The 72089-nt window shown below is 39.0% G+C and overlaps 2 protein-coding genes across 7 annotated transcripts; one reads left to right on the top strand and one right to left on the bottom strand.

Annotated features, from left to right (window-relative positions):
• The first annotated feature begins 21721 nt into the window (after positions 1-21721).
• LOC118675082 (dynein light chain roadblock-type 1-like) lies at positions 21722-22012 on the top strand. The gene has a single exon (XM_036347248.1). The coding sequence runs from the start codon at positions 21722-21724 to the stop codon at positions 22010-22012; it is 291 nt and encodes a 96-aa protein (XP_036203141.1).
• Positions 22013-32041: 10029 nt separating this feature from the next.
• Positions 32042-57676, bottom strand: CD200 (CD200 molecule). Of its 6 annotated transcripts, XR_004974155.1 has the most exons (8): positions 57521-57676; positions 46526-46607; positions 43004-43324; positions 40509-40781; positions 38694-38801; positions 35091-35203; positions 34270-34357; positions 32042-33269 (listed from the first exon to the last, which is right to left on the bottom strand). XR_004974155.1 is itself a non-coding variant. In XM_036350690.1 (7 exons), the coding sequence occupies exons 1-6, from the start codon at positions 57530-57532 to the stop codon at positions 35094-35096; spliced, it is 906 nt and encodes a 301-aa protein (XP_036206583.1). In that variant the 5' UTR covers positions 57533-57676; the 3' UTR covers positions 32042-33269; positions 35091-35093. The 6 variants fall into 6 exon arrangements, 5 of the variants coding, with proteins under 5 accessions (XP_036206583.1, XP_036206584.1, XP_036206585.1 ...); XM_036350690.1 differs by lacking the exon at positions 34270-34357; XM_036350691.1 differs by lacking the exon at positions 34270-34357 and having other exon boundaries at positions 57525-57664.
• Positions 57677-72089: the final 14413 nt, after the last annotated feature.

Below are 72089 nucleotides of genomic sequence, written 5' to 3'. Positions count from 1 at the left end.
AAAATTTTAGGGATGCAGGAGCGCATTTCATTCCAAGACTACCCAGATGTTAACCTGGCAGAAAAATTTAGTGCCTTAACTGTCTACACTTATTTAAAATTAGGCATGCAAAAAATGAGCATAATTTTCTATTTAAACTTATATGAACACCCTAACATTTATTTTCAAAAGTAGAATTCAGCTAACATGATTCTGAATAGTGAGAAACTGGGAGTTTTCCTGCTAAGACCAGGAACAAAGTAAGAATGAATATTCCCTCTCCCTTCTCATTTTCAAAAATGCACTGGAAGTCCTAGCTAATGCAATAAGACAAGAAATAAAAGGCATACACATTGAGAAGGAAGAAATAAAACTGTCTTTGTTCAGAGATGACATAATTATCTTTGTAGAAAATCCAATAGAATTGACAAAAAACTCCTGATACTAGCAAGGTTATAGAATTCAAGATTAATATACAAAAGCCAATCACTTTCCTATATACCAGTGCCAGGAACACTCTCTCCTGTGTCTTCCTATACTCATGAACCCTGCTTGTTGCACCAATTGTTAGGGAGTACTCACTCCTTGAATCCTGCTCCACTATGACAACTGTTGGGAGTACAGATCCTTTATCCTGCCAACTACATCAACTGTTGTGTCCAAGTCCGTCTGCCAGGGACTGGATCCCTTTAGACCCTGGGTCTTAGAAGATGGAGAAGACATGAGAAGTCGTGGGCATATAAGAGAGTCTTTATTACAGACCAAGTAGTCATTGCTACTAAGGAGCCATAAGAGAAAGCAGTTCTTGCTAACACAGTGGCAAACACAAAGCTGTTTTTGCTAATATAGTAGCAAACTGGTCCAAAAAATAGCATAAAGTTTCTTTGCCCATTTTTTAGTTGAATTGTCTGTCTTCCTTTTGTTAAATTGTATGAGTTCCTTACATATTTTGGAAATTAACCCTGTATCACATGTATCATTGGCAAATATGTTCTCCTACTCAGTGGGTTTTCTTTGCACTTTATTGATGGTTTCTTTTGCTGTGCAGAAGCATTTTATTTTGATGTAGTCCCATTTATTTATTTTCTCCTTAGCTTCCTTTGCCCTAGAAGATATATCAGTAAACATATTGCTATGAGAGATGGCTGAGATTTTGCTGCCTATGGTTCTAAGGTTTTTATGGTTTCAAGAGTTACATTTATGTCTTTTATGCATTTTGAGTTTATTCTTGTGTATGGTGGAGGTTGCTGGTCTAGTTTCATTTTATTTGCATGTACCTTGTCCAGTTTTGCCAACACTGGAGACTGTCTTAATTCACTGTATGCTCTGACTCCTTTGTCAAATATTAATTAAGCATAATGGTTTGGGTCAATTTCTGAGTTCTCTGTTCTGTTCTATTGATCTATATGTCTGTTCTTGTGCCAATACCAGGCTTACTATCTAATAAAGAGGGAATATGCTAATTGACCCTCACACCATCACAAAGATGATGGTGCCTATAGCCAATAAGGAGGGAATATGTTAATTGACTGTCACACCCTCAAATATGGCGGTGCCCACAGCCACAAGATGGCCGACAGGGGAAGGCAGTTGTGGGCGATCAGGCCAGCAGGGGAGGGCAGTTAGGGGTGACCAGGCCAGCAGGGGAGGACAGTTGGGGGCAATCAGGCTAGCAGGGGAGCAGTTAGGCATCAATCAAGCTGGCAGGGGAGTGGTTAGGGGGTGATCAGGCCAGCAGGCAGAAGCAGTTAGGGGCAATCAGGCTGGCAGGCAGGTGAGTGGTTGGGAGCCATCAGTCTTGGATTGTGAGAGGGATGTTCCAGATTGGAGAGGGTGCAGGCTGGGCTGAGGGACCTCCACTTCCCCCATTGCACAAATTTCATGGGCCAGACCTCTAGTTATAGTATAACTTGATATCTGGTATTGTGAGTCCTCCAACTTTGTTCTTCTTTCTCAAAAAATGCAGGTATTTGGGGTCTTTTTTTGGTTCCATATAAATGTTTAGATTGTTTGTTCTAGATCTGTGAAATATGTCTTTGGTAATTTAATACCGATTGCATTGAATTTGCAGATTGCTTTAGATAGTATGAACATTTTAATGGTGTTGATGCTACCAATCCATGAACACATTATTTTCTTCTACTTCTTTATATCTTCCTCTCTTTTTTCTTCAAAATACTGTAGTTTTTTGAGTACAAATATTTTACCTCCTTTGTCAAGTTTATTTCTAAGTATCTTAATTTTTTTATTGCAATAATATATGAGATTATTTTTTTTTAGTTTCTCTTTATGAAAGTTCATTATTGGTGTATAAAAATGCCATCAATTTCTGGGTGTTAATTTTGCATCCTTCTACATTGTCAAATTAACTTATTTAAGCTAGTAGTTTTTGGTGGCATCTTTAGGGTTTTCTATGTGCAATATCATGTCATCTGCGATTAATGAGAGTTTTACTTCCTCCTTTCCAATTTGGATGCCTTTTATTTTTTCTTCTTGTCTGATCACTGAGGCTAGAGATTCCACTATGTTGAGTAATAGTGGTGAAAGTGAACATTTATCTTGTTCCTATTCTTAAGGGAAATGGTTTTGGTTTTTGCCCATTCAGTGTGATGTTGGCTATATGTTTGTCATATATGGCCTTTATTGTGTTGAGGTATGAACACTCTATTCTCTCTTTACTGAGAGTTTTTTTATCAAAGAAGGGTGTTGGATTTTGTCAAATTATTTTTTTATACTGAACCGGTTTGGCTCATTGGATAGAGCTTCGGCCTGCGGACTCAAGGGTCCCAGGTTCGATTCCGGTCAAGGGCATGTACCTTGGTTGCGGGCATGTCCCCACTGGGGGGCATGCAGGAGGCAGCTGATCGATCTCTCTCATCGGTGTTTCTAGCTCTCTGTCCTTCTCCCTTCTTCTCTGTAAAAAAATCAATAAAATATATTCTTTAAAAAATATTTTTTTTTGTGACAATTGATATGATCATGTGATTTTTGTCTTCCAATTTGTTTAGGTGATGTAATACATTTATTAATTTGCAAATATTGTACCAGCCTGCATCCCAAGAATAAATCCCACTTGGTCATGATCTTATTAATAAATTGCTGGATTTGATTTGCTAATATTTTGATGAGGATTTTAGCAGCTATGTTCATTGGGAATATTGACCTGTAATTCTCTTTCTTTATAGTGTCTTTATCTGGTTTTAGAATTAGGCTAATGCTGGACTCTTAAAAAGAGCTTGGAAGTGTGTCTTTCTCTTGAATTTTTTGGAATAGTTTGAGGAGGATAGGTTTTAGTTCTTCTTTGAAGGTTGGTAAAACTGCCATGTGAAGCCATCTGGACTAGAGCTTTTGTTTGCTGGGAGGTTTTTTGTTGTTGTTGTTTGTGTTTTTATACTGCTTCAATTCATCAATAGTTTTGGGCCTACTCAAATTTTCTGATTCTTCCCAATTGAGTTTTGAAAGATTGTATTTTTCTAGAAATATGTCTATTTCACCCAGATTGTCCAGCTTGTTGGAATATAGTTGTTCATAGTATTTTTTTAATGATCCTTTGTATTTCTGTGGGATTAGTTGTTACTTCTCCTCTTTTGTCCTGATTTTGTTTATTTAGGTTCTCTCTCCTTGTTTCTTGATGAGTCTTGCTAAAGATTCATCAATCTGTTTTTCTTTTCAAAGAACCAGTTCTTGAAAAGAACTTTGTATTGCTTCTTTTAGTCTCTGTGTCATTATTTTCACTCCAATCTTTAGTGAACATCTTATCAACATCTTATAATTTATAGTTCCTTATAAAACTAAACATATTCTTAACCAAATGGTTCAGATACCATACTCCTTGATATTTACCTAAGGGAGTTGAAAACTTATGTCCACACAAATATTTGAACAGCTATGTTTGTAGCAGTTTTATTTATAATTGCCAAATTATAATTTATAAAATCCTTCTTTCTATTTACTCTGGGATTTTCTTGTTGTTCTCTTTCTATTTCTTTATGTTGTAGTTATATAGTTTATTTGAAGTTTTTCTTGTTTTTTGAGACAGGCCTGTAGTGTGATGTACTTCCCCCTCAGGACTGCTTTTACTGTGGCCCATTGGTTTGGTTTGTTGTGTGTTCATTTTCATTTGTTTCCAGGAAGGTTGTTATTTCTTTCTTGATCTCTGGTAGCTCATTTGTTCTTTAATAACATACTATTTAGCCCCATGTGTTTGAATGTTTCTAAGTGTTTTTATTGTAGTTTATTTCTAATTTCATACCATTGTGATCTGAAAAGATGCTTGATATGATTTTAATCTTCTTGAACTTGTAGAGACTTATTTTGTGTGCTAATATCCTAACATGTGGTCTACCTTTGAAAATCTGCCATGTGCACTTGAAAAGAATGTATATTCTGTAGGTTTGGGATAAAGTGTTTTCTAACTGTTCATTATTTCTATCTGATTTAATGTATAGTTAAGATTGCTGTTTCCTTGTTCATTTTTTTGTATAGAAGATCTGTCCAGTTTTGTGAATGGGGTGTTGAAGGCCCCTGCTATGATTATATTGCTGTCCATATTTCCTTTAAAATCATCTATAAATTTTTTAAAAAATTACTTGGATGCTCCTGTATTTGGTGTATATATGTTTACCAGAGTTATACCCTCTTGTTGTATCAGTCCCGTTAGTATTATGAAATGACCTTCATTGTCTCTTGTTAGAGTCTTCACTTGGAAATCTATTTTGTCAGATATGAGTATGGCTATCCCAACTTTTTTTTTCCATTTCCATTTGCCTATAACATTTTTTCCCATCCCTTCACTTTCGTTCTTTGTGAGTCTTTTGTTCTGAGGTGATTTTCTTATAGATAGCAGATATATGGGTCATGCTTTCAGCAACTCTTATACCTTTGGATTGGAGCATTTAGGCCATTTACTTTTAAGGTTATTGTTGACAGATACTTATTTTTATTGCTATTCTTACTCTTTATGCCTGTGTTCTCTCTCTATATATATATTTCTTACCATTACAGCAGTCTCTCTAGCATTTCTTGTAGTGCTGGTTTGATGGTAGTAAATTGTTTTAGCCTTTTTTTATCTGCATAGCTCTTTATTTCACCTTCTGGCCTGAAGTATTTCTATTGAGAAATTAGCTATGAGTCTAATGGGAGCTCCCCTGTAAGTAACTTTCTGTCTCTCTCTCTCCTGCAGCTTTTAAGATTCTTTCTTTGTCTTTAATGTTTGCCATTTTAATTATTATGTGCCTAGGTATGGGTCTTTCGGGGTTCATCTTGGTTGGGTCTCTTTGTGTTTCCTGAACTTGAGTGACTTTTTCCTTCATCAGGTTAGGGCAATTTTCTGTCATTATTTCTCCAATCATGCTCTCTATTTCTTGCTTGGATTCTTCTCCTCTGATACTCCTATGATGTGAATATTGTTACATTTCATGTTGTCCCAAAGCTCCCTTAAACTCTCCTCCTGTTAGGTTGTTTGTTTGTTTTTTTCCCCCATTTGCTGCTCTGAATGGGTGTTTTATTCTACCTTGCCAACTAATTCACTGATTTGGTCCTCAGGTTCTTCTAGTTTACCTTTGAATCCTTCCAGGGTGTTCTTTATTTCAGCTATGTCATTCCTCATTTCCAAATGATTCTTATTTATTGTTTCAAGCTCTCTTTTCATGACAGAATAGCTCTCATTAAGTCCTGTAATATTCTCATTAATTTCCTTATAATTCTTATTAAGTTGCTTGTAGTTCTCACTGAATTTTTTGAGCACCCATTTTATCATGACTCCAAAGTTTTTATCTGACAAACCACTTGCCTCAATTTCATTTCATTCCTTTTCTGCCGATTCATCCTTTTCTTTCACTTTGGGGTTGTTTCTTTGTCTCTCAATTTTTTCTCTCTCTTTGTATCTGTTTCTATGTATCAGATCAAACTATTATGCCTCCCAGGCTTTGTGGGGTGCTCTATGTAGTAGGAGTTTTGTGGGACTCAGTGGTGCAATTTCTTAGATCTCCTGAGCTGGGTGCTCTAGGAAAGTATCTTGCTTGAGTTATTTGGGTTCTCCTATTGTAGTTGTGTCTTGGATGATATTGTCACATTCATGGATGGAATCTCCTCTCAGGCTGGTTGACTATGTGTCTCACTCCTGACCATGTTGAGTGAGCTGTTGTGGAGATGCAGTCTCCAGGTGTTTTCTGTCTTTCCTTGATATTCATCTCCACCTCAGCTGGATCTCAGTTGGTAATTCCAAGTGAATGTTCTCCAATTTAGTGGTATGTCCAGTCTGGCCCTGGGATGCGGTGCATGACAGGTCTGCCTATTTGACCACAATTTTCCCCTGCCTCAAAGATAGTTTTCTTAACTATCAAATAATGCTAAACAACAGAATATTCACATGCAAAAAAAAAAGCAAAAAAAACCCCAAAAGTAAATTTAAGCAGAGACCTTACACCCTTCAAAAAATTAACTCAAACTCGATCATAAGCCTAAATATAAAGTGTGTAACTATAAAAACCCAATCCAAGAAGATAACATAGGAGAAAAATCTAAGTGACTTAAGTATAGGGATGACACTTTTTAACAATACCAAAAGAAGGATTCACTAAATATATAACTGGTAACCTGGTCTTTATTAAAATTAAAGATTTCTGTTTTCATAAGATACAGTCAAGAGAATGAGAAGATAATCCATAAAATGTGGGAAAATATTTGCAAAATGCATATCTGAAATAAGACTATTATCCAATATATACAAAAAAACTATTAAACTCAACAATAAGAATATGAAAACCCAACTTTATAAAGACCGAAGACTCAGACAGACATTTTACCAAAGAAGATACAGGTGACAAATGAGCATCTGTATAAACAACAGCATACCACTAGATACTTGTTAGATTGGTCAAGATCCAAAAGACTAACAACAGCAAATGTTGGCAAGGATATGAATAAGAACTCTCTTTAATTTCTGGTGGGAATGTAAGATGGTATAGACATCTTATAGTTTATAGTTCCTTATAAAACTAAACATATTCTTAACCAAATGATCCAGATACCACACTCCTTGATATTTACCTAAAGGAGTTGAAAACTTATGTCCACACAAATATTTGAACAGCTATGTTTGTAGCAGCTTTATTTATAATTGTCAAAACTTGGAAGCAGCCATGATGTCATTGGTGAATAGAAAAACAAATTTCCGTCCATCCCAATAATGGAATAGCATTTAGTGCTAAAAATAAATGAGCTATCAAATCATAAAAAGATTTAGAAGAAACTTAAGTGCTTGTTACTAAGTGAAAGAAGATAATCTGGAAAGGCAACATAATGTCTGATTCCAACATTCTGGAAAAGTCAAGCTATGCAGAAGGTAAAGGATAAGTGACTGCCAGGGATTTTGGAGAAAGAATGGATAAATTGGCAGAGTTCATAGGATTTTTAGGGTAAAAAATTGTTATATTGTTATATGGTATTATAATGGCACATACATATAATTATATTGGCATACTTTATTTAATTGTGTTTCATTTTATTGTGCTTTGCAGATATTGCTTTTTTTTTTCAAATGAAGGCTTGTGGCTACCCTGCATCAAGCAAGTCTATCAGCACCATTTTCCCCACAGCATTTTCTCACTTGGTGTCTCTGTGTCACATTTTGATAATTCTCTAGAATATTTCAAATTGTATTATCATTATTATTATTATCATTGTTATGGTGATCTGTGATCAGTGATCTTTAATGTTACTATTGTAATTATTTTGGGGCATTGTTATTATTAGTATTGTTATTATTATAAGTGGAGCCTGAAGATGTGATGAATTGCTACAATCTTATGATAAAACTTTAAAGGATGAGGGGATGCTTTTAATGTATGAACAAAGAAAGTGGTCTCTTGAGATGGAATCTACTTCTGGTGAAAATACTGTGAAGATAGTTGAAATGGCAACAAAGCATTTAGAATACTACATGAACTTAGTTGATAAAACAGTGACAGGGTTTGAGAGGACTGAATCAAATTTTGAAAGAAGTTCTACTGTGGGTAAAATACTATTAAACAACATCTCATGTGCAGAGAGATTGCTCATGAAAGGAATAGTTCATCCATGCAGCAAACTTTATTGTTGTCTTATTTTAAGAAATTTCCATGGCCACCCAAACTTTCAGCACCCACCACCCTGCTCATTCACCAACCATCAACATCGAAGCAACACCCTCCCTCAGTCAGCAGTTCAACATCGAGGTAAGACTTTATTAGAACTGGATGAAGGTTCTGAAGATGGTTAGCATTTTTAAACAACAAAGCATTTTGTAAATTAAGGTATGTACATTGTTTTTTTTTAAAGAAACAATGCTATTTCATACTTACTAGACTATAGTATAGTGTAAACATAACTTTTATATGCACTGGGAAACCAGAAAATGAGTGACTTTATTGTGATGTTCTAGATCTGGACTCACAATATTTCTGAAGTATGACTGTACATTTGTGGTAATCCACAGAATGTACAACACCAAGAGTGAACCCTAATGTACAGTGTGGACTTGGGGTTCTAATGATTTGTCAGTGTAGATTGTTTGATTGTAACAAATGTACCACTCTGGTGAAGAGTTTTTATAGCAGGGGAGGCTGTCAAAGCAAGAGTGAGCAAGGTGTATGTGGGAAGCCTCATAGCTTTTCAGGTTTTTCTGTGAACTTAAAACTGTGAATTAAAGTCTATCTAAACTAACTGAAAACTCCATTAAAAAGCAGAATTAAACATTTGCAGAACTTAATGTGCCTCTAAGACACCATCAGTCATCTGAAATACAGTTTGAAACCATCAATCGAAACATCACATTATTTCATAACTAATGATAACACCATCAGAAGTCACAACACAGTTCACATAGTTTGAGCACACACCTCTTGAGGAACTTGAGTAAATTTTTACAAACATCATCTTTGTTGCTCACTGCCTCTTATGAGCCAAATATTGTCTTTATTTTTGCGTGCAAGGACAGAGATGTACAAGAGAGCAGTGAGTTGCTCCAGGCCACAGAGAAAATAGAAAAGTTAATAAATAAGAACAGAAAAGAGCCTCAATCCAAGGCTCTTGTAGCCAATCTGGCACAACTTTATTCTGGTCTCTGATTCTGTGGGGTTGAGTAGGACATAGGGACACCCAGTATGAGAAAAACAGACTGAGCATACTCTGGCCATCTGTGCCTTTATGAGACTTTGCTTTGCGAACATTCCAGAAAACTTCCTGAAGGGTGGTGGAGAAACCTATCTGTGCAGAAGGCAGAAAACAAGTCTGGTGCTGCCTGGGAGGGTCTTCTCTGCCCCTTTTAGGTGAACTAATGTGGAAAATGTTGAAGAGGCCACTGAAAGAGGTACTCAAAATTTCCTGTTCTCCATTCAGGGGTCCTCATGTTTTTTTCTGAGTGGTCATTATGTGGAGACTAGAGGCCCAGTGCATGGGTTCATGCACTGGTGGGGTCCCTTGGCCTGGCCTGTGCCCTCTCACAATCCAAAATCTCTTGGGGGATGTCGGACTGCTGATTTCAGCCAGATCCCTGCAGGCCAGACCTAGGGACCCCACCTGTGCCTGAATCCATGCACCGGGCCTCTAGTCTACACTAATAAAAGAGAAACATGGTAATTGGCGTACGACCGCTACCCTTTTCATTGGCTAATCAGCGAGATATGCAAATTAACTGTCAGCCAAGATGGCGGCCGGCAGCCAGGCAGCTTGAAACTAACATGAGGCTTGCTTGCCTCAGTGACAGAGGAAACCAACGTTCCCCGCCTGCAGCTGCAGGCCTCTGAGCGGGCAGTTTAAGAAACATTGTAACAAATACCGCCAGACTTCAGCCAGCAGATTCGCAACATTGTAAGCAAAGGCCAGAAACCCACTTTCAGCCACGGAGGCAGGCCTAAGAGCTGGAGCCAAGCCTCAAGGTAAAGCTGGCCCAGAATAAAAAAAAAAAAGAAAAAAAGGAGCGGTTGGGAACTTCAGTCACTCCCAGCCTGAAAACAGCCCTCAGCCCCTCACCCAGACTGGCCAGGCACCCCAGTGGGGACCCCCACCCTGATCCAGGACACCCTTCAGGGCAAACCAGCCAGCCCCACCCATGCACCAGGCCTCTACCCTATATAGTAAAAGGGTAATATGCCTCCCGGCACTGGGATCAGCGTGACAGGGGGCAGTGCCCAAACCCCCTGATCACCTTCGGCTCTGTGTGTGACAGGGGGCAGCGCCCAAACCCCCTGATCGCCCTGCGGCTCTGTGTGTGACAGGGGGCGGGGCCCCAACCCCCTGAGCAGCCCTGCTCTGTGCCTGATGGGGGGAGCTCCCCCCCCCCCCCACGGGCCCTGCTCTGTGTGTGATGGGGTAGAGCCATAACCTCCCCATCGGCCCTGCCCTGAGTGAGACAGTGGCGGTGCCCCAACCCCCTGATGGGCCCTGCTCTGTGCGTGACAGGGTACAGAGCCCCAACCCCCTTGATGGGCCCTGCTCTGTGTGTGACGGGGGCAGCGCCCCAACCCCCTGATTGGCCCTGCTCTGTGCGTGACGGGGGTGGCGCAACAACCTCCCCATCGACCCTGCCTTGAGTGTGACAGGGGACGGTGCCCCAACCCCCCAATTGGCCCTACCCTGAGCGTGACTGAGGGTGGCATCACAACCTCCCAGTCTGCCCTGCTCTGTGCATGATGGGGCGGCGCCCCAACTCCCCAATTGGCCCTGCTCTGAGCCCGACCAGGGGCTGCACCTAGGGATTGGGCCTGCCCTCTGCCACCCGGGAGCAGGCCTAAGCCAGCAGGTCGTTATCTCCCAAGGGGGTCCTAGACTGCGAGAGGGCACAGGCCGGGCTGAGGGACCCCCCCCTCCCCCCCGAGTGCACAAATTTTTGTGCATCGGGCCTCTAGTATGCATATAAGATCTTTGGTTAATCTCTTCCTCTGCCCCCTTCCCTCTGAGATTCATCAGTCTGTTCCATGTTTCCATGCCTGTGCATTGAGCATCTGCCCCCTGGTGGTCAGTGCATGTCATAGCTACCAGCTGAATGGTCAAACAGTCTCTTAGGCTTTTATATATAGAGTACTGTTCTGGACAAGACAGAGAAGGTCTTGAGGTAGAGGAAATAGCAATTCAAAAGAAGGCCCTGATGTGCGGGAGGAATGGAAGATCCCTGCTGTTGAATCCTAGTGAATCTGGGAGAAGGCCCTGGAGAAGAAGTGATCATGAGGAGGAGGAGTCTGAAGTATCTGGGAGAGCCAGCGGCAGGGCAGAAGAGGTCTACCTGTTTGTGTTTTATGTCATTCAAGCATGTTTCCTCAGGATCTGCTTTAAGGCTTCCTCCCGTTCAGCCCATGTGTTGACCTCAATGTAGATAGTGAGCCTCTGGCTAGAAAGGGAGGAGGTCTGCTACGGTGCCACAGCCTCTCAGGATACTTATTAAGTTAGAAAGGGAGGGAAGTAGAGGGATAAACAACTGAGCTCTGTTTCCTGAGCCACAGAGCTGACACCAGGCTGTGCTGACGGAAGCACAAACCAGAGCCTTGTTTTCCAATGGGCACTGCCCACTCTTTTCTTCTCGGAAAGAGTTCTGGGGAAAAGCCAGTTAGGTTCATTTTTACCAGCTCAGTGTGTGTGTGTGTGTGTGTGTGTGTGTTTACGCCCGTGCGCTTTTGAAGTAAGAGCCATTTTTTGGAGCATATTTGTTCAGATGCCTCTTGCATAGTTTTCCAATTAAGGAGTTTGGCATCTAACTTCCTAGGAATCTTTATTCTATTCCTTATGATCCCATAATACTGAAGTTCCATGGTCCCCTGCTCACTGTCAATTCCTAGCTTTTTCTATTCTGGCTAACTCGGATTCCTTTTTTCCTTTTCTTCAGCCTCAGTCACTTTCATCAGAAAGTGACTAAAAAACAGACATACAATTTTTGGATCCATCTGAGGCTGACGTCAGTTGAGCTTTTTTTTTTTTGAGTTTCATAAAGGCTTTTGTGTGAAGAAAACAATACTTACAGTAGCCTGCATTATCACAATTCTAAATTTAAAAACTTGCTTTTCTTGAGCTTTTAAATACATTCATTGCAAAAAGCTAGTGAATTAAGAATTTTTAGATTGAAATTAAGCACAATTTGTACTTGTTAATTGTTAGGTTAGTTTATACGTTTCACCAACAAAATATGCATAATTCTTTAGATACTATATATGAACTTAATTATTTTATATTTTTAATGGATTCAACAAATGAATGCATAAATTCATTAATTTGAATGTTTCTATATACGTAAACACATTTTACAGACCTGGTAACTTACATTCTTGTCAATATTTCCATCTATAGTCCATCTTTCATATAATTGATTTCCTCAGGAACCTTAAACAACTAAGAAACAGACATACAAACCCTATAAACCAAATCATCTCAAGCACATAAACAACTATAAATTAATATATGTAAAGCTAATAAATTTATATATTTGCATATGATTTTCTTAAGCATTTTAACAACTTAAAATCTAAACTCATAAATTTAATAAATCAGATTATCTTAACTATTGAAAATTGACTGCAAACATAAATGATTTTAAAAAAACACCTTTGTCTGCTATGTAGTTGCTTTTAAACATCTTTAATACAAAGCACAAATAAAGCAATAACATAATTTTGTCATATTTTCATAAATAAATATATGCCCAAAACAATAATATATTTATCTTTTCCTCATTTATATGCTTATTTTTCTGTACAGTCTCAGACATTCAAAGTCCTTTACTTACCTAAATATAACAGAATCATCGTTTCAGTCCCACCACAGTAGCTGAGATTATACACTCAGAGTCCTTCGTCAAAGATTTGATACCAATGCTGTAGACTTGGGGTTACTGGTCATTTGATCAATGAATTAAAGCCTGGAAGCTGTGAACAAATACACAATATATCCCAAGAAGATTTAGCTCAGTTTATAGAGTAAATCTCTTCCAGGGGGTCTGGTATGTCAATGGAGAACCCATTGATATATCAACTAAGATATTATATAAGTCCTGGCCCTTCTTCCAGTTCCACCTTATTCATGCATGCTTACAACATCATATCACTTGATTTGGATAGATGAAACTATAACACACACCCAGATTTCAATCTCTTTGCTTCCTGATTGAAATAACTAGGTGTTGTGCAGTATTGGAGATTATATTCTTTAACACCCACCATTACTTAAACTAGACAAGGCAGGAAATGAGGACATGGAGTAAATCCAGTGATTTAGCTTCCTGGAACTGTTGTCACACGGTACCACAAAATGGGTTGCTTATTCCCTCACCGTTCTGGAGGCTAAAAGTCTGAAATTAAGATGTTGGTAGAGCCATATTCTCTCTGACATCTGTGGGGAACAATTTCCTTGCCTCTTTCTAATGGTTTGCTGGTAATCTTTGGCATTCCATGGCTTGTGAATAGATCACTCCAATCTTTATTCTTCACCTGGAGTTCTCCCTGTGACTCTCTTTACACGGCCTTCTTTTTATGAGGACACCAGTCATATTGCATCAGAGGTCCCATCTACTCCAGCATGACCCCATCTTAGCTTAACATTATATCAGCACTGACCTTAACTCCAAGTAAGTTCACATTCCAAGAACCAAGGGTGAGGGCTTCAACATACCTTTTTGGGGAGGACACGATTTAATCGATGACACAATGGCAGAATCAATGGGCTATAGATACTAGTCATGTTATGTGGACTTTCTCAACCTGGCACTATTGACAGTTTGGACTGGACAAGCCTTTGCTGTGGAGGGCTGTCCTGGGCATTGTAGGATGGTTAGCAGCATCCGTGGCCTCTACCTGCTAGACTCCAATAGTATTCTCTTAGCAGCCAGTTGTGACAACCCGACATTTCCAAATGTCTCCTGGGGAGCTGGGGGGGGGGTGTTGAAATTGCCCTCAGTTGCGAAGCACAGATGAAGGGTAAAGAAAACCATAGATAAGGGATAGCTGGAGTTGGAGTCCCTGAGGAAGTAAGCAAGAAGCTGTCTTATGGCTGTGGGAAATGTGGAAATGAGGTCATGAAGGAGAAGCACTTTCTATAACAACAAAGATTAGGATACCAGCATAGAAGTGAGTGCCTGAGGACCAGGTTTCTGGAGGGGGAGAGGCCAGGAAATTAAGAGAACAAGTGATATACATATTGATATAACCAAAAATCAGGACCGAAGTCGTTTAGGAGATAGTGATTGTTAGCCAGGAACTAAAATCTTCAAGGAATAAAGGAAAAAGACCCTAGGGAGGTAGATGATTATAAGAAAGAAGGGATGAGTAAATTGAGATTCAAAGAAGGGGGTTTTCATGGAGTCATAAAGGAAAATGGCCTAGAAGTGCCAATGAGGGGCCAAAAAGACACCTCCTAACACCAAACCCTTGGCCAGTGGACCAAAGAAGGCAAAACTGCTGCAGAGGGCTATAGGAGAATACTGTCCTCAAGGGACACTGGGTTCAGTGGGTGTAGAGATGAAAGGAAACCTTCAGAAAAAAGGTTGAGGACACAGGGGTGTCTCCTAATCGCTGGTTGTGAGTTCTAAGGAACAGAGTTGAAGAATTTCAGGAGTTGGGGTCAAGGGGAGGCAGTCAGGAAAGGGAATTCACAGCACCTTATAAAGATTAGTATCTGAAAAAGAAGTTCTTTTCTAGGAGTCAGTCCGGGGATTCTATCAGTGACTGACATAAACAGGGAAAAAGACATATCAGGGAATTTGAAAAAAAATTGGTGCATTTGAGATGTGGAGGAAGGGGTCTTGCCAAGAGCATGGGAAGTTCTGGGAGTCCCTCTTGATCTCCCATGATGGACCGTCAGGGTCATTTCTCATCAGCCCTGACTGGCAGCTCTGAGGGAAGCTTCTGCTTCTGAGGGCCGTAGTTTCCACCAATAAGAGAAAAAAGACATTGGCTTTGGAACCTGACTCACCTGAGTCTGTGCCCCAGCTCTGCTACTAAGGAAGAGGGGTGACTTTTGTCTTTTTGACACAAGCCCCCTTTTGTTTGCCTGTCAACAGTAGCTCCTCAGAAAGTGACTGTGCCTACATAATCATCTGACTATAGGAGAATCTCAGCACATTATGTGAAATTTTCCTAGGGGAAAGGATAGCTTTGTTGGTCAAAAAATGACATGAACACTTAAGTTTTAAGCAAAAATCACCAAAATATATGCTAAAATGTCTGCTGAGTAGTGCAGATATGAATAACGCACTTACGCTTTATTTCAATATTTTTTGCACATTCATATAACCCATGGGAAGAAATAAGTCTTATATTATTTATGAGACAGCGTGCATACTTGGGAGCATTTAATGAATTAATAGTTGTCCTGATCACATGCTATGCACTCTAGTAAATTCCTTTTATTTCCATTGTTTCACATAGAAGCCATTTTAAGTTCATTGTATGATCCCAAATTTGAAGCAACTTTAATCTATTTCAAGAATATTTATTGAGCACCTTTTATGTGCCTGGTTTTGATGGCCACTGGGAATGCCAAGAAGATTAAGATGTGGAGTCTGTTGCACATGCAACTGAGAAAAACAAATTAAGTGCTATATGAAGCACCAAAATATGAATCTGTGAAAGTACTGCAGGATCTTAGCCTGGAAAAACTGAAAACAATCTTTAAGAAGAGAAATCATTTAAACTGTGCCTCGAAGGGAAAGCAGGATTTGTTAAGACAGAAAATGTATCATGAAAACTTGTATTCTGTTCCAAATGGTTGCTTCTTAAGTGGAGCCTTATTACAGAGTTCCGAGTTACACAAATACTATTTTACTGCTTTTCCAAGTCTCTGAATTTTAGGAGAAACAGTTTGTTTATGTATGTAGAACTATCTGTCTGTTGGCTGCTTAACTATAGCCTCAAAAGCAATCCTCCAAAGAAAATAACAGGAGAGAATAGACTTGGATAAAGAAATGACAAACTAGAAAACTTCTGGAAGTATAGTAGTTTCCCCTGTATCTGCCAGTGGGATGCCTGAAAGAATATATATATTCTTTCCTATGCATACAGATCTATGATAAAGTTTAATTTACAAATCAGACACAGTAAGAGATTAAAACAAAACCACTAATAAAATAGAATAATTATAGAAATATTTTGTAATAAAAGTTATGCTGCATTATTAAGTAAAATAAGGGTGACTTGAACACAAGCCATGCGATGCCACAACAGTCACTCTGATAACTGAGCCAGAGGCTACTAAGTGGTTAATGGGCGGGCCGAATTTACAGCAGACATGGGGCAAAGGGATGATTGAAGAGCGTGCAATTTAAAACTTATGAATTGTTTATTCCTGGAATTTTCCACTTAATATTTTTGGACCGTGGTTTGATTGCAAGTAACTGAAACTGCAGAAAGAGAAGCCACAGGTAAGGGGATACTACTCTATCTCCATAGGGTATACCAGGAGAAGCACATACTGAGCTGGCAAGACCTAATCTTCCTGCCAGGCATTCTTTATCATGTTGACCTTGCTGGGATAACAGAGAATATTTAGCTCTCTGCACCCAAGATAACTTGCAGTTTTCTGGTGAGGGGGACAGAGAAGTTAAAGAGGAAGACCAATAGGAGTGCATGGAGCCATGAGATGAGGACATCTTGCCTAGGATATGGTGGGGTGGGACTCAGCGGAAGCTCCCTGGAGGAGGGGGCAGGTGGAATCTAGATATACTAGTATGTTCATTTCTTTTGATCAGAAGTTGCGCATCCAAGTTCTATGAGGGGTCAAGCAGGGAACCAAATGAGTGAAGCAGCCTGAGTATAAGGCAATATGTGGTGGGGTCTCTGGCAAACCAAGAGCCATGGGCAGTCTAAAGAAAACAGTGGGTTTGTGCAAGAGGAGACCCTCTACAGGGGTGGGCAAACTTTTTGACTCGAGGGCCACAATGGGTTCTTAAACTGGACCGGAAGGCCGGAACAAAAGCATGGATGGAGTGTTTGCGTGAACTAATATAAATTCAAAGTAAACATCATTACATAAAAGGGTACGGTTTTTTTTTTTCAATAGTTTTATTCATTTCAAACGGGCCGGATCCGGTCTGCGGGACAAGCATGTCAAACTCAAAGGCTAACACGGGCCAAATAAACAAGGTTTAAGTTTATGTGGGCCGCAAAAACACAAAAGCTGCATTTTTCATAGAAATCTAGGTTTATTTCGATAGAGACATGCTGAATACAAAGGGTTGAAACAAATGAGTAATCGTTAACATAAAATAATAGAACATTTTAATAAAAATAAATATTTTTTATTGAACATTAACTTACCAGACACTGAATAGCTGCACAAATTAATAATCATAATGCAAATAAAACTATTTTTCTTGTTCTATGAAAGCAAAATATTTCCTGTTGAGCACACCAAAAGAGTCAGTTCAACACTAATGATGTGGTAATAGGCTGCTAAAATACTCGCTGCTAGTATTAGTGGGGGGAAATGGTGCACCTATGTGTAAGGAGTGTAAGGGAAATGAATGCAACACGATTATAGTAATCAGTCATTAGTGAACATTGTAACTCGTTATTAATAATTATGTATAACAGGATATTATAAAAATTACATTATGAAGTTTTTATTAAAACATTTCTTATATACCGTTATATTGTCTGGGCCGCAAAAATATTCATTGTGGGCTGCATGTGGCCCTCAGGCCAGGAGTATGACATACTTGTTCTAGAAGATCTATAATTAAAAAAACAAAACAAAAACTGAGTCAGATTACTCACTTTTAAAGAATATTTTCCAATTTTGTTAAAATACTTTGTAGGCCAAACAAAACATGTCTGCTAACCGATGAGGTCATTCATGACCAATATTTGATTTCTGCCCAGTTAATAAGTCTTTCCCAGAATTCTATGTTTTTCAAATGAAAATTTTCTTATTGGAAGTAACTGTTTAGTTAAGGAGAAAGTGACCTAATGTACTAATTCACAGTATAAAAGTAAAGGGAACTAGTGTTTTCTAAGTCTCTCTTATGGGCTAGGTACCAAGAAAATAACTTTCAGGATCTTAGAAAGAGACAGTGGTTTTAGAATGGGATAAAGTCTGTGGGGTCTTGGAGAAGATGTAGAATGAAACACTTTAAGGGGAAGGGATGAAACAGGGCAAGAATGCGCCAGGAGAGGCCCTCTCCTGTTTTTGTGCTTTTACCTTCTTGGCAGAGTTGGGGAAAGGGAGATTTTTTAGCAAGGGTCTACCCTGACTATTATCCTGGTTCAATAATAAATTAGTTCTCTCTCTCTCTCTCACTTCCTCTCTCTCTCTCTCTCTCTCTCTCTCTCTCTCTCTCTCTCTCTCTCCCTCTCTCTCTAAATCAAGGAACTATTGTTATCTCATAAACAGTTTGTGGTCATGAGTCTCTAGGATTTCTACCTCCCCCTAATCTGATTTAGCTTCTGTTTAGTGGACTGTAGAGGAATGGATGTAATGGGAGCAGGAGGATAGGTGAAGGGATGAGGAAAGGGAAGGGTTGGGAAGGAGGGCAACGTGAAGCACGTGGGCAGGCTTTCCCCATGTAGAAGCAGCTGTGTCCCCAGTGGAGACAGACCCTAGGGATGGTAAACAACCTTCCTTTTTCTCTCCCTCTTCCTTTCCCTACCTGCCCTTTTCTCCCTGTTCCTCTTTTCTTTTCTCTCTTTTTAAATTTCTTAAATGAGACGTTCAACTGGATACACCAAGATTTGGAGAGATTGGAGGCAGTGAAAATTTAATACTATTGTTTACTATTCTTCCAGGAACCTCTGACATACAAACCGAAATGTATGCACTTCACCAGAACCAAGGCACCAAGCAAAGCCTTGTCCAAATCTCAGAGCCCGAGAGCACGCTGTGCCCTGGTGCGGCCTACCTTCGTTAATGGATTATTTGAAACATTCTGCCTAGAGTCCCCATAAGTATCACTCAGACCATAAACTCTGACTTTTAGTTGTGATAAAAGACCTGAAGGGTTGCCTGGGGGAAGGAGGGAAGCAAAATAAGTGTTCAAAAGGTTAAAAAAAGGGGCAGTGGCATCTTTACTATGAATAACTTGTGATTAAATGCTGTCATTTCCAGGCCCATCTTGTGTCACTTGAGAGAATCAGTTGAATCCGCTAGTGGAGATAAGCAGTATATCTCTATGGAAAATGAGTAGTCTCATTAGTTAGGCCATGATAACTGAGAGATTTTCTTTACCAAATACCATTCTGGGCTTTTCTAGCTGCCAAGTTCCTGCAGCCCCTGTCAGCAAGGGAGCCCCAAAGCATAGATGTCAGTCATTTACTCCTAGTTCTAGGGATCAAATTCTTAGAAGAGAAAAATAGAACCACCATTAAGGGTGACTATACCATATGGGAGGGAACAAACATTTATTTAGGACCAATGCAATTGTGAGACTATTGAGTCCTGAGGCTGGCTAGTGGCTCAAAGAAAGAGGTTATAGTAATATTAAGAAGGCAGTTTCTTTACTTGTGTGTAGGAAAGTTGTTTCTCTGTAAGTGTGAGAAGCATCAGGTAAATCAACTTCAAAGAGATGGTTGCACAGATATGAAGCTCTGCTGGGTATTACCAGTCTATTTTCCAGTCATGGTCAACACTGGCTTCTTCCTGCCTGGAAACTAATCTTCCTGTTTGGGCCTAACTGAATCCAACCAGAAATAATGAACAATAATGTGAGTAAAATCTGGGCATTTCTGAGTAGTGATTCTAGAAAACTATAGCCAGAAATCTGTAAATATGATAAAATCCTATATAATAAAGAGCTAATATGCAAATGGTCACCATGCCCTCATGTCCTCGCACCCTCATGCCCTTGAGCCCTCGAGCTGGAACTGCTCAGACACTCTACGTGGGGGAGAAAGAAATGGGGACCAGCCAGGCACAAATGAGCTCGTGAGAGAGGAATGGGGACCAGCTAGGCCCATGGTCCCAGGTGCCTGTGGCTGCGGTCGATCAACCTGGGCAAAACCAGCCTAGGTCCTGGGTGCCTGCAGCCAGCCAGAGGGAGAGAAGCCTGAATCCCAGGTGTGGGGTGAGGCAGAGGAGGTTAGGGGCCATCAGGACAGCAGAGGAGCAGTTAGGGGTGATCAGGAAGGCAGGCAGAAGTGGTAAGGGGCAATTAAGCAGGCAGAGGTAGTTAGGGGCCATCAGGCAGGCAGGTAGAGATGTTAGGGGCAATCAGGGAGGCAGGCAGGCAAGCGGTTAGGAGCCAGTGGTCCAGAGGCAGTCAGGAATACCCCAGAGGTCCCAGATTGGAGATGGTGCAGGTCAGGCTGAGGGACCTCCCCACTCCATGCATGAATTTCATGCACCAGGCCGCTAGTAAAAGTATAAAAGAATCTTAAAAGACACCCAATTCCATGCAATGAAATTTCCCTCCTGACCGTTCAACCCCTAAACCACTACTCCAATTGCCAAAGGCCAGCAATTTCATAATTCAGCCCCTTGCACGCACTTTTGAGCATTTTCAGTGATTGGAAAGTCTGCCCTTTTACTTTCTGCCACTTGGTTCTAGTGCTATTCTCTGGATCTCTGTATTATTTTCCTAGGGCTACCATAATGGATTATCATACATTTTGTGGCTTACACCAACAGAAATGTGTTTTCTCATTGTTCTGGAGGCAGGAAAGCCACAGGGCTACACTCTCTCTCTAAAGGCTCTATGGCGGTCTGTTCTTTGTCTCTTACAGCTTTTGGTGGCTCCAGGAATTCTTCGGCTTGTTGCCACATCACTCCAATCTCTGCTCTCATGGCCCCACTGCCTTTTCCTCTTCTCTGAATCTCTTATGAAGACACTGTTCATTGGATTTAGGACATGCGGAGATAATTCAGGATGGCCTCATCTCAAGGTCCTTATCTTAAAGCTGCACATACCTATGTTCCAAATAAGACCATACTTGCAGGTTCTAGAGATTAGAATGTGGACCTAATTATTTTACAAAAGAGTAAAGTGGTCCGTTTAATGAAACCAAAGCTGGGTTTTAGGTATTACTTCCTGGAGAAATTCTCCTAAAGGTTTTGATCAAAATTATTTCAAAAATTTATCAAAATTATTTTCATATAGTTCTTCCAGTTTATAACAGAAAATACTACTTAGCCTTCCCAAGTCTCCAGGATATTTATTGTAGTTGTTGTTATTGTAGTATTTTGTGTTGTCGTTGTAAAATAGAATAATGGTACCCTTTTTTAGGGTTGTGGCGTGTATTAAATGACAAACTATATGAACAGCAACCAGCACTGTGCCTGCTAAAGCAGCAAAGTAGGCAATAGATATTAGCTCTCTTTATTATCATTATTTTATAGCACTTTGAAGTTGTCAGTGTATAACCAGGAACTCTTCTGATTTAATCCTCATAATCTCACAGTTGTGCAGGTATTACATCAGGAGACAGAGACTTGGCAAGAGTTGCCTAATATTTCCACAATACAGTAAAACCTCGAATTAAGGGACTAATTTGGGCAAGGGACTGTCTGTAAAAGCCAGAAGTCTGTTATATAATAAAGTAGGTTTTGCAAATGTGTATGCTAAAAAATTGACAAATTAGTTTGTGTAATTGAAATTAAATATGTGTGAAAAGTTCAATTTCACAGAAAAGTTTTTTGTATGTGTTACTATAATTTTAGATTTATCCTGAATAGGTCACCTCGAGTAAACAAATGCACATGACTGGGGCATGGCTTAGTGCACATGGGAACATGGACTTGAGTTATAACTGCTGCAGCAAGTCACGCCCTCGCAGAGCTAACCCATCCATCTGAGATGGCAGAGGTGGAGGAGACACTGAAGCATCCTCAGAGCCAGAAGGGAGTGCAGGGAATCATTGTGGTGAACACAGAAGGCAATCCCATTAAGAGCACCATAGACAATCCCACCACTACACCGTATGCCAGCCTCATGCACAGCTTCATCTTGAAGGCACGGGTCATCACACGTGAAGTTGACCCCCAGAATGACCTCACCTTCCTTCAAATCCGCTCCAGGAAAAATGAAATTATGGTCACACCTGATAAAGACTACTTCCTGATTGTAATTCAGAACCCAACTAAATGAGCCACTCTCTTCGCTCCATGCATCATTTCTTAAGTTAATGATAATAATAGTGTTAATCATGTCAACCAACAGGCAAGTGGAAATTGTCTTAGAGCCCATGTAGACCGATCCAGTGACCAGAGTGGGCTGCAGATCTTCTCCATCCCACCAAAGCATCCCTCTGCTGACCAGTTGCCCTGAGCTCCCAGGAGGGCCCTCTTTCCTCAAACTCAGGTTTCGGAACATGAGTTTATGAGAGGCCCACATCCTGTTTTCTTCTGACCTTCTGTTCACTGTGTTGCCCTTGGAAAAGGCTGCTTTCCTTTAACTAGCAATAACTGAAACTTCAAAAAAGAAAGAAAGAGAGAAGTCATAGCCCTAACCGGTTTGGCTCAGTGGATAGAGCGTCGGCCTGCGGACTCAAGGGTCCCAGGTTCGATTCCGGTCAAGGGCATGTACCTTGGTTGCGGGCACATCCCCAGTAGGAGATGTGCAGGAGGCAGCTGATCGATGTTTCTCTCTCATCGATGTTTCTAACTCTCTATCCCTCTCCCTTCCTCTCTGAAAAAAAAATCAATAAGATATTTAAAAAAAAGAAAAAGAAAGAAGTCATGCTCTGTGACCAGACTGATTGCCACTTGCGATGCGGTGTGATCACGTGCTATCATTCACTGAGCATTGGTTATGAATGGTGACTCTTGAATTCAAATATGTAGATTACAGTTAACAACAAGAAATAACCTGTTAATGTGATTATAAGAAAATCTTGGTTAAAAGCATTTAAAAATTAACAGGGTGTTAATTTTCCCATATGACATATTGACCAGAAATTTTGTATGTTAAATCGTGGTCCGAAAAATCGAGAGTTTATTGTAGTAGTTTAAATATTAACTTTTTTTCTTTATTTATTGATTAAGGCATTATATACGTGTCCTTATCCCCCCACTGTCCCCCCTCCCCCACTCATACCCTCCCCCTCTGGTGTCTGTGTCCATTGGTTAGGCTTATATGCATGCATACAAGTCCTTTGGTTGATCTCTTCCCCTTACCGCCACCCTCCCCTACCTTCCCTCTGAGATTTGAGCATCTAATCCAGCCTTGGGCAAACTACGGCCCACGGGCCACATCCGGCCTATTTGAAATGAATAAAACTAAAAAAAAAAAAGACCGTACCCTTTTATGTAATGATGTTTACTTCGAATTTATATTAGTTCACACAAACACTCCATCCATGCTTTTGTTCCAGCCCTCCAGTCCAGTTTAAGAACCCATTGTGGCCCTCGAGTCAAAAAGTTTGCCCACCCCTGGAATTATCACAAACTTCAACTACTAACATCATTACTTCTATTTCATTTCCTTGTTTAATAAAGCCAAGCCAAGCATGAGCCCCAAACTTGTGAAATCACGTGTTTTCTTTCTTTTCATCTTTTTGGTCGCTTTTGAAATGTTTTCTCTGATATGTTTAGCTTTCAGTGAGAGTGCTTGGAAATTCACTCAAGTCTGGCTTCATAAGTGTTAGCTTCATAAGTGGTTCTTGGGGTTTCCTGCTGTTTTTAACCTGATATATCTGGAAACTTCCCCTCCTTACCCAAGAATGTGTTTCTCTCTTGCCCACTCACAGTAAGATACAAGGAAAAAAATAGCTTTGCTGAAAACAAAATTATTTTAGACAGAGGAAAGAATTCCCCAGAACTGTACATATTGAATATCAAACCAGATGTTTACCTGTTCACTGCCAAAGAAGCTGGAGGTCTGTCAAAAAATAATGATGGAAATACCTTTGACCCTCATTCAGTGGGAAACAGTCTGGGAAAATTTTGGGTTCCAGTAAGTGCTGAGGTTCTAAAACCATATTTAAATGTAGAAAATAGTTTTGTTCTGCTGAATCAGTACCCTAACCAGATTCTGTCAGGCCACACAAGAGTCTTTGTAGCTACCTTGGGAGTTTCTGCTGCCTGGTTCTCTCATCTATCTTGGTAAAGGGCTTGTGTGATTTCAGTGAGTCACCTGACATTTCTAGGCCTCAGTGTCTTAACCTCTGAAATACTTTCTAACTCTGAATTTCTATGATTCTTCCATGGTTTCTTCCATGGAGACTCACATGATATACATCAGGCGGTTTCAGCTCACCCAGGGGCATTAATGTCTATCGACTCTTGAAACTCTAGGCCTCAAACTGTAGCTAGCCTTTTATACAAGATAATGGCTTCTGATCATACCTTGGGGATAAAACCCAGTCACATCAAATACAAGTTAACAGGCTTGAAGTTCCATCAAGAAATGCATTCTCTCTTTCCAAGGGATTTGTAAATTAAAGTTAGCTGTAAGGCAAAGTAGAGAGAAGCATTTCCTTTACCCAAGGGGTTCCAACCATGCCTGGGCAGCCGCAGAAACCCACTGGGTCAAGCAAAAAAAAGGGGGGAAAAGATTCTAGGTTATTTTTATTTATTTTTTTAGGATTATTATTATTGTTTTTATTATACACTACAATTTTTTAAAAAAATTGTTTTATTGCTTAAAGTATTACAAAGAGTATTACATATGTCTCCTTTTTTTCCCCCCTTGACCTTCCCCTGGCTTCCCATACCCCACAATGTCTTGTGTCCATTGGTTATGCTTATATGCATACATACAAGTCCTTCAGTTGATCTCTTACCCTCCCTCCCCCCAGTCCTCCCTGGTCTTCCTGCTGTAGTTTGACAGTCTGTCAGATGCTGCTCTGCCTGTGTATCTATTTTTGTTCATCAGTTTATAATGGCCTTTATTATCCATGAATGAGTGAGATCATGTGGTATTTTTCTTTCATTGACTGGCTTATTTCACTTAGCATAATGCTCTCCAGTTCCATCCATACTGTTGCAAATGGTAGGCGTTTCTTCCATTTTACAGCAGCGTAGTATTCCATTGTGTAGATGTACCACAGTTTTCTAATCCATTCATCTGCTGATGGGCACTTAGGCTGTTTCCAAATCTTAGCTATGGTAAATTGTGCTGCTATGAACATAGGGATGCATATATCCTTTCTGATTGATGTTTCTGGTTTCTTGGGATATAGTCCTAGAAGTGGGATCACTGGGTCAAATGGGAGTTCCATTTTTAAATTTTTGGGGAAACTCCATACTGTCTTCCATAGTGGCTGCACTAGTCTGCATTCCCACCAGCAGTGCACGAGTGTTCCCTTTTCTCCACATCCTCTCCAGTACTTGTCATTTGTTGATTTGTTGATGATAGCCATTCTGATGGGTGTGATCTGGTACCTCATTGTTGTTTTGATTTGCATCTCTCGGATGATTAGTGACTTTGAGCATGTTTTCATATGTCTCTTGGCTTTCTGAATGTCCTCTTTTGAAAAGTGTCTATTTAGGTCCTTTGCCCATTTTTTGATTGGATTGTTTATCTTCCTTTTGTTAAGTTTCATGAGTTCTTTGTAAATGTTGGAGGTTAAACCCTTATCAGTGATAACATTGGAAAATATGTTCTCCCATGCAGTGGGCTTTCTTGTTGTTTTGTTGATGGTTTCTTTTGCTGTGCAGAAGCTTTTTATTTTGATGTAGTCCCATTTGTTTATTTTCTCTTTAGTTTCCAATGCCCTAGGAACTGTATCGGTGAAGAAATTGCTTCGGCATATGTCTGAGATTTTGTTGCCTTTGGATTCCTCTCAAAACTGCCTGGTACTGGCACAAGAACAGACATAGATCAATGAAATAGAATAGAGAACCCAGAAATTGACTCGAACCAATATGCTCAATTAATATTTGACAATGGAGTCAAGACAGTCTCTTCAATAAATGGTGTTGGGAAAATTGGACAGATACATGCAAAAAAATGAAACTAGACCATCAACTTACACCATACACAAAAATAAACTCAAACTGGATAAAGGACTTAAGACGGGAAACCACAAAAAATACTGGAGGAATCCAAAGGCAACAAAATCTCAGACATAGGATATTTTTAGACAGTTTTCACAAACACAGGTCGGTGCACTCCCATCCACACAATAGGATCAATGAGCTCTCATCAGACTGCTCATTATCCCTGAAATTTAGAGTTTCCTGCTATTTATTATGGAAGAGCCATCTAGTTTATTAACTAATATATTACTTAAAAGCAAATAAAGCCATCACATGATTTATTTCTACATGAGATATTTAGAATATTGTCTTTGATTTATAAGAAGGGAAGCCAACATGTATACAAGTTTAGGACGTTACGAGATATAGACTAAACAGCAGATACAGAATCAGGTGGTATCTCAAGTACCTCATCTGGGCAGCTGGGCTTCAGTGCCTTTCTGCTGTTGGACTAAAAAGTGAAAGCAAATTCCAGAAAAACATAACTCCCTTTTGAGTTCCAACTTTTTGAGTTGAATTTTCCACTATCAGGACTAACTTTTTTTAGTTGAAAGCACCAAAGCATCTGTTGTGTTCTTTGGAGCCTTTCGAGTTCTGGCACGGTTTTAATAGCATGACAAATCATCAGATATGGTAAAGCAGCATAACTCTAAGGAGAGAATTCAGGGAAATCAATTTTGGCTTCCCTTTAAGTGTTTTGGAGGGCCCTCTGCCATCTTGGATGGCAGGTTATGGCTGTTTATACTCCAGAGCAAGATGGCAAAACCTTATTCAGAAAGCCAAATGCTAAATAGCAAGAACATCAACTTTTATTCCTTTTGCCTTATCCACAGTGCAAAGAAAGGCCAAATCATTCTGGATGGTGTACTGGGGAACAAGGCCCAGCAGGTTTTTTCTCTACTCAGTCAAAGGCAGCTCCAACTGCCAGCACTCCTACTTAGCCCCATGTCTGATGTCCATGTCTCGACAAGGGTGAGGCTGACTGTGAGGGTGAAAAGGAATTGGAAAGAAATGAAGGCTATGAGCCCTGGGCTATTTCAGTGGGAGTTTTGGGATCACAGAGAACACATGCCTCAACACATTAACTTGCACTTGAGCCTTACAACCCCTCGGTAAGATAGACTTGGTGCACACACAACTTATAATTAAGAAAATTCAAATTCAGTGAGATAAAGTAACTGATCACACATTACTAAATGTCAGGAATGGAAATCAAACCTCATTCTTTTGGCTCTAAATTCATTTTGCTTCTTCTAGGCCTCATGACCACCAATTTCTAGAAGTCCCTTTCCTCCTCTCTAGTTCAATCACACTTTCCCATAGGCAGGAAGGGTGTTCCAATGCAAAGGTGTCTGTATTCCTCCCTTTCGTAATGTATTAGCATAAAAATTTGTTCAAGGAATATGTATTGACTGCTTGTATTTGGCACTCAAGGAAAGAAAGCAAACAAACAGATAAAAAATAATCCCTGCCCTTGCCCAGGCAGGTGTGGCTCAGTTGGTTGGAGTATCATCTCATATACCAAAAGGCACGGGTTCAATTCCTTGTCAGGCTCATACCCAGGTTTGATCCTGGTTGGGGCAGCGCAGGAGGCAGCTGATCAATGTCTCTCTTCCTCTCCCTTCCTTTCTCTAAAATCAATAAAAATCATGTCCTTGGGTGAAGATTAAAAAAAAATTCTCTGCCCTCATGAAGCTTACAGTCTAAGCAGCGGTTCTCAACCTGTGGGTCGCGACCCTTTCGCAGTCGAACGACTCTTTCACAGGGGTCGCCTAAGACCATCCTGCATATCAGATATTTACATTGCGATTCATAACAGTAGCAACATTACAGTTATGAAGTAGCAACGAAAATAATTTTATGGTTGGGTCACAACATGAGGAACTGTATTTAAAGGGCCAGAAGGTTGAGAACCACTGGAAGGAGGCAAATAATAAAATAAACAAGTAGAGTATATTGCATGGTAGATGGTGATGGGGTTTATGTGACTATCTGAAACACACACGCGCGCGCACACACACACACACACACACACACACACACACACATTCCAGGGAGAGACAGAGAAAAGAGTCAGTGCCAAAGCCCTGTGATGGAAGCATGTCTGTGTGTAGGTGAGATAGCAAGGAGGCTAGATAGCAAGCAGAGCAAGATTAGGAGAAAGAATATTTCTGAGAGTGTTAGGGAGCGCAATCACGTAGAGATTGAAAGCCCGTGTAAATACTTTGGCTTTTACTCTAAATAAGATGGGAAGAACTTGGAAATTTTATGCAGAAGAATGACATTATTTGTCTTGAATTCTATTTTAAAACAGTATTAAAAATAGATTATAAGGGGGAGAAAGCAGAAGCGGGAGATTAATTAGAAAGCTATAGCAACTATCCAGGAGAAAAATAATGATGGAGTAGGCCAGGTGGTAGTATTGGGAGTAGGAGTTGGAGTCTGAGTGTATTGACAGAGCAAACAGGATATATTGACAAGTAGGATGTGAGATGAGTCCACAGGATGAATAAACAGGACAGAGAAGGCATGGGCAGGAAGCCTGAGGAAAGTCAGCCTCATTTTTCATATCTGCAAAATGGGCTTAAATATCTTCCCGACCTCACAAGGCTCAAATGAATATGATGTTTGCACAAGAGTTGGCTTGCTTAGAATCGAATAATAGCTCTGCATGACTTTGTGCAAGTTCATTAACCTGAGCAACTGTGGTGGGAAGACTGAGGTCAAATCTGGAATGTTTTGAGAAACAACATTACAGTTGTGAGAAATTAATTTAGGAAGCTTTATTTTTAAAAAGTAAAATTTCTTTCCTGGTAAGTTAAGAATAACAATAGAGGAAAGTTGGTCCAAGAAAAACTATTTTAACCAAAGCCTAATGAACCCTAGTTGTAACATGGATTTCATGCTCTTTGAACCTGTGTTTATGAAATGTTATCTACTTGGTGATTAATACATTTTTACCTCTTCCCCCTTGGAAATCCTCACTTTCAGTTTTAATTTTATTTAAGCACAAAAGTTTTATTTTTTTTTTCTTTTCTCTGTTTCTAAATAGGTTTACCACCAAGCTGGAATTTTTCTATTTTTTTTTTTAATGAGACAATTACGTGATTGTGTTATTATTCTAAGTGACTCAAATAATTACACTTTTCCCAGTCTGAATATGCAAAGCTTAAGCTGCTTCTTTCCAACTCAGAAAAAAAACACACTTTAAGATAAGTAGGGAGGATGTGGTAAGCCTGCCACAGAATGAGAGAACAGGAGCCAGATGGCAAGACTGGCGCTCCACAAACATCTGGGGTCTGCCAGCTCTGAGTCAACCCTTCCGCCTCCTCTCTCCATTCTTTTTGACCCTCCCAAGTCCTGTCCATAAAAACCTACCTATTCTAATTCAAACCTCTCAATATCCTGCAAGGCAACTGATAATACATTTAATAAACCAATTTAAAATCCAGTTATTAGTGATTGAAGAAGGCTTAGTCCTATTACTTTCAGCAGTTTAAGAGAAACTCTCAGAAAGGCAATGGCTGGAATGTTTAGGCACTTCACAGAGAGCTATTTAGTAAGGAGTTCTTCCTTTAAGAAAGACTCGAAATCTCATAAGGTGCTCTCCTTTGCCTATACTTTAAGTGAGCAGTGTTCAGTATTTTTTTTTTTTTTTGTATATAAATGATTAAATCTTTATTAAGCAGAAGTAGAAACTAGGAGAGAGTGAGACCTGCCCAGTCTAAGCTGACCTGTGTAGAGGTCCTAGGGGAATAGTGAGGAGCTGGAGAAAGGGTGGGAGGACTCAGGATCCTAAGAACAATCTTCAGGACTGTCCAGGGTGCTCCCTTTGTGTATGACCTGGCAGCTGTAGCTACGGCTAGATTTCCACTTGTCGGATGTCAGCCTCAGGAAGCTGCTGGCTGTGTACTTGTTGCTCTGTTTCAAGGGCTTGGTGGTCTCCACATTCTGGTGACAGGGCTGCCATTTGCCTTCCAGGACACTGGCACACTGCTGGGATGCAAGTCACCGATGGGAACACAGTGGCCAAGGTTGTAGACTTGGGCTGACCTAGGACCAGGAGCTGGGTCCTGTAGCCAAAGACATACCACAGTGACTGAGGCTCTGACTAAAACCCACCAGGCCAGTACCTGAGGCCTGCCCCTCAGGGACCAGTCTGGAACAAGAACCTACTGTCCCTCAGACTCTAAAGGCTACTTTCTTCCCAGGTTTGGGTGGCTGTGGCCCCGCCCAGCAGCATCAGCGGCCAGCACTGCTTAGGGCCAGAGCTGTGATCCCCTGAGTCCTCATTTGGCCTGTCCTGGGCCTCATCTACCTTCAGGGTCAAAGACACTTCTGGCCTGACCTTCAGCATAAACCCCCTGGAGAGTGTGGGTACTATTGGCAGGCACCCCCGGTCCTCACTGGCAGTGGCCATCCAAGTGCACCCTGGCCTGAATAGTCCCATCCCCTGCCTGGGCCTTCCCTGGTGTCTGCCCAGTGCCTGGTCCTCTCCAGGGTTGTTATCCCTGGGGATATTCTTTAGTGTCATCTGCCAACTGTCCTGCTGTTTGAGATCCAGAACTCAACCATGTCCCACCACAAACCCTGCTGGCCCTGCCCCTGGGTTGCTGGGTGGGGCACACCCGCTCCTGCCATCTTTCTCTGGCTCTGCAACAGTGCCTCTGGTCTATAGAGCATCTCCCTGGGGCCTGGAGAGGCTGTGGAGGGCAACTGAGTGGCTAGTGGACGAGGAATTGAGTTCTAGGCCTTCTTTTCTGATCAGGCCCTAAGGCTGGGCCCCTGCACACTCTGCTCCTGCCAGTCAATCTCAGCCCCTCCTTGGCTGGTTTGGTCAAGCCTGGTAGGTTTGGTCAGCTCTTCACTCGGCTTCTCACCTAAGCAAGGGTCCTTCAGGGAGTCATCTATACCCCTCACTCAAGGAGTAATGTCAAGCTCATGAATGTTGAAGCCACCCAGGCCCAGGTTTCCTCTGGACCTCAGTTTCCTTATCCATGAAATAGGGAGTTTCCTTTGCATCAGGGAGGGCCTGATGAGATCATGTGTCTGCTAAGCGCCAGCACATAGCAGGTGTTGAACAAATACTGGTTCCCTGTCTACCTGCTCTTCCTTTGAGCTTTGGAACAACTTTTATTGTGTTGTTGAGCCAAGTGTCCTTGTTTTACCGGGGAGAAAACCAAGGCCCATAGAAGATGAATGTGAGATTCAAGGTGGTTTCAGGATGCACGGTGCAGGGTGAGCTGGAATCTAAGAGTGAGCATGTTCCCTGCATTTCCAGCCCTTTTCCCACCTGGAAGGCTTGTGCTTTGCTACCAAGGGAGCCAAGGTTTGGGTTTTGTTGGGCAGGGGTGCAAGGGCAATGAGTTGCACAGGAGCTTTGGGTTGAAGTCCACTTTGAAGCCCATATACATATGATGATGAGAGTGATGAGCAGTCTTCAGTATTATGCCTGAGACCTATTCAGGAGGTCCATAAAGTCAGAAGTAAGTCACAATCACACCAACACATTATTTGCCTTTTTCACTCTCATTCTCTCACAAGTGTGCGGTGGAGTTTCCCAGAAGCTACATGAAGTGTGATGTTGACATCACTCTGACGACTAATAGAATGTGGGCTTGTACATTTTTCTTTTTAAAATGTATGTTTTAATTTCAGATATGGCAAATATCAACATACAGAATTCACTTTACAAGAAAACTCTTTGGGGGTATTCAATAATGTCTGTAAGTGTGGAAAGGGGTCTTAAGACCCAAATATTTGAGAACTGCTGCTTTAAGTTATCCTGCCTGATCTGGCAGCTGAGATACCAGAAATATTACAAAACCAGAAACAAAGTGGTAATTCCTACTAAGTTCAAAACTGTGTGAGGTTATCTGTTTGCAAAGGTTGGTATCTAAAAGCAAAACAGGAAGTACATATATAAGGATGTGCTCCAAAACTGACCAGGTCATGTCTAAAGGACACCAACTTGAAAGAGCCTATTGACCAGATCAGGAACATCTGTCTACGGCATCTTTAAGGGGTGAGAGGTAGAGGGGAGCAGAAAGCTTCATACCCAGAGGAAAAATACAATTAATTTATCATTAATGTCTACATTTTCCACAGTTCCCAAGACAATATCATAAACCAAATATTTAGAGTTCACACTTTTAATTCTTCAGCATATTATACAAATGTAAGAAATAACACAGAATTAAATAACATCTCAATAGTTTACTAAATATATAAATATTCAATTCAACAGTGAAAACAACTTAAGTTTTAGTTTCTAGATCACTGGATAGAGACAAGAAAGTCAAAGATACTGAAAAAGTCACTAATTTGGCCTTATGATTATTAGAGAGTTCCGAAATGTTCTCACTAGTTAAAACAATATATTTAGAACAAAGGGAATTGTACACCCAGACATGCATCCACTGCTACTGTGAAAAGTGAACTCATAGGAAAAGAAGCTAGGAGAGACAAAGCATTTGAACTGGCCAACTGCTATTTAGGAAATCTAAAAGCCTGGATTCATAATATATTTTCATTATACGTACTAGTCTGAATTCAGAATGCCTAAAATAGGGCTGGGTCATATTATGAGACAAATGGGCAAGGAGTGCATGCATTTTTTAAAATGTGAGCTGCTGTCTAAGACTAGCAATGTTTATTCTGCTATAAAAATAGGCAAGTAAAGTTAAGCTTGCCATGTTGTTTCACAATAAATTCAGTCCAATTTTCATTGTGATGTCACAGAAATACATGAAGAATAGCAGTGAAACCAAGGGTTCTAGAGAGACCAGCTATTAGCAAAGCAGTAAGCACGTAGTGGATTGGATACTAAGGGACAAGGAAACAGATTCATGGACCTATGAACAGCAAGAGAAGAAGAGATGGAACAGCCACAGAAAAGCAAAAGGTAATCTCAGAAAAGTTCTTTGGTCCTTAATCTTCCCAACTTCTTCGCTCTTGTTCATGTCTTTTCCCTTTGTTCATATCCCTCCTCCTGGAATGACATCAGTTTTTAGAGCAGAATGGCAAATTATCTGGTCCAACTCCTTAATTTTCTGGATGCCATGGTGGAAGTTCATTGAATAGTGATTATTATGGGGTTGCCACCAGTCTCCGCCAAAGACAGTCTCAAACTGTGGCTCCTCATGCTAAGTCCAGTATCCATTCAATAGCACAACACTGCATTGCTTTACAAAATCAATCCTACAACAGACCTGAGAGGTAAATGGACTTCCTCTTGGAATTCGCACAAGCACGAATTAGCTTAGATGGCAGTAGAAAGTCTTGAAATTCTTAAGCCTTTTACTTCCACCTCTTTTTCTCTCATAGGTCCCTGGAGAATAACCCTTTCACTCCTGCTTTCTTCCTGCATCAGATTCAAGTAGACCAGAGAATAATTTCCAGAGTTCTGCAGCTCTCCTAGGGCTCTGGATAAGAGAAAGATCAAGATATTAACTTCGCACATTTATAATTTCTCTCTTAATAGATTTTAAGAAAATAATCATAGAATTCTCCTTGTGCAGATTTCATCAGCAAAGATAAGGAAATAGACATTCTTGACCCAATATGATGTGAGGGGACTATGACTCTCTTTAAAAAGATATATAGGTAATTCTAGGCAATAAAGGTTTGCAGAGTCACTTAAGACTAAAAGGAAAAGAACATATTCAAGAATTCCAAGCAATTTAGGTATTTTATACATAAGACCCTGAGCTTTGTTTCCTGTGGACATTAAATTGCTGGATGGACATTGAGTTAAGAATGGTCATTGAGTTAAGAAAGTAGATAAATGGAGATCCTTTAGGCCAGTGGTTGGCAAACTGTGGCTCGCAAGCCACGTGGGACTCTTTGGCCCCTTGAGTGTGGCTCTTCCACAAAATACCATGTAAGGGTGCGCATGTACAGTGCAATTGAAACTTCGTGGCCCATGCGCAGCAGTCAGTATTTTGTGGAAGAGCCACACTCAAGGGGCCAAAGAGCCGCATGTGGCTCGCGAGCCGCAGTTTGCCGAACACTGCTTTAGGCTATTGGCTTGCTAACACAGAAACTGGGAGGACATGGGCCTCCCTACAAAACATGTAGACAGTGAAGTAAAAGACCTGGAATTTTATCTTGGCACCATCACTCTGTATCTCTCAATCTTAAGTATTTCTTACAAAATCCTGAAAAATTTCTGCATATCCGAACTTTGCTATTATTACCAATGTGAGCTGTCTGTGGCAAAAGACAAGAATGGCTCAGGCAAAAATGCCTAAGCTTAAGGGTCTGTTAGTCATAACTTAGTGGTCAGATTATACCATGAAATTTGTATATGATGGGTGGCACCCATCAAGGGTAAAATTTTATAGAAAAAAAAAAAGTGGCTTTGAAGTGCAAAATTTAAGCCAGGAATTCTGACCTAGGAGTTCAATAAAAGTTGCATAATACCTTTCTTATAAAAGCATTGCATCCTTTCTTCTTAGAACTATGAGGAAATTGGGGTAGGGATGAGGATTACCACTCATCCAGCCCTCATCTGGAAAGCATACATACAATTATTTAGAAAAACAAAGATTCTTATTTTTTTAAACAAATATTCTTTGTATTGCCTTTACAACATATCATCAATTTCACTACTACAAATTGTTTACTGGTCACCTCTGTTATGTGACATAGTATTAAGCTTAAAATAGGAGAAAGGAACATAATCAATAGGAGAAATTAACTAACATTGCCATTTTTATCATTGCAAAGAGCCCACTTATATATTTAGGTTATTGTATAGTGAAGTGAGATAAATCAAGGTAATTATGTAGAAAATGTGGGTAAAATAAAAACACTTCTACATTAAATAGTTATATTCTTGAAAAAAGAGTGATGTTTGGAACATGCACTTCATATGTTTGTCTAAATTTTCTATTGTTTTCCAGTTTAGTCTTGACTCAATGAAACAAAACACAATTGCTAACTCAAAATTAGGTGATTGTTTATGATGATCTGCCCCAAAGTAATGTTTTTGTTTCTGAGAAGCATGTAATCATTTTGGATTGATTAATGAGAAATAAAAGATCATTCTCAGCCCCAATTTAACTTGATTGTAGTATATATAGAAGGGACAAAGATATGACCTAAACTTGATTTTAAAAGTAATAACTATTGTAGAATGGTGGAAATTTTCCCTGGGAAATTTTAATTTTTTCTCACTTTCTATTTCAGTAACAAAGGACTTGATTCATAAAAGAAAAAAAGTTCTTTGAAAACCTATTAACCTATTATCTTATTGTCGCAGTCTCATGGGAAGTAACTGCAATGATCCCATCAGGAATGGAGCAAAGAGAAATTGCCTCTAACTCATCACACCTTCCTTCAGAATGCAGCCTTGCTGTTGAAAAAAAGAAAAATCAAAATCATACTCTCTGGCATCATACAGAACCACAAGAAAAGTAAAGGGAGTCTAACTTCTCTATAAAACAATAGCAGTTTTTACAGATTACCCCTCTGTCCAAAAACTATAAATTTGCTAATGCTGTTGTGAGTAATCAAGAAGTGATTTTGATCTAAAATAAACTTTATCTGACAAAGAGTTGAACCTTACTTCATATAATTTCCTTACCTACCAGATTTGTCTTCCTACTGATCAACTCCATGGAGATTATTCTTTGTCTACTTATCCTATATAATAAGAGTGTAGTATGCAAATTTTCCCCTCAACCGGGAGTTCATCCAGGAGTTCGACCAGCGGGCAGGGCTGGCCAGGGGAAGGGAGGGAGTACCCGGCCTGCAGCCGGCAGCTGCTAGGGACCCTACCAGTGCATGAGTTTCATACACTGGGCCTCTAGTATTCAATAAGTTCAAGAACTCAAATCATTCCTGTCCTCCTCTTCACAAACTGCACACACACATGCATTAACATACACACATACAAACATACTCAGTTCCCCCTGTATGTCTGTTTACATCACCCATTTTCAGGTCAAGGCATGAATCTTGATGACATTTTCCCTGCTCATCCATATGTTTTAAGTTTTAAGGAGATGATGGGGGGGGGGAAAAGAGGAAAAATATAACTAAAAGTAAGAGGAAAGAAAGGTGGGAAGGAAATTGATACTTTTATTACAGAATTTGTTACTTGAAGAAATAAAAATTGATTTTCTTTCCCTTCTTCCAACTTTGTGCAACTTAAATTTTGATCTTGAACCAGTATTTCCTTAGCCTTGAATGTTTAAGTCTCAAGCATAATCAATACTTGGTGGTTTGATTAGCTATTTAAATTTATGGGATCAAGTGATTTGGCTGCTAAAATTTTTGAAATCAAACAAAAATTCCAATCAGTCAAAATATGCCACTGAACATGCAGTGAAATTAAACAAATTGTCCCTTATATCATGAAGACATTGTCAGTAAATGGCCATCCTAGTTCTTACAAGATTCAAGACAGGTTCAGTTGTTTATTGTAGTCCATTTTATTCATGATTTTGCTTTCCACAGTTTCAGTTACCTGCAGTCAACTGCGGTCTAAAATATAACATAGAAAATTGCAGAAATAAACAATTCCTAAGTTTTTAAATGAAATTTTTTGGTGACATTAGTTAATAAAATCATATAGGTTTCGAGTGTACAATTCTATATCATCTGTGTATTACACTGTGTGTACACTACCCAAAGTCAAATTTCCTCCCATCACCATATATTTGACCCCCCCCCCATACCCTTTACTACCTAAACTTTGCACTTTTTCGAGTAGTGTAATGAAATCTTGCACAGTCCTACTCCATCCTGGATATGAATTATCCCTTTGGCCACCATATTCACACTGTATGTACTTCCTGCCCATTAGTCACTGAGTAGCCATCTAGGTTATCTGGATCAACTGCAGCAGCAGGTATCTGTTGTGCTTGTGTTCAAGTAACCCTTAATTTATTTAACAATGTCACATCACATAACTTTTTTATATTTTATTTTTAGATATTGTTGTCAGTTTCTTACTGTGCCTAACTTATAAAGTAAACTTTGTCATAGGTAAGTATGTATAGGAAAAAACATAGAACCTACAGAATTCAGTACTATAAGTGGTTTCTGGCATCCACTGGAGGTCTTGGACTATATCCTCCTTAGATTAGGGGAAACTACTGTATTTCATACGTGAGAAAAAAACCTGGGTACAGAGATAAGCTAGCTCTTTTGTTTCAGGAACTGGATAAGGCATTGAACAATTATATTTCCCAGGAAATCCAAGACTTAGTTAAATGAACAGAGGACAATTCTTTTGCAAATGCCCCTTACTGGTGGAATTCACCTTGGGCTTGAATAGATTGTATTATGATTCTTGTCCAAAAGGGACTTTTAGGAATAAACGTGAACACTTTATACTTTCCTGCTTAAACTTTCCAAAAGAATATAGCAGTAATAGCAAGCACAGAGTAAAATAAGTGCAACGTAGTGTCTTTTGAGTCAGGACTCTGGGGCACCATGAGTGAGAGAACATTCTGGCAAAGGTAAGGGGCCCAGGGAGGCCTAAGCCTGCCGTTAACTAGCTGTGTGACCTCAGGGAAGAAAATCAACTTTCCTTTCCTGGGCTTCAGCTCCTAACTGGAAAAGTAAAATGTTTGGATGAAGTAGAATCAGCTTTCTGCTTCTGACATTCTGCAAACTGCTAACGAGGTCTATGGGCTTGCTGATCTGCAATCTCCTTTCCCTGACAGAATAGATACCTTGATCTACTTCTGCAAAGGGGTAATTGACACAAGATTTGTTACTTTTCTTATAAAACCACAAGAATTTATCTGGTATTTATAAAAAGTCTTATACAAAATTAAGTGTTCAAAGAACCTAGAACATGAGATATTAGTCTATGAGACATAAAATGAAAAGAAAAAAATAAAGGTTGCATTTGAGTGAGGTTTTTAACAGACATTCTAAAATAAGCTAACATATTTTTCCATCTCTTTCAGTCATCTGAGATGGAGAAAACTCCCATATCACCCCTTCACCCTAGGAAATTCCCACCACATTCAACATAAAAAAGCAGCTTTGCATGAGCGTTAATAAATCATGACTGTCTTCAGAAACCAAAGAAATTTAATTCTCTCTCTCTAGCTGACTCCTCCTGTTCCATGGCATCTCTAGTTTTATAATGCCTCACTATGTTTTAGACTCAGTGCTTATGAGGTTCTGAATTTACAATAAGAAAAGGGAAATTTTAAAAAGTCAGTTTGAAAATTTACCCTTCTATCCATGCATGTATTCATTCACTGTATTTTAATGAACATTTATTGAGCCCCCTGGTATTCATAAGACACTGGTTGGGAATAGTCTATTAAGGGCAGAATGACATGACATAGTTATAAATATGGATCACCTATATGCTGCTTATAATGTTTGAGACGTAGTGAGAGTATAACACAGAAATTACTGCTTAATTATTGACCATTTCGGACAATTTCACAGTCTCTTAAATGGAATAGCGGGCCTGTCGAATACTGTAAAAAGAGAAGAGATTGTTCCTCTCACTAATGGATAGAAAGGACATAGTATGGGTGTCAAGCTTTTTTCTCTGGTTCTGTCATCAGATGACTTCATAGTCATCAGATAAACATTTTCCATTCTCCTCTCCTCAGCCCTTCCTCTCAACTTACCAAACAAGTAGCCTTTGAACAATCTCAGCCAATCACAAGCAGAAACATCCAGTTTAATGTCCAATTGCAAGAAAATGATGCTGTAGGGTTATGGTAAAATGCCACTAACATTCATGTATTTTGGAAACAAGAAACAAAACACACTGCTGCCATCTCCTTATTTACATCTTCATGGGACCCCAAGTTATCATTCAGAAATCATTTGTTTCCTTCTTTCTACTTTCTGTGATAACTCACCTCTGTCTTGGGTCCGGTGACGCTTCCAGTATAGTAAGATTGAGATTAAGATCAGAAGAATTACCAGGGAAACAATACTTAAGAGCAGTGGAACTGAAAACCAAAAGCCTATTGAAGGGAAGAAGAGGAAAAACAGTCATAAGAGGAAGCTGTTGAGGAAAAAAGGATAAAACAATAATTGTGATGAGTTGTTAACAGAGGTAAGCTTTCAATGAAAATTATTCTTAACTATAGACATGTTGTTTTTATATTTATGACATATTATTTTAAAAACATTTAGATAATAATAATAGCTAACATGTTTTATGTAGTTGCCATATAATAAGAGCTTTTAATGTATTATCTCATTTAATCCTCAAAACAGACTGAGTTAGGCGTTATTATTAGCTAATATTAAAAAACAGGCTCAGAGAAGTTAGGTAAACCAAAATCAGCATAGTAAGTGGTAGAAACAAGGCCTGTTCAGAGGTCTGTTTGCCTCCAAAGCACATATTCTTTGTCATACTTCCCATTACAGTAATATATTTATTGAGAGAAATATGAAGGGAAAATCATTATAAATGATATGTTAGTTTTGGTATTCTTGGAAAAGAAGATATGCTTCTTTTCGGATTCTTGTTTTGCAGGAAAATTTACCCTTTGCCTTAGCCGAGTCTGAGGTTCATTTAAAAAATGTCCAAATCTGCCCTAACTGGTTTGGCTCAGTGGATAGAGCGTCGGCCTGCGGACTGAAGGGTCCTAGGTTCGATTCCAGTCAAGGGCATGTACCTTGGTTGCGGGCACATCCCCTACTGGGGGGCAGCTGGTCGATGTTTCTAACGCTCTATCCCTCTACCTTCCTCTCTGTAAAAAATCAATAAAATATATTTTTTTAAAATGTCCAAATCTGACATCATAGACCTTTCGATGACATTGACCTAAGTGTTGACTTATTGCTAAGTCTATTTTTTCAAAGACTCCAGAAATGTCTACAGGAGATTTTCCTTAGAGGCCAGGGCGCCAATGAGGCAAATTTGGGAAAGCTTTTTCAGGTTTTATTGTTTAAAATGCCCCCTGCACCCCCCATCCCCCAACAAAAAGTAGCAGTATTTTTCTAGAAGGCTTATTACCGAGTGCCTCATCCAAGTTAGTGCTTCCAAACTACAGAGAAAGAGAACAGTGGCTGTTATCACTCCTCTCTTTATTCTCTCTCCCATAACCTTACCTCTTGTATCCACGAGGCCTGGGGGTAGCAGCTTAGATAGAAACATAAGAAAGCAAAAGGGGTCTTGAACAGGAGGCAGTTTGTTTAAAGAAGGAGAGGCAAACACCTCACCAGTCCCTTTCCCACAGTACAGATTCTGCAAAGGTTTCAGCAAAGATGTCTTCTTCCAGGAAATCTTTCTAATCTTCCCAGATTGAGCGGACACCCCTCCTTCCCACCTGCAATCCTCCCATGGTGCACCATAGTTTTCTTATGGAAGCAGTTAACATGCAGTTTTACAACTGCTCAGCCACTTTGGTGTTTCCTAGTAGACTAGACACTCTCTGAGTCTTGCTCACTGTCAGATAGCCTGGCACAGACAGTTAATGCTAGTGTGGGAGAATAAATGAATGAATGGATCTCGGCATTTGGTACGTGGGCACTGTGCCACATTCACCAAAGTAACATTGGCTTGATTGGCTCCCTCAACTCTGTTTTCCTTTCCCTGTTTAACCCATTCTCTCCTCTATTAGCTCTTTTGTTAAGAGGCCGGGAGGGTCCACAGAGCAATCACCACCTTCCAGGTGTGTGCACAAGTGTGACCACAGCCATCTTTGCCCACCTTCTCTTACCTTTGTTCACAGGTTGACTGAAGTCTTTCACAGTCCCCAGGTGTAACACCTGGCAGATCACCTCCTTCCCCACCTGATTCTTGGGGTCTTTGATGTGGAGGACACTGATGACAGACGTGGTCCCATTGGGGTGTGTGATAATCTCAGTACTGTTGTCCATTCCTGACCCAGCGACCTTCCAGGAGATTGCAGGGGCTGGGCGGGCATTGGCAGAGCAAGTGACATTTAGGTGGTCTTCAGATAATTTATAGTGAAGGAATACTTTGGGCTGCACTGGGACAAAAAAGTAAAAGAATGGTCTGCCATCAGTTAAGCACCTGTTCTGAGTTTCACACTCACCTCAGAGAGATGACAGGATGATTTTTACAATAAGATAGTTGGGGCTAGAAAGATAAGGCAGCACACCCCAACCCCTGCTGAGGCCTTCTCGGTTCTACCTGTGTCCAATTCTCTGACCTGAGGGATGGGGACCAGCCTGGTACAACCCTGTGACAAGAAAAATCATTTCTCTACTTTGTCTCTAGGTGAACTAGCTGGATGGACAGAGGATATCTTCTCTCTCAAGTAGTACAGAGCCTCATGTTTCTGTTCTCCTTTGTCATGGGCAATGCAGCATCTCTGCCTTTTCCTCGGTACCACTCACAAACGAGCACCAACGACCATCAGTGAGCACCGCCGTACAAGTGGCCTGCATGTCTCAGAAGCACAGGGCAGTTTCAGAGCAGAGAGCCTGGAGAGGGACTGCTGCTTAGTGATAGCAGTTTTCTGTTTGGAGCTGAACCAGTAAATGAGTTGCATGGAAGAAACCAGGAAAGTCCCTGTTGAGAATATCTACACAAAATAAAAATTATGAATTCATAGCCAATAACCAGAAAATCACAGAATGACAGTTGAGGGAACTTGGAGATCACCTTATGGAGTTAAAAAAATAACTAGCTTAGGAAAAAAGGACGTTATTTTTAGGCCAGCTTTACACTGTTCCCTTTTTAAAAGTCCCTTGACTGATAAGTACATTTTTGTTGGAATGCAGTTTATCTCTTCTGAACAAATGCAGACCTGTCTTTCTGTGGTTGGCTTTGTAGCCTACAAGATAATTAGAGGGTGATGCTAAATTAAAACTTGGTCTGTACTTAGAGGTTCAAGAGATGGGTGGGTAGCAGCGGGCTGAAGGAAATAGGGCTAGAGAACTGTGGCTCTATCCAAAGAATGCCTAATTACTAACCTTTTTGAGCACTGAAAAAGAATAATAAAAGTGAAGGCAGATAGTTATGGTTGATGTCACCAGACTGGTGCAGGGCTCTCTGGCATATAAAATAATGATAGATAAAAGCTAAGTGTAGCTGAAAAAGGTCAGTATAGAAAAGAACAATATTACTAGCTAGAAGACTCAACAGATAGGTTTTCAGACAAAAATAATATAAAAGGCTATGAGCAAAGGAGGGGGAATAGCAGAAAGAGAGAAAGATGAGCAAAGAAGAAAGAGAAGAAAAAGGAACAGAAATGAGAAACATATGACACAAGAAGGAAAAAGAGGAAAGATAAGATAAAAGGAAGGGAGGGAGGAGAGGAGGGAGGGAGGGAGAAAGAGAGGGAGGAAGGAAAGAAGGAAGGAAGGAAGGAAGGAAGGAAGGAAGGAAGGAAGGGAGGAAGGAAGGGAGGGAAGAAGGAAGGAAAGAGAGAGGGAGGAATGAAGGGAAGGAGGAATAAAGGGAGGGACTAAAAAGGAAGGAAAGGTGGAAGGAGGATTGCAAAGGGGGGAGACAGAAAGAGAGAGAGAGAGAGAGAGAGAGAGAGAGAGAGAGAGAGAGAGAGAGAGAGACTGGGGGCGACAGAGAGAGTCAGTAGAAATGAAGAACAAAGCCTGACATAAGATTCTGCAGAGACAATTTATTTTAGCCAAATTAGTGAAAGAAAGTTGTACTTGGTTTTATCATACTTCCCTTGCATTATCTTCTGAGCCCTTCTTACCCTATGTTCAATATTTCTGGTGTGCTCAAACTCTCATATTAACATTCCTAATAGCCCTCAGTTTGTCTTTTCCCTCCTAAAAGCACCACTAAGTGTGCCATGCTCCAAAATTCCCCCTCATTTCTACTTCCCAATTCTTGATTTCAGCTATGTGTTAGTTAATAGGAAAGGAATGTTATCAAACTAAGACTTGGATTGTTTTTTCCTCTTGGAAAAATGCCAGGTCTAATGTCAGTGCCAGATCTGCACCCTATCACTGTGTATGTGGAACTGGTTGTCTTTACCTGGTCCTTCATTTGCTCCTGCTGACCACAGGACTCCTCGGATCAAAGATAACACCAGGCAGAGATTCAGTGTGAGCTCATGAACTGTCCAATAACCACAGCCACAGTTACAGCAGACATGAAAGTGTCTTCTAACAAACCTTTCTGGGGGTAGGACCCTGAAAAACTAGGTGCCACCATGTTCTAAACATTCTTGAAAATAGCATTTCTAGTCAGAGGCAATGTATTCTCAGAGATTCTCACCAAAGAGGGTGAGGCAGGCTATTCCTGACATCTTCCCGGAACCGAAGGTATTGAAGAGACACTTGTAACACCCTTCATCGTCCAGAGTGGTATTCCAGAAGGTGATGGTTGTGTTCTGAAGTCCCAGCTCAGTTATGTTCATCTTATCCTTATAAGCGGGTTGGACCACGACCCCATGCTCCTTGCTGAAAGTGACCATGTTTTCTGGGCTTGAAGCCTTCATTTTCTGCCATGTCACAATCACGACTTCCTGGGGAGTTTCCAGGAAGCATCGTAAAGAAGCTGGTGTGTTCAGCGGCTCTCTTTCATCTTGGGTCACCACTTTTATCATGGAATCATAAAAAAAAAAATTAACGCACACATAAATACACATTTTTCTGATTAAAAACAATGCATGTTGAAAGTCAAATATAGAAAAGAAAAAGTTAAAGAAGAAAACATTTACCTACATCTCTAATGTTGCTAGGGAAATATAAGTTCAAATATGCTTTTTCCATCTTTAGAAGTAACAGAGTAGAAAAATAAGAAGGATAATTCTCAGTAACAAGAAATAGTGTGAAGAATCCCATCCCTATATGCTGGAAATTAGGTGGAATCAGGTTGAAGGTGGGAATTGTCAGATAGGAGAGAAACATTACCAAGTGGATTTATGCCCAGAGAGGTGGAAGCCAGGAGCAAGACGAGCAAATGGACAATAGGCAGAGTGATTAGTTTAAATAAAGAAAATGTAACATCCCTATACATGTCACACACACACCCAACAAAGGAAGGAGCAGCAATTGTGGTGTCTGCATCTAGGAGGCAGTAGTGAATAGAGCAGTGTAAGTTACAGAGATACACAGGACGCTGTTCCAGGAGGCTGATAGTGGAGAGAACTTTGACACCAAATGGCAATCTACACATTCCCCCATTTTTACTGAATGCAGTATAGAATATAAGGCATGGCAATAATTTCCCTCCCTCCAATGCTGGGTCCTCTTACTGTTATGATCAATTATTCAGTGGGAAATCTCAATATAATGACAAACAGCCAAACATTTGAGAAAGCTAATACAAGGAAAGAGGAATAATAAACTTTACAAATTCAAGAATTTATACCAAATGAAGGAAGATCTCATAAATCAATAAACACTCGGACAAGAATAAATGAGATATCTGAATTGTAAGTAGTAAAAATTAGAGATGTAGAGAATGAGAAATACAAAGTCTTAATAGATTGGCTGACTTAGCAGAATGGATATCACTGAAGAGTAAATGAGCAGGTGGAAAGACCAGGTCATGGAATTCTTCTAGAATGTAGCACAAAGGAAGAAAGATATGAAAGAAATTAAATAAAAATTCAAAAACCTGAAATGTTTCAACATCAGTTCAATAAGACTTTTAAAAAAAGAGAAAAGAGAAATTGGAAGTCAAAAACACAAATGTATTTTAAAACAATAAAAGAAAGAATCTAAAATAAGATACCTTAATCATAAACCTCTATGCACCTAAAAAATAATCCAAAAGTACATAAGCTAATAGAACTATATTTTTTATAAATCCATAATCATAATGGGATAGTTTCTATAGTTCTCTCAGAATTTTCCCTTCCATATATTAAAAACAAAATAAATCAAAAAAGTCAAATATAAAAATATAGAAAATTTAAAAAGCAAATATTTATATATGTTATATATCTACACTAATAAAAGAGAAAGATGCAAATTAACCATACCTTTGTGACACTCACCAGCCAATCAGGAGTGAGTATGCAAATTAACCCAACAAAGATGGTGGGTTAATTTGCATACACAGGCACCAATCAGTGGGGGGCGGGGTGGGAATGCTTGCATCATTGCCATGGTGATGACACAGGCATTCTGCACCACCCCAGCCACTCTGGGCCTCTAGGCAGCATGGGAAGGCAGAAAGGCAGCTCCAGGGTCGGAACTAAGGCAGAAAGGCGGCTCTGGCCTGAGCGAAGGTGGAAAGGCGGCTCTAGCCCGAGTGTAGGCAGTGCTGGCAGCCAGGGGAAGGAAGGCCTATTCTTGCATGAATCTTCATGCATCAGGCCTCTAATATATATATGAATTTACAACTTTTTACCCAAAAGAGAATATCCAATATTTTCTAAAACAAATGAAACAGTTCCCAAAATTGAACTTGAAATGGGATTCAAAAATTATGCTATCCAATGACCTGAACATTGAGCCCAATGCAATAAAATTAGAAGCTTATAAGCTTCTTTTAACTAATTACACCAAAAATAAGAGCAAGAATTATAAATTACTATGAATGACATTGGGAATATAATATATTAAAATCTGTAGAAACTGAGAAAGCAGTTCTCAGAGAGAAATATTTAATCCTAACTTCATTTATTAGGAGACAAGAGAGATTGGAAAATGAAAACACACACAAATCTAAGCATCCCCACCCCCAAACCAGAAAAAAAAGTAAAAGGAGTGAATTAGTAAAGATAAAAGCACAAATTAATGAAATAGTACACAAAATGTGGACTTAATTAAAAATACCATAATCTATTGTTTCAAGACTAACAAAATGTTGACTAGTGTAATTAGAATAAAAGAAGTCAGCACAAGCAAACAATATTCTCTCAACAACATCAGGCAGAAAAAGATGGACATAGCAACAAATACAATTTGGAACCCATGAGTGTTGTATGAATCCAGTTTTAGTGAGGTGTGTTCTTGGTAGGTGTGGAAATTTCTGAGGACAATACCTGTTGTTGGGATTTTGCAAATCAGATATTTGAAGAAATTGCTGCTTTTAGAATGGAGAGGAGAAAGGGATCAAAGCTAGAGTTTTAACTTCCTGGGTGATTTTTCTCTTTCGCTATGAAGAAACCATTTATTGGAAAGCTTGCAATTCTTAACTGCGTATATAGAATTCCATTTAGATCCCCCAGTCAGTAGGTAAATCTGTGTTGCAGGTGATGCGAAGTCTGCCCTTCCTTCACCTAGGAAGGCTGATGAGTGTGCACTGTCACACAGAAGGTGATAAAAGGCCAGCAGCAAAGCGAGGACTGGCCTCCAATGGAACAGAGGAGAAAGGTCTGGCACAACTAGGAAATGCAGCAGATACATCAATAGCACAGGCATATGCTTTGTATAATAGACTATGTGAACCTATGTAACTTGTATATTTCAGCATTTTCTAGATTTTTCTGTAAAAGAGGGGCACACACAGTTTTAAGGCTTACTATCAGATTACCTTTCCAAAAGGTTGTATTCATTCATATTCCCCAAGCATTCCCATATCTTTACAAACATAGGTAATTATTGTTTTAAAAGTTATTTGAGTTGATATGTAAGAAATATCTTAATTTAGAATTTTTTTATGCCTGGCTTTATTTACAGAAACAATGTCTAAATAGCAGTTTTCAAATACTTTGCAAAGCAGAAAGAACTGCTCCCACTCCTCCAGTCAAATTATATGTTTATAATTCATGCAGGCAAATGAACCAGCACAGCAGAAATGACAATCTCCTGGACTCCATGCAGGGGAATGGAGTATCTTTACCTTGTGCCCTGCATAGCATCACTGCGGCCAAGAACCAAATCAGTCTGTAGGTAGACAGATGACAGAAGGACCTCTCGAACACCTGAAGACATAGAGCAAAGTACAAAAATAGGCATTTGGATGTGGACAAAGCTAAGGAAGCTTCCATTTCATAGCTACCTCAGGGAATGTTGCAGCTAAAGTTTTTACCACCAGAGAACTTTGGTTTTGAGAAAGCAGAACCAGAGACTATAAATGAGAGAAATAACAGTGTGCTCAGGATATGGGAAGGGGAAAGCAGCAGTGTGGCTCCTTCAGTATGGCAACCCCTAGCAATTTGAGGCCTTGTTTCTAAAGCCACCATGGTCAAGAGCAAAATCCCAAAAGGCATAGGATCTCTGGGGAAGACAAAGGGCCATAAATACAACGAAAACAGGGACTACAAATGTCTGAGTACCCACTTCCAAAATAATCCACATCTGCTAATATAAATGTAATTCAGGGGAACCTCTTGTCAGAAACAAGTGACTGACTGCCTTGCAGTTTCCTGAGGCAGATTTTCCTGCAAATTCTAAAAATTTTATATGAATTATAACTTTTAAAAACCAGTAATAAAAAAAAAAACAGTAATGGCTTTATTTTTTCTTTATTGCTTTGTTTTCATGTGTCTGGGCATAAATCTTTGGCCGTTTTACAAATCATGTTGCTATTTCGGGGAATGTTATTCTGGGTATCATTTTGCTATAAAATGTGGGTAGAATGTAGACAGATTAATTTCTCTGTGAAGTAGCTCCAAGAATCTGTTCACTAGGTCTACATGAATGTGTTCATTATAAGGGATATAGACAAGAAATGTAACTTTTCCTTACATTTTTTCTGTATTTCTAGATTTTTCTATTAATTAAAAGTGTGTAAGAAATATGCATTTCCTGTATTTCTTTTAACTGAACTTCATCCCAATTAGAGTTAGATACTTAGTTTTGATGTTGCATTATCTTTATCAGTTCATATCCTGTAAACCCAACACTTCACAATTGTCCCAATGTCTGGCATTGCATCTATATTCCTGGTGGCTTACATAAAGCCAACCCTTGGGACAGGACTACTAATTCTTGGTAACAAACATCTATCCATGCTGGCATTCCCTAAGGCTGCTGTGTTCCCCTCAAGTTACCAGGGTATTCAATCTATGCAATTAAATTTTGTGCTCACAAGGTGTTCTCTCTTGTTCTTTCACGTATGCTCCTGATTCCGTGCTCCTGCATTTTTCCTGAGCTGGGCAAAGGGAAATTCTACAAGGCTCTCTGCCTAGACTCCCATGTATCTATCCACCTCTGTTTTACTGTTTCCTTTCTATGTTGGGTAGGCAAGTCTCTCTCACAGTCCCCCACCTCTGCTCCCCTCCCCACAGGAAAACAAAGCACAAGTGTTCTGTTCTTAGATGTTAACATTTATCTGTAAGTTTTATTTACCACCCTCCTGAATTCCCCAATCCTGGGAGGTAGACACAGAGTCTCCTTTTCATAACACAAACTGGTGTCTGAACCTAGACATTAGTCGGTCCCTCTTTGCTCTCCCAGAATAAAATGTGCATATTTTCTCTAGGTCCAGAAAAGCTGGTTCCTCCATCACCCTCTATTCTTCCCATTAACTTTCTCTGGAATAAATATGTTCTTGGTCTTTTAGCAGTTAAGCTTTTTGAAACTCAAGTGCTCATGTTCTTGCTATTTTAAAACTTTGGTCTCTGAAAATAAAAAGAGTTCTTTGACATTTCAATTTCACACCATTTTTTAAAAAAAGCATGATGACTCTCTCATGTGGAAATCCAAGTTTTAACAAAGGCTGTGGTGAGAAATGCAGAATTAATCCACTCTCATAGTGAAAGCCTGGATTTTAAGACCAGGGAGAAAGTAGACACACACCAAAACACAAGATGTGTGAAGTGGGAGCCAGAAATGTTTAAGAAACAAAGGCACAATGATTGGGGCAAGGGGAATTAGAAGGAAAGCCTAGCTATTAAATATATACATATTTACTCTGGCTGACTTGAATTGGGGCTAGCAGAAATACTAGATGTCTGAGCTATGACCAATGCTTTTACCTCTGTTGCATATAACAGTAAAAAGATTAAATGGACACAGACAACAGGGGGGTAAGGACACATATATAATAACTTAATCAATAAATAAAAAAATTAAAATAGATCAAATTTAAAAGAAATTAAATGAAGTAGTATACATAAAGATCCTAGAATAGTGACTGACACAAATAATCACTAAATAAATGTTGATGTTGGGGTTTTGGTCAAGATGGCAGAGTAGGAGGATGCTGTACTTGCCTCCTCTCATGATCACACCAAAATTAAAACTAAGCAATAGAACAATCAACCTGGAGAAACATCTAAAGACTTGCTGAATAGAAACCCTATAACTAAGGATACAAAGAAGAAGCCATGCCGAAAATGGTAGGGGGAGAGGGGGGGCAGAGATACAAAATGCGCTGGTTCTGTACCCATGAATCCAGAGGGATATCTTAGCTATAGAGATTGTCCCTGAGGCGCAAAGAGTCTCAGCCCCATGATGAGCTCCCCAGCTCAAAACACCAGTGCCGGGAAGAGAAGCCCACATAACACATGGTTGTGAAATCAACAGAGATTCCCGCCATCTGGGTGATATGAAAGGCTGCTAGAAACCCAGGTGTCCTCTTATAGGGCCTGCACACAAGGTCTCACTTGCAGGCACTCACCCTGGGCTGCCACACTGGGAGAATGGCTGGGGTGGGCAGGGGGAGTTCCAGAGGCATACACAGAGAAATGCGGGCTGGAGGGATACCAACCATTGCCTGTCCCCACACAGCCAAACTTGATTCTGTGTTGGCCTGGTGAACTCCATTAGCTCTACCCTGAGACCTCACCCCACTGCATAGGTCTTCAGGCTCTAGACCAGTGATGGCGAACCTATGACACGTGTGTCAGAGGTGACACACGAACTCATTTTTTCTTTGTTAAATGGCATTTAAATATATAAAATAAATATCAAAAATATAAGTCTTTGTTTTACTATGGTTGCAAATATCAAAAAATTTCTATATATGACACGGCACCAGAGTTAAGTTAGGGTTTTTCAAAATGCTGACACGCCGAGCTCAAAAGGTTCGCCATCACTGCCGTAGACGATGGTGGCTTTTTCTGAATAGCCTCAGGCTCAGCACAGGCACCAAACAGGAAACTGTATTAACCTGGTGAACACCACTCACACCACCCTGGTGACTCTCTGAGACCCTGCTTCAGCAATTTGCTAAGGTTCTTTCAGCAGCTGAACTTTAGGGCAAATAGTAGGTGGTAGTATATCTTAGCCTGCCTTGGCCTTCTGCTAACCTGGCTTCTGACTTGGTATTGGTAGAAACCTTAGTTCACAGCATGGCTTCTCCTACATGCATCCAGGTCCTGCACAGACAGCCACCTATTTAAAGAAATAATGACTGGAAATTTTCCTAGCCTGGTGAAGGCAATAGATATACAAATCCAGGAAACACAAAAAGTCCCAAACAAGATGAGCCCAAAGAGACCCACATCAAGATTATTATAATTAAAATGGCAAATGTTAAGACAAAGAGAGAACCTTAAAAGTAGTAAGAGAAAGACAATTCGTTACCTACAAGTAAACTTCCATAAAACTTTCAGCTGATTTCTCAACAAAAACTTTTCAGGACAGAAGGGATTGGCATGAAATATTCAAAGTAAAGAAAAGTTAGGACCTACTGCTGAAGGCTAAGACCAACAAGTAGTTAACATATAAATGCGAGAAGTCCGTCAGAAGGCTGATGGACTTTGATATTCAACAAGGGCTGGGAATCAGCATTGTATTACCCTGCTGCTGGCTAAATGGCTGAAGGCAATCCCCTAACCTAATAATCCTTTATTGTTTACCAAACCTTACCATTGATGTCTGTTTGCTTTGCTAAAGTGCAAATGTGTATGTGTAAATAAAAAGCTATGAGTCTGGACATTCGGGGAACCACTCCACTAGAGAGTAGATCTCCGCCTGGTTCTCCCATGCCTTCTAAATTTATATTTTTTGCCTACTATATTTATTTGTGTGTGGCCCCTTCTCCAGATCCTGAATCCTTGCTGCAAAAGGTTGTGGCAACCTAAAACCAAGACTACTCTAACTAGCAAAGCTAGCATTTAAAATTGAAGGAGAAATAAAGAGCTTCCCAGACAAGAAAAAGCTAAAGGAGTTTATTACCAACACACCAGTATTACAGGACATATTAAGAAGAACAAAGAAAAGAACCAGAAAAGGAACATAGTTACAAAACATAAAATGGCAATAAATATGCAACTATTCATAATACTTTAAATGTAAATGGATTAAGTGCTCCAATAAAAAACATAGGTAACTAAATAGATAACAAAATGAGACCCATACATATGCTGTAATCAAGAGACCCACCTCAGAATGAAAGACACACACAGACTAAAAGGGTTGGGAAAAAAATATTTCATACAAATAGAAAGAAAAAAAACCTGGGGTACCAATCCTTAGATCAGATATAAAACAGACTTTGAAACAAAGGCTATAATAAGAGACAAAGGAAGAGATTAAATAATGATATAGGGAGCCATCAAATAAGAGGATATAACCCTTGTAAACATTTATGCACCCAACATAGGAGCACCTAAATATATAAAGCAGATACTGACAGACATAAAGGGAGAGATCAGCAGTAATTCAGTCATAGCAGCGGAATTCAATACCCCATTGACATCAATGGATAGATCTTCCATACAGAAAATCAACAAGAAAACAATAGCCTTGAATGACACATGAGACCAGATGGATTTAATTAATATTAAATTAAAAGCAACAGAATATAGATTTTTTTTCAAGTACAAATCAAACATTTTCCAGGATAGACTACATGTTAGGCCACAAAACAAGTCTCAATAAATTTAGAATTTGGAAATCATTCAAGAATCTTCTTTGACCACAATGGTATAAAACTAGAAATGAATTATAAAAAGAAACTTGAAAACACACAAACACATAAAGGCTAAATAACATGCTACTGAACAATGAATGGATTATCAATGAGATTAAAGAAGAAATAAAGCATGAATGAACCTGGAGAGTACTACGCTAAGCAAAATAAGCCAGTCGGAGAAAGATAAATATCATATGATCTCACTCATTTGTGTAATATAATGAACAACATAAACTGATGAACAAAAATAGATCCAGAGACAGAAAAACACTGAATGGATTGTCAAACCTCAGAGGGAAGGCAGGGGAGGGTAAGAGGTGGGGAGTGCAAAAGATCAACCAAAGGACTTATATGCATGCATATTAGCATAACCAAGGGACACAGACACTGGGGAAGTGGGGGCTTGTCCTGGGAGGGTGGGAGTGGCCAGGGCAGGGGAAGATGGGGAAAAAAGGAGACATATGTAATATTTAAACAATAAAAGAAAAAAAAGAAGCAACCAAAAGATACCTTGAGACAAATTGAAAATGGAAACACAACAATCCAAAATATATGGGATGCGGGGAAGACAGTCCTATGAGGAAAATTTATAGCAATACAGGGCTACCTCAGGAAATAAGAAAAATCTCAAATAAACAATCTAATTTTACACATAAAGAATCTAGAAAAAGAACAACAAACAAACCCCAAAGTGAGTAGAAGGAAGGAAATAATAAATATCAAAGTAGAAATAAATTAGAGTCTAAAAATAATACAAAAGATCAATGGTAAGAAAAGATAAACAAGATTGAAAAGATTAACCAGACTCATAAAAAGCAGAAAATACTCAAATAAAATAATCAAGAAAAGTGAAATGATTGACATTACAGAAATACAAAAGATTACAAGAAACACTCTGAACAATTATATGACAACAAACTGAATAATATAGAAGAGATGGATAAATTCCTAGAAACACACAATCTTTCAAGACTGAATAAAGAAAAAACAGGAAATCTTAACAGACCAATTACTACCAATGAAATTGATTCAGTACTAATAAAACTCCAAAAATACAAAAGTCCTTGAACGCATTGCTTCACAGGGGAATTTTACCAACCATTCAAAGAATTAACACCTATCCTTCTCAAACTATTTCAGAAATTTTAAGAGAATAGAAGGCTCCAAGCTCATTTTATAAGACCAGCATGACCCTGATTCCAAACCAGACATAGACATCCCCAGAAAAGAAAATTATAGGCCAATATCACTGAAGAACTTAGATGCAAAAATCTCCAACAAAATATTAGCAAACCAATTTCAGCAATACTTTGAAAAGATCATACACTATGATCAAGTGGCATTTATTCCTGGGATGCAAGGTACATTCAATATTCACAAATCAATTAACGTGAAACACCACACAAACAAAATGAAGGATAAAAATAATATGATTATTTCAATACATGCAGAAAAAAAACATTTGACAAAATTTAGTATCCATTTATGATAAAAACTCTCAGTAAAGTGGGAATTAAAGGAACATACCTCAACATAATAAAGGCCCTATATGACAACACACAGCTAACATCATACTCAATGGGGAAAAGCTAAAAGTGTTTTCCTTAAGGTCAGAATCAAGACAAGGTTGTCCACTTTCACCACTTTCATTCAACATAACATTGGAATACCTAGTCACAGCAATCAGACAAGAAAAATAAATAAAAGGCATCTAAATTGTAAAGAAAAAAGCAAAACTGTTATTATTTGTAGATACAATACTATATAGATAGAACCCTAAAGATTACACCCAAATGTGAGTAGAATTAATAAATGAATTCAGCACAGTAGCAGAATACAAAATTAGTATCCAGAAACCTGTTGCATTTTCTCTTCCAATAATGAACTATGAGAAAGAGAAATTAAGTATATAGTCTTATTTACAATTGCATCAAAAAATACCTTGGAATAAATTAACCATGGAAGTAAAGGGCCTATACTCAGAAAATTTTGAGACATTGAAGAAGGAAACTAAAGAAACAAATAAATGGAAGCATATCTCTTTCTCATGGATAGGAAAAATCAACACTGTTAAAATGTTCATACTACCCAAATAAATCTATAAATTCAACACAATTTCTATCAAAATACTAGTGTCATTTAACAGAACTAGAACAAATAATCCAAAAATTTATATGAAACCACAAATGACCCTGAATAGCTACAGAAATCTTGAGAAAGGAGGACAAAATTGGAGGTATCATGCTACCTGATATCAAACTATACTACAAGGATATAGTAATCAAAACAGCATAGTAATGTTTTGACACATAGATCAATGGAACAGTATAAAGAGCCCAGAAATAAACCCACATCTATATGGCCAATTAATATATGACAAAGAAGGCAAGAATATATAATGGAGTAAAGACAGTCTAGTCCAGTGGTCGGCAAACTGCGGCCCGCGAGCCACATGCGGCTCTTTGGCCCCTTGAGTGTGGCTCTTCCACAAAATACCACGTGCGGGCGCGCACATACAGTGCAATTGAAATTTCGTGGCCCATGCGCAAAAGTTGGTATTTTGTGGAAGAGCCACACTCAAGGGGCCAAAGAGCCACATGTGGCTCACGAGCCGCAGTTTGCGACCACTGGTCTAGTCAATAAGTGGAGCTGGGAAAATTAAATATATACATGCACAAAAGTGAAATTAGACCACCTCCTTACACCAGACGCAAGAATAAACAAAAAATGGACTAGAGTCTTAAATGTAAGACTTGAAACCATAAAACTCCTAAAAGAAAACATAGGCAGTAAACTCTTTAACATTGCTCTTAGTAATATTTTTTTTCTGATATACCTCATTGGTCAGGGAAACAAAGAAAAAATAAACAAATGGGACTATATCAAGCTAAAAAGTTTCTGTAAAGGAAACCATCAACAAAATGAAAAGACAACCTACTAAATGGGAGAACACATTCACCAATGATATATCCAATGAGGGGTTAATATCCAAAATTTATAAAGAACTCATACAACTGCCCTAACCAGTTTTGCTCAGTGGAGAGAGCGTTGGCCTGCAGACTGAAGGGTCCCAGCTTCGATTCCGGTCAAGGGCATGTACCTTGTCTGAGAGCACATCTCCAGTAGGGAGTGTGCAGGAGGCAGCTGAATTGATGTTTTTCTCATCGATGTTTCTAACTCTCTATCCCTTTCCCTTCTTCTCTGTAAAAATATTGATTTAAAAAAATATATTTTAAAAAATCTTCCCGCAAATGCTCTTTAAAAAAAAAGAAGAAGAACTCATACAACTTAACACCAAAAACTCCCCAAAAAATCCAATTTAAAAATGAGCAGAGGACCTGAGTAGACAAATTCTCCAAATGGGATATACAGATGCCCAAGCGACATATGAAAAGATGCTCAATATCACTAAACATCAGAAAAATGCAAATTAAAACCACAATGAAGCCTTGGCTAGTGTGGCTTAATTGGCTGAGAATCATCCCATGCACTGAAGGGTTACAGGTTCTATTCCCGGGTAGGGCACATGCCCAGGTTGTGGGCTCCATACCCTATTGGTCAGAGTCTCTCTCCCTTTCCCTTTCTCGCTCTCTAAATTCAATTAAACACGCACACGCGCGCACGCACACACACACACACACACATTTTCTTTTTGCCCAGCTGGAGTGGCTCAGTTGGTTGAGCATTGTCAAATGCACCAAAGGGTTGCTAGTTCGATTCTAGGTCAGGGCACACACCTGGGTGTGGGTTTGATCCCCAGTTGGGGAGCAAACAGAAGGCAACCAATTGATGTCTTTGTGTTTTTCCTATATCAGTGTGTCCCTCCCCTCCCCGCCTCTCCCCTTCACTCCTCTCCCCTCCCCTCCCCTCCCCTCCCTTCCTCTTTCTAAGCATGTCCTCAGATGAGGATTAAAATAAAATAATAAAATAATCAAAACCACAATGATATATCACCTCACACATGTCAGAATGGTTATCATCAATAAATCAACATACAACAAGTATTGGGAGAATGTGGAGAAAAAAGAAACTTCGTGAATTGTTGGTGGAAATGCAGATTGGTGCAGCCACAATAGAAAAAAGTATGAAGTTTCAGTTAAAAAAAATTATAAATAAAACTGTCTTATGACCCAGTGATTGCACTTTTGGAAATATATCCAAAGAAACCCAAAACACTCAATCAAAGGAATATATGCACCCCTATGTTTATTGCAACGTTATTTGTAATAGCCAAAATACGGAGGCAACCCAAAAGCTTATCAATAGTCCAGTGGATAAAAAAGTAGTGGTACTTATCTACATATTATTCAGCCATAAAAAATGAAATCTTATCATTTTCAATAACATGGATGGACCTAGAGGGTGTTAAGCTAAGTGAAATAAGCCAGACAAAGAAAGACAAATATCATGTGATTTCACTTATATGTAGAGTCTAAAGAATAAAATAAACCGATGAACAAAATAGAAACAGACTCACAGATACCAAGAACAGACTGATGTTTGCCAGAGGGGAGAGGGTTTGGGGGACTGGGTGCAAAGGGTGAAAGGATTGGGAAGTACAAATGGGCAGGTGCAAAATGGTCACAGGGGCATAAGTACAGCATAGGGAATATAGTCAATAATATTCTAATAATTACATATGGTGCCAGGTGCATATTAGAATTATCAGGGGTATCACTACATAAGGTATATCCACATCTAACCACTACGCTGTGTACCTTAAACAAATATAAAATAATATTGAAGATTAACTATAATAAAAAAACACACAATAGCTAATATTGAGGGTGAAAAACAAATGGTGTTACCTCACTGGGTTGCTCTGAGAAGTAAGCATTTTAGGCACTTAATACAGTGCTTAAGCTACAGTAAATGCCAATGTATGTTAGGTATCTAAACAATTTATCATTCAAATCATATACAGGGAGTACAATAATGGAATGAAGTTCACTTCTACCCTTTGCCCAGATGGCCAGGTTTCACTGAGGCTGGCGTCTTCCCTGACATCGGCTCACCTGGCAGCGACACTGCCCCTATTCGTACCTCCTCTCCTGAAAATTCCTAGGTCCAAATCCTGATCCCACCACCTGCAGTCACATGGACTTGGAAAATTAACCTCTCTGCTGTTTCTTTATTTGCATGATCAGGTAAAGATTAAGAGCATCTGGCACAGGTAAACATCAGTTCTTTGTTAAGACCATTCTTCTTTGTTAAGAAAGATATCAAAGTAACTGGCTGCGTGGCCTTGCCAATAAAGTATACATGAAAAAGAAATTACCTTCAGGCACTACTTGTATATGGATTTTCATTTTTATTCATTGTAATTTTATTGTTTAATACATTATCCCCATGTAAATGAACATTTTGTCCTTCGTTTGGTGTCATGTGAACAGATCCTGAACACACAAAATGTCTGTCTCTCCTAGATACCCAGGGTTTTAACCCTGGTTTATCTGATCCTTTATGGCTTCCCGAGCAAAGGCCCAGAGGAAGACGAAAGAGCCCACCCAGCGCACCCAGGAGGAAGCCAGCTCTCCCTGAGCCCTGGATTCTGCAGCCCCCACCCCAGCTGTTGGGTGTCAAAAAGGAGTCAAACAGCAGCCGCTATCCCCTTTGGGGGCAGCTTAAAATAGAATGTGTTTTCTAGCCTTCCTTTCAGCCGGATCCAGGGAGTCTCTCCCCCGCCAGCCCGCTGAGAGGACCGACCCCTGCCTTCCGGCCCAGGTCCACTCCCACGGTGACAATGATCTGGGGAGAAGCATGTCTGAAGCCGGGCAGCATTCTGTTTTCAAGGAATTGAAACAGAGACCAGAATGTCAGGCAGCCTGGAGGCCGCCCTTCGGAAGGGAACATCCTCCTCTCAGCAAGGTTAAGCGCTAAGAAGAAAGCGCCGACAGAAAACCTAGCTCCCTCCAGAGCAGATGGTGCGAGCCGAGCCGCAGCCTGGCGCACGCAGCCCGCCGCCGCCCCAGGCCACCGGGGCCACATTTCCCACCCTGCGCCCTCCTTCCCACGCCCGGGCCCGCTCACCCGCCTCTCCATCTTCGCTCCTGGCCGAGCAGGGTGTCCGGCTTCAGCTGGAAAGCCCAGGGGATCTCACGCCGCCGGAGCGCGCTGTGCGCAGCAGCCTCCACGGAGGCTGCCTACCTCTGGTCCGCTTCACTCCTCCCACCCAACAGACACGCGCAGAAAGGGGCAGGTGGGATTTCCAGTTTACACCAAATGCCTCTTAATCATTCTTTCCTATTTCCATAACACCTTTCAAAGGTGCTGTTCCTTTTTGTTGAAAATATACGTTTTCCATTTTCATTTTTAAAAGAGAGGAGGAAGAAAATGGGGGCAGGGGCTGAGACATGAGTCCTCAGCATTTGAAGGAGCGGCTGCTTGCTGTGTTGAGCAGGCATGTAGGGAAATAAAGATTTTTATTTAAGGATCCATGGAGCTGTAAGTCTGAGGGATGCAAACCCCAAGATTATGACTAATTTTTTTTCCAGAAAATCAGAAACATGATATGTACATATTGAAAGGACTGAAAGATTCATGGAGTGCCAAACAAGATAAATAACAAAACGCTAATTTATAGACATAGGGAAATTCAAAAGATCGAATTAAGAAAATTCTAAAAGCTTTAAAAATTTAAAGAGAGAGACTCAAAGGAGAATCAAAGTGATATTAAAGGTCACAAGGCAGTGCTGTATGCAAGAAGGCCATGAGTTAAATTTTCAAAGTGTTGGAAAAAAATAACTTTGAATTCCACTTTGTGTTTTATAAATATGGCTACAGAGGCGTATTTTCTTTTCTTTCTCAGTCACAGTTGGCATTCAATATTTCATTAGCTTCAGGTGTACAGCATAGCGATTAGACATTTATGTAACTTCAGAAATGATCCCCTTGATCAGTCTAGTACCCACCATACATAGTTACTACAAAATCATTGACTTACATTCCCTATGCTGTATTTTAGATCCCTGTGACAATTTTGTAAATTTGTATTTCTTAATCCTTTCACCTTTTCACCCAATCCCCCAAGCCCTCTCCCCTCTGGCAACCATGAGTCTGTTCCTATTTTGTTCATCGGTTTATTTTGTTCATTAGATTCCACATCTATAATAATAACAGGTGGTATTTGTCTTTCTTTGTCCGACTTATTTCACTTAGCATAACACCCCCTAGGTTCATCCATGCTGTCACAAATGGTAAGATTTCATTCTTCTTTTGGCCAAGTAATGTTATATAATAAAAGGTAGTATGCAAATTGTCCCCTTGACCAGGGGTGGGCTGACTGGGGGAAGGGAGGGAGGCCCCAACTGGCAGCTGCTAGGGACCCTATCAGTGCATGAATTTTATGCACTGGGCCTCTAGTACATATATATGTAGCATCACTTTTTTAACCACTTGACTACTAATGGGCACTTGAGTTTCTTCCATATTTTTGGCTGTTGCAATAAATGTAGGATGCAAATATTTTTTTAATTTAGTGTTTCAGGTTTCTTTGGATGTATAGCCAGACTTTCTACTTTTTCATGATTTAATCTCCATATGTTGTTTGTTTCTAAGGAATTTATCAACTTCTTCTACATTATCCAGTTTGTTGGCATATAATTTTTGTAGTAGTAAATATGATTTTTTAAAATTTCTGTGGCATAAGTCATAATGTCTCTTCCTTCATTATTTAACTTCATTTATTTCTTTTTCTTACTCTAGCTAATGGTTTCTTAATTCTGTTTATACTTTCAAAAAAAAAACAAACTAAGTTTTGTTGATTTTTCTCTATTATTTTCCTGTTTTCTACTTTATTTATGCTCTAATCTTTGTTGCTTTCTTCCTTCTGCTAACTTTGGACTCTGTTTTTTTCTTCTTTTCCTTGCTCCTTAAAGACTTAGGTTTTTTATGCAAACTTTATCAAAATCCCCAAAACATTTTTAACAGAAATAGAAAATACAATTCCACAATTCATATGAAACAGAAAAGACCATGAATAGCCAAATCAGTCTTGAGAAAAAAGAATAAAGCTGGAGGCATCCTACTTTCTGATTTCAAAATATCGTACAAAGCTACAGTAATCAACACAGTATGGCACTGCATAAGACAGGCATGTGGACTAATAGAGAGTTCAGAAATGAATCCACACATATATGTTCAATTGCCTTTGACAAGGGTGCCAAGAAAAATACAATAGGAAAAGGATAATCTCTTGAACAAATGATGTTGGGGAAATAGTATATCCACATGAAAAAGAATGAAATTGGGCCCATACTGTACACCATACAGAAAAGTCAATTCAAATAGATTAAAAATTTAAATACAATACCTAAAACTGTAAAACTCCAAGAAGAACACATAGAGGAAAAGCTTCATGATATAGGTTTGGCAATGATTTCATGGATGTGACACCAAAAGCACAGTCAACACAAGCAAAATAAACAAGTGGGACTCTTATTAAGCTGAAAAGCTTCTGCACAACAGAGGAAACAACAGAGTGAAAGGGCAACATACAGAATGAAAGAAAATCAGCATAAATATTTTAAAATAGAAAAGCCAATACCTTTGAAAGCCACCAAGTTTTAATTGAGAAAATTTTCTTTCAAAAAAAATCTATAGACTCAGAGGATTGTTAAGGAATAGAAATCTCTCTATTATATATGTTTCTAAGAGAAGAAATATTAAATGAGTAAACTTTTTTTGAGGCCAGTATTAATTTCAAAATCTTTAATTAAAATCTTAATTTCAAGCCCTGGATGGTGTAGCTCAGTTGGTTTAGCAATCTCATGAACTTAAAGATCCTTTGTTCAATCCTGGTGGAGGCATATGCACAGGTTGTGGGTTTGATCCCTGAATGCAGCACATGCAGAAGGCAGTTGATCGATGTTTCCCTCTCACATCCATGTTTCTCTCTCTCTTTCTTCCTTTCCATCTAAAAAATAAAAAAATAAAAAATTGTTTCAAAGTCAGAAAAAAATTTTTAAAAAGTAAAGTTATACTCTAGCTTAACTTATAAATAAACTCCCCAGAATGGTTTAACATTAGAAAATACGTCAATCTAATTTATCATATTAGTGAACTACTATAGAAAACCCATGTGACTATCTCAATAAGTTCAACAATCTATATATGATAAAGCCATAGAAAATAGAAATAGTAAAACATTTTTTAAACTTGATAATATGCTTAATGGCAAAATATCATACTTGGAGAAATTTTAGACATGGTCTTTAAATTCAGAAACAAGGCAAATATAACTGTTGTTTATGATATTTTATATTAAAAAGGTATAAGGATTGGAAAGAAACAAAAAATGTTATTATGTGCAAAAAAAAAGATGATCATCTACATGGAAAACCATTAGATCAACAGAAAAACTTTGAATTAATAGAGTTTAGCAAAGTTTCCAAATACAGGTTAATTTACAAAATCAGAACTGTTCCTAAACCATTAATAACAGCTATACATTTTTATTAAAACAAAGAAGAAACCATTCATTATTATAATGAACAAATACCAAGGAATTGACTTTGTAAAAATTACATGAAACCTACAGAGAGAACATTTAAAAACTTTCTTAAATGACATTCAGAAAGACTTGTATAAGTGGAGAACAAATATATGGGTGGAGCAAATTACTCTAAAGATATCAATGCTTGCAAAATTAAGTTACTCTACAAATTCAATGTAAAACTAATAAAAATTCCAGCAGTATATATTTTATTTTATTAATTAATTTATTTTTAATATTTATTGTTGAAAGTAATACATATGTTTAGTACATATATGTCCTATTCTTTCTTCCATTGATCGCTTATAGCCCGTCCCTGCCCCCTGCCTCAGGTCTTCACTCCCCTATTGTCTGTGTCCATGGATTACGCCTATATGCAAACAAGTTCTTTGGTTGATCGCCTCCCACCCACCAACCCACCCCCTCTTCCCCTCTAAGATTCTACAGTCAGTTCCATGCTTCAATGTCTCTAAATCAATTTTCTTCAAAAGTTTATTTTGTTTGTTAGATTCCACATATGAGTGAGGTCATGTGATATTTGTCTTTTTCTGACTGGCTTATTTCACTTACCTTTTGTTTTTTATTTTAATTATTTGGGTCCTCTTTTTTTTGTTTCTTGATGAGTCTGGCTAAAGGTTCATCAATCTTGTTTATCTTTTCAAAGAACCAGCTCTTGGTCATTGATATTTTGTATTTCCCCCCCCTTTTTTTTTTTTAGTCTCTATGTCATTTATTTCTGCTCTAATCTTTATTATTTCCTTCCTTCTACTTACCCCAGGCTTTTCTTGTTTTTCTCTTTCTAATTCTTTAATTGTAGAGTTAAGTAGTTTATTATTAATTTTTCTTGTTTTTTTATTTGTTTGTTTGTTTTTTAGTTAGGCCTGTAATGCTATGAACTTCCCTCTCAGGACTGCATTCGCTGTGTCCCAGAAATTTGGAGTTGTTGTGTGTTCATTTTCATTTGTTTCCAGAAAGATTTTTATTTCTTTCTTTGTTTAACAACATGCTAATTAGCCTCCATGTGCTTGAATGTATTTGAGTGTTTTTACTGTAGTTGATTTCTACATTCATTCCATTGTGATCTAAGAAGATGGTTGGTATGATTTAAATCTTCTTGAATTCGTAGACTTATTTTGTGTCTTAACATGTGTTTTATCTTTGTGAGTGACCCATGAGCACTTGAGAAGAATGATATTCTGGAGCTTTGGGGTGAAATGTTCTATAAATGTCAATTAAATCCATCTGATTCAGTGTGTCATTTGGTCACTATTTAAGTATTAATTTTTGTCTGGAATATCTATCCAGTGAAATCAGTCGGATAAAGTCCCACTATGTGACTTTGGAGTTAAAATCCCCTACTATGACTGTATTGCAGTCAATCTCTCCCTTAAAGTCCTCCAGAAGTTTTGTTACTGTATTTAGGTGCTCCTATATTGGGTGCATATATGTTTACTAGGGTCATATCCTCTTGTGGGATCCATCCCATTAGTATTATGTAGAGACCTTTACTGTCTCTTGTGATGGCCTTCAGTTTGAAGTCTATTTTGTCAGGTATGAATATTGTTACTCCAGCTTTTGTTTCTTTTCGACCTGCATGGAAATTTTTTCCTATCCCTTCATTCTCATCCTATGTGAGCTTTTTTGTTCTGAAGTGGGTCCCTGTAGATTGCATATATTTGGTTTATGTTTTCATATCTATTCAGCTACACTATGTCTTTTGATTGGAGCATTTAATCCATTTACATTTAAGATTATTATTGATAAGTACTTATTCATTGTCATTTTAATTCTTTATGCCTAATTTTCTCTCTCTCTCTCTCTCTCTCTCTCTCTCTCTCTCTCTCTCTCTCTTTCTTCACATTACAGTAGTTTCCTTGAGCATTTTTTCCAATGTTTGTTTGATGGTGATAAACTCCTTTAGCCTTTTTATGTCTGGGAAATGTTTTATTTCACTATCTATTTTAAATGATAGCCTTGCTAGATAAAATATTCTTGATGTCAGATCTTTGCTTTTTATTACTTTGAATATTTCATGCCATTTTCTTCTTGCCTATAGAGGTTCTAGTGAAAAATCAGCTTCTCAGAGCTCCATTGTAGCTAACAAATTGCTTTTCTCTTGCTGCCTTTAAGATTCTCTCTTTGTCTTTTTTTTAATATATATATATATATTATTGATTTCAGACAGAAAGAGGGAGAGAGAGATAGAAACATCAATGATGAGAGAGAATCGTTGATTGGCTGCCTCCGGCATGCCCCCTACTGGAGATCGAGCCTGCAACCCAGACATATGCCCTGTCCGGGAATCAAACTGTGACCTTCTGGTTCATAGGTCAATGCTCAACCACTGAGCCACGCCAGCTGGGACTCTCTTTGTCTTTAATTTTAGGCATTTTAATTATGATGTGTCTGGGTGTGAGCCTGTTTGGATTCTTCTTGCTTGGAACTCTCTGTGCCTCCTGACCTTGTGTGACTTTTTTCTTCACCAGCTTAGGGAAGTTTCCTGCCATTATTTCTTCAAACAGGTTCTCGATTCACCCCTTTCTCACATTCTTCCCCTTGTGGTATTCCTATGATGCAAATATTGTTACATTTCATGTTGTCCCACAATTCCCTTAAGCTGTCCACCAGTTTTTTTGTTTGTTTCTTTTTTGTTAATCCTCTCCTGAGGATATTTTTTCATTGCCTTTAAAAAGAGTGGAAGGGAGGAACAAAGACACACAGAGAAACATCAATGTTAGAGAGACACATTGATTGGATGCCTTCAGCATGCACCCTGACCAGGGCCAGAGATTGAGCCTGCAACTGAGGTATGTGCCCTTGACCAGAATTGAACCTGGGACCCTTCAGTGAGCAGAGCAATGTTCTATTTACTGAGCCAAACCAGCTTGTGCAGGCAACAGTATTTTAATTGTGTGTTTTTTTCTCTTTAGTTATCTGATTCACTATCTTTTAATTCATTGATGCAATGCTTGGCTTCCACTAATCTGCTGTATATTCCTTCCACTGGCTTCTTTATTAGTGCTATGTCATTCTTCTTAGTTACTATGTCTTTTCTCATGCCAGTGAGCGTCTTTGCCATCATTATTCTGAACTCTATGTCTAATAAATTTCTTATCTCGATTTCATTTAGCTCTTCTTGTGGAGAATTCTCTTGTTCTTTTGTTTGTGGCTTGTTTTTTAGTCTTCCCATTTTGGCTGCCTGTTTGGGTTTGTGTCTATGTATTAGGTAGATCTGCTATGCCTCCCAATATGCTATGCAGGACAGTTCCATACACTGTTTCTGACTGGCTCTGAGTACCGTGTTTGGAGCTATCAGCAATCCACTGCTTATAGCTTTCTCTGCTGGGGCTGGGTGCCTTTGGAAAGGACCAGGATGTGCACCAGTGTTTTCTTTTCCTAACCCCAGGCCTCGGATTAGATCAGGCAAAGACTCAAAGCCTCTAGAGACTCCACTCTGCTAGCAGTCTTATTGTATTCAGTCTTTATTAGTGCCAGGCAATAGACCACTAGAGATTTTCCAATAGGGTGGGGCAATTGCTTCTGCCCACAGGTGATTGCTATTCTCAGTCTTTTAATGGGCCTCAGAAACTCCACAGGGTAGGGCAAGGGGTTTTCCAATAGGGTGGGGCAACTGCTTTTCCCCCAGGCAGAAACCACCTAGATAGCAAAGGTCTGCTGGAGAAAGATGTCCTCTATACTGCGAGGGAATGACTCAGCACAGGAAATTGGGATGTCTGCTCTTGGCAGTGTAAACCTAGAGCCCCAAACCTGGCTTCTGCTCACTCAGCTCTAGACCACTCTGCCCTCCCTCAGCAGAGTCCAAGGTGAGTAGTTGCACATAAAAATTTGTGCATTGGCTCTTAAGAGGATGCCTGCATTTCCAGCCATCTCTCCCTGGCAGACAGCAATCTTGCTACTTTTCACAGCCAGCTGTTATTTGGGCAACTTTCTCAGTTCTGGTGCTCTGGACTGGGGAACCCAGCTTGGGTTTTAGAACCCAGCATTCTCAGTGTGAACCCCCTACAATTGAGATATCCCTCTGGAATTTCAGTTGCTGTCTGTGGGAGCATGACCAGCCCTTTCATGCTTCTACACTTCCTACTAGTCTTTATGTGGTCTTCACTTACCACCCTTGGTTATCAGGGTTCTCTCCATCTAGTCTTCATTTGATTGTTCAGGATGGTTTTATATTAGTTGTAATTCCAATTTGGTCCTGGGAATGTGTCAGTGTGGCTTCCATTTACTCCACCACCATTTTAGAATCTCTCCTCCAGCTGTATTTTGTGATATAATAACACACACATTTATTTTTCTCACAGTTCAGGAGATTGGAAGTGCAGGATCAAAGTACCCACATGTTTAAATTTGTGAGAATCCTCTTCCTGGTTTACAGTAGTCACTTTCTCCCTGTGTCTTTACATGATAGACAAAGATCATTCTTTTTTTTAATGTATCTTTATTGTTGAAAGTATTATAGATGTGCCCCATTAATCCCATCCATACCATCCCCCTCAAGCTTTCCCCACACAATTGTCTGTGTCCATGGGTTATGCATATATGCACATAAATTCTCTTACCCAACTCACCCTCTTCCTTCTGAGAATCCTTAGACTTGCATGCTTCCATGTCTCTGGATTTATTTTGTTTGTCAATTTATTTTGTTCATTAGGTTCCACATGGAAGATGGATTATGTGACATTTGTCTTTCTCTGACTGGCTTATTTCACTTAGCATAATACTATTCAGGCCCCTCCATACTGTCTCCAAAGGTAAGAGATCTTTCTTTTTTATAGCTGAATAGTATTCCATTTTGTAAATGCACCACAGCTTCCTTATCCACTCATCTACTGATGAGCACTTGGGTTGTTGTAAATCACACTGCTATTAACATAGCAGTGCATATATTCTTTTGATTGGCATTTCGGGCTTCTTAGGATATATTCCTAGAAGTGGGATCACTGGGTCAAATGGCAGTTCCTCAAATATTTAATATTTTGAGGAAACTCCAAACTATTTTCTGTAATGGCTGCACCAGTCTGCATTCCCACCAGCAGTGTATTAGCATTCCTTTTTCTCCACATCTTCGCCAGTACTTGTTGTTTGTTGATTTATTGATGATAGCCATTCTGGCATGTGTGAGATGATACCTTACTGGACTTTTAATTTGCATCTCTCTGATGATTAGTGATGTTGAGCATTTTTTTCATGTCTCTTGGAAATTTGTATGTCCTCTTTGGAGAAGTGTCTATTCAGGTGCTCTGCCCATTTCTTAATTGTGTTGTGTTAGTCTTCCTTTTGAATTGTATGAGTACTTTATATATTTTAGTAATTAATCCCTTATCAGATGTATCATTGGCAAATATGTTCTCCTATACAATGAATTCCCTTTTCATTTTGATGCTGTTTTCTTTTGCTGTGCAAAAGCTTTTTATTTTGATGTAATCTCGTTTGTTTACTTTTTCTTGTTTCTCTTGCCCAATGCATTGTATCAGTGAAAATTCTGCTACATGACATGTCTGATATTTTGCTGCCTACTTTTTCTTCTAGGATTTTTATGATTTCAAGATTTGCATTTAAGTCCTTTATCTTTTTTGAGTTTATTTTTGTGTTTGGTGTAAGTTGGTGATCTAGTTTCATTTTTTGCATGTACCTGTCCAATTTTCCCAACATTATTTAATGAAGAGACTGTCTTAACTCCATTGTTTGCTCTTGCCTACTTTGTCAAATATTAATTTTACATAATGGCTTGGGTCAATTTCTGGATTCCCTGTCCTGTTCCATTGAGCTATATGAGTGTTCTTGTGCCAGTACCAGGCTGTTTTAATTACAGTGGCTTTGTAGTATAACTTGATATATATATTGTGATCCCTTCAACTTAGTTCTTCTTTGTCAAGATTGATGCAGCTAATCAGGGTCTTTTTTGGTTCCACATAAATTTTTCAAGTGTTTGTTCTAGATCTGTTAAATATGCTATTGGTATTTTAATAGGTACTGCTTTGAATCTATAAATTGCTTTGGGCAGTATGGACATTTTAATGATGTTAATTCTACCAATCCACAAACATGGTATATTCTTCCACTTGTCTATAGCTTCCTGTTTGGAGTTATCAGCGATCTATATAGCTGTGGTTCACTCTGCTGGGGTTGTGTGCATTTGGAATGGACCAAGATGCACAGCAAAGTCTACTTTTCCAAGCCTGGGTCTAGAAGCAGATCAGGCAAAGACTAAAAGCATCCAGAGATCTCTTCTGCCTGCAGGATGATTGTTACACAGCAGGGTGTAAATTCCGTATGGTAGGGTGAGAGATTTTCCAGTGGGTGTGGTAATTGCTTCCCCCTAAGCAAAAGCTGCATGATGATAAAGGTTAGCTTGAGAAAGATGTCCTCTGCAGTTTGGGGGAATGATTCAGCATAGGGATCAAGGTGGTTGTCCTCTGAGCTCTATCCTCAGAGCCACCAACCCCAGATCCTCCTCACACAACTCTAGTCCACTCTGCCCTCTCTCTGCTGGAGCCCAAGGTGAGTGGCTGCACACGAGATTTTGTGCATTGACCCTTTAATGGGGTGCCTGCATTTCCAGCTGTCTATGTCTGGCAGACAGCAACCCCATTGCTTTCACAGGCAGATGTTATGTAGGCATCTTTCCAAGTTGTGGTCCTTTAGGCTTGGAGCCTAGTTTGGGTTTAGACCTCAGACTTTTCAGAGGGAAACCCCAAATGAGATATCCCTCTGGAACTTCAGCTGCTGCCTGTGGAAACCCAGCCAGCCCTCTCACACCTCTGCACTTCCTTCCAGTATTGATGTGGCCTCCTCTTTATGTCCTTGGCTTTAATGGTTCTCTCCAGCAGTCTTCAGTTGGTTATTCAAGATGATATTTCTATATTTTTGTTGTAATCCAGGTTGATTCTGGGAGAATGTCAGTGTAGCTTCCTCTGGCATCTTGGAATCTCTGTTTTATATCTTTTCATCGACTGTCTGTCCCCACTGAGATGTAAACTTCTGAAGACTATATACCTGTCTGTTATAGTTTTGCTTATATCTCTGACACTGAGAACAGTGCATAGTGCAGACACTCTAGAACAGCAGTTCTCAACCTGTGGGTTGCGACCCCTTTGGCAGTCGAATGACCCTTTCACAGGAGTTGCCTAAGGCCATCCTGCATATCAGATATTTACATTACGATTCATAACAGTAGCAACATTACAGTTATGAAGTAGCAACAAAAATAATTTTATGGTTCGGTCACAACATGAGGAACTGTATTTAAAGGGCCAGAAGGTTGAGAACCACTGCTGTAGAATATTTGTCAAATAAATGAGTTGATAAATTATTATATTAATCCTGTAAAGTAGCATCACTTTCATCTTCCTGTGGCTTTTTTCAGTAGATTTATCTCAAGCTTCACAACTTAGTGGATCCCCTCCCCCAGTTGTCTAAAGTTCATGTTCTTTCCTGTTATAAATCTGTCCTAAAGAAAGAATCTTAAACTCAATTCACCATAAGCAGTAATAATTACTAGCAGCTTACCTTTAAATCAATCTCAATTAGGATATCAAAGATAAACCTTTGACTGCAAGAATTACCAAGCAAATGGAGAAGAGTTTTCCATGATGAATCTTCCCATGGCATATTTTGCTAGAGCCCTTGGAATTTTTTTTCCAGATTTGAAAATGTCCATATTTTACTACTCTCTATCACAGATAAGTAGTAATACAACTTACTTTTTCTTTCTCTGAACAATATACCAGCAAAGAATGATAAATGTAATACAGAGAGAAATTACAGGTAAAACTGTAAGCAGCCACCTATAGGAAGAGCCAGAAGCACCTGAAAAACACAAATCAGAAACATGTTTGTTTGTTTGAGTGAAAGCAAAGTTTTATTACAGAAAAGCTCTCTGTTGCAGGGAGGGGACCCGAGTGGGTTGCCCCAAACATGTTCTTTATGACTATACTTCTTTACTATATACTGTGCTGCCATTTTGGCACTTCTATCTCCAATGCTCTTTTGATAGATGATTGGTTTTGTTTTTGACATTCAAATTGATGTTATGAAATTATTTGCTATATCCCACTTTATAAAAGGATATACTATTGAATATTCAAATTGAAGACAGATAATATTTAATATTATCCTATTACTCTCAAGAATAAAAAAAGATATAACCACCTAAATATTCACCTAGATTTAGGTATCTAAAACATTTTAAACAAAATAAATATAATATAGTCACTTGAAGAAATATTGCCCAATTACTAAATGGAATTTCCAAATACTCTTCAATATCCTCTAAAAATAAATTTGTAATCATAATTATTAGTATTTGAGATTAATATTCTAAGCAATGTAATAAGCATTTCCTAAAGATTATGTATATCAATTAGGAGAATTCAATTATCAGATATAAATGGGAAAATGAAAGCTCTGAAATGTCAAAAAAAATTTTCTAAAAAAGTGGCAAAACAAATTCAGTCTGACTCCAGAGCCTGTACTCTTAAAGAAAAACAAATTACAAAATTGTAAGTATCAACACTTTTCACTGTAGCTATTTTGACTACAGTGTTTCTAAATTACAGTAATCCCTCCTTTATCTGCAATCTCAGTTACCAGAGGTCAACAGCAGTCTGAAAATATTACATGAAAAATTCCAGAAATAAACAATTTATACGTTTTTAATTGTGTGTTGTTTTGAGTAGCATGATGAAATCTCAAGCTGTTTCACATTGTTTGCCCCCTCCCACGTCTCCCTGCCAGGTATGTGAATCATCCCTTTTCCCAGTGCTACCGACCTGACCACTGGTCACTTAGGAGCCATCTCTGCTATCATATCCACACTCAAGGTTTCTCAGTGCTTGTGTTCAAGTAACCCTTATTTTACTTTATAATGGCCCCACGTGCAAGAGTAGTGATGCTGGCAACTAGAATATGCCAAAGATAAACCATAAGGTGCTTTCTTTAAGTACAAAGGAATTTTTAAGTCTGATTAAATAATGGAATCAGTACTCCCTCCCCTGGGAAACTGACCTTTAGATAATTTCACAACCGACATTCTCTTTCGCTTACACATTCCATTTGCTAAGACCAGTAACTTTTCCCTCTGGACTTGCCCAGGATCCAGACCCACCCAGAGAATTTCCAGCCGAAAAAGCTCACCTAGAGTCCTTTAAAATCTCTGACTCCCCGTCCCTGGGTGCTGGTGTCATTTTGGGGCTCAGCCCTTCTGGTTTACATATGATCTAATAAATGTATAATTCTTTACCACTTTTGGCCTCACGCATACCTCCTTCAGCAACCCTAACATGGAACATTCTCAATAAGGAAGGAAAAAAATCATATGCTGAGGTTGTTAAGGTCTATCTATGGTAAGAATAACCCTTCTATTCATGAAATTGTGAAGAAGAGAAAAAAAATGTTGTGCTAGTTTTGCTATCACACCTCAAAGGACAACAAGTATGTGATAAGTGCTTAAATATTTTGAGAGAGATCACATTCACATAACTTTTATTACAGCACATTGTTGTAACTGCCCTTTTTATGATTATTTACTGTTGTTAATATCTTGCTGTGCCTAATTTATAAATTAAACTGTATTATAGGTGTATATGCATAGGAAAAAAACAGTATATGTAGGGTCAGTACTATTTCTTATTTCAGGCATCTACTGGGATTCTGAGAATGCATATCTTAAGGATAAGGGGGGACTACTGTATGAACTTACTTCTTTCTGTATAGCCTTCTGAATACATTTTACATTTTTTATTGCAATTTAAGTTTAACATAAGGTTATAATTATGTTTATCAATGACAGCTCTTGGATATAATATAAAAACCAGACTTATATATTGTAGATGAACCTTAAGAAAATGTGCAGTTTTACTAAATGGTACGAACTATTGTGTATTTTGCATCCTTAGGACTGCTCATGACAGGTGTTTTTTGTTGTTGTGGCTCTATTTCTGATTGTCAGACTGATGTCATTTCTCTGTTCACTGTAACCGCTCATCCCCTCTTCATTTGCTGCTTTGAATTTTCTGTAACCATTGATGGAAAACAGAAATTCTTATAGCAATTGCTTCTTTCCTGAGATACTCTTAGAAAGTGCATGTGTTTTAAATGAGGATTTTTGTGCCATTTATTTTTGACTATTTAGCAATCACTTTATCTCAGTTTCTAGTTTTAAGTATGTTCTTTTTCAATGAGATACTACATAGCTCACTCAAAATGGATTTCGGAAGCTGAATGGGAAGAATTTGGCACTAAAATGTGAACAGAGCCCTGAATTCAAAAATAATAAAACATAGGGAAATAAATCTCTAGTCAAGATTTCAGCAGATTTATGTCTCCAAAATTTGTTATATAGTTAAGCAAGAAAGAATCATCTTCTGAATTGAAGTTTCATGATTGGAAGCTTTGTTAACCTTGTCTTGATAATGTTCAAATTATATTTCCTCACTCATATTAGGTTTAACCTAGTATTTTTATACTAGGTTTAACCTTATAAAATGACTTATTTTATAAATAAAAATATTAAATGTTCTCAACATTATATGGTTCAATATAATATTATAGGTGAAGCTATTAAAAGAACTTTTAATGGTTGCCTTCAATGATTACCTGCTGAATTAAACAGATGCTGACAGTGCCACATACAGTGACAGTTATGGTTATTAATGTCAAAAGAGATAAACTAATGTAACACAGACTAATGAGCCCTGAGACTAAATAGGGTAAAAGGCAATAATAAGCTCAAGGAGAAATATTATTTTATTGCCTATGAGACATAAAAAACAGACTATTAATATATAACTAATACCATTGGATAATTTATACCGTTATCTGTGATAGATGATGTGGTATTATCATAGATTAAGAGGTAAGCGGGATTCCCTCACTATCAGTGATATCCAAAGCTAATTCTGTAGTATTTACCCAAACATAAAAGGATCAAGAAAATTTGAGGAAATGCTAGAATGGGAATTGAATTTCTACCTTTCTTCAAGAGAAATGTATCTTCTGGAAAAAGAGATAGAAACTCTAGTTGACAGATAAGTCAGGATCTCTTCTCTATTTCTATCGAAAACATCTAAGGCAGTGGTTCTCAACCTT

The sequence above is a fragment of the Myotis myotis genome, unplaced genomic scaffold (genome assembly GCF_014108235.1).
Source record: "Myotis myotis isolate mMyoMyo1 unplaced genomic scaffold, mMyoMyo1.p scaffold_m19_p_2, whole genome shotgun sequence".
NCBI lineage: Eukaryota > Metazoa > Chordata > Mammalia > Chiroptera > Vespertilionidae > Myotis > Myotis myotis.
The sequence above is the reverse complement of the archived record's forward strand: the minus strand, read 5'-3'. Positions and strand labels throughout refer to the sequence as shown.

Bases quoted from the DNA above. Each gene is read 5' to 3' on its own strand.
- CD200 (XM_036350690.1), bottom strand. The intron at 43,325-46,525 runs GTAAAGATACTC...CCATGATAAAAG, and splicing joins GATGCTATGCAGGGCACAAG to TGGTGACCCAAGATGAAAGA. The intron at 35,204-38,693 runs GTGAGTTATCAC...TTTTTTCAACAG, and splicing joins TCACCGGACCCAAGACAGAG to CAAGGCTGCATTCTGAAGGA.
- LOC118675082 (XM_036347248.1), top strand. From the start codon at position 21,722: ATGGCAGAGGTGGAGGAGACACTGAAGCATCCTCAGAGCCAGAAGGGA.